The sequence below is a fragment of the Lissotriton vulgaris genome, chromosome 6 (genome assembly GCF_964263255.1).
Source record: "Lissotriton vulgaris chromosome 6, aLisVul1.2, whole genome shotgun sequence".
In the NCBI taxonomy this organism is placed as follows: Eukaryota; Metazoa; Chordata; class Amphibia; order Caudata; family Salamandridae; genus Lissotriton; species Lissotriton vulgaris.
In genome coordinates, this window is record NC_141694.1 from 1,000,200,363 (window position 1) to 1,000,272,451 (window position 72,089).

At 45.9% G+C, this 72,089-nt stretch overlaps 1 protein-coding gene across 1 annotated transcript; it reads right to left on the reverse strand.

Annotated features, from left to right (window-relative positions):
- Positions 1 to 25,794: 25,794 nt before the first annotated feature.
- On the reverse strand, positions 25,795 to 55,810 carry LOC147708326 (N-acetylglucosamine transporter UNC93A-like). The gene is made up of 9 exons (XM_086927041.1): positions 55,695 to 55,810; positions 54,124 to 54,308; positions 44,608 to 44,789; positions 38,377 to 38,600; positions 33,372 to 33,494; positions 31,899 to 32,110; positions 30,376 to 30,511; positions 26,886 to 27,017; positions 25,795 to 26,717 (listed from the first exon to the last, which is right to left on the reverse strand). Exons 2-9 carry the CDS (start codon positions 54,217 to 54,219, stop codon positions 26,452 to 26,454), a joined length of 1,371 nt encoding a protein of 456 aa, XP_086783167.1. The 5' UTR covers positions 54,220 to 54,308; positions 55,695 to 55,810; the 3' UTR covers positions 25,795 to 26,451.
- Positions 55,811 to 72,089: the final 16,279 nt, after the last annotated feature.

Sequence of the window (72,089 nt, forward strand, 5' to 3'; positions counted from 1 at the left end):
TAATTACACTGTATTCAATACAACATTAATACTCTCCACATACCACTCAGTACTACATAATTGCACGTCACATAATTACTCTACTTAATGCAAGATAAATACACTCCACACAATACCACTCTGTGCCACATAACACAACACATAATTACACTGTACTCAATGCAACATAAACACACACCTTTCACTCAAGATCGTGCTATATAAAAAATACTTGCAATACAATAGGTCTCACATCACTGAATTTTTGAACTGCTAGTGTTGCATTATTATTAGCAATGCCAACAGCTCAAACTTTTATAATGCAAGACCTATTTCATTGCAAATGCTTGTTTCCCATGCAACAGGAGAGCATTGTGTAGCAAGCCGGTGGGATAGAGCAACGATGGCGCCTCCCCTGGCGCAAGTCCTAGTGGACGACATAGCCCCACACAATGTGGTTTCCATTTATCTCAATGGGGATATGCTAAAAATCTGCCATGGATTTGGCCCTCCAAGACCGACTTTGGAGAACCCTGGACTATAATAACCTTGGCCGTTTTAGCCCTACCATTAAACACAAAAAAGATTGCTCCTACTAAAGATCATTACCTCCTCCTCCATCTTCCCTGATACAATCCTAACCTGTGAGATTCCATCTCTGTCCTGCAGCACCTGTTTGCTAGCTAATCTGTAAATCCTCCCAATGTGGCTTCTATTACCCATAAGTCATCAGAAAAGGGAGTATTACCAACATCACTTCCTGTGATTTCCTTTCTGTGTCCTGTTACCCCAGCTGATGCAGGAAATCATTAGTTTGTTTTTAGGTTTATATTATAGGTATGAAAGCTCGCGTTTGCAGCTTGAATAGCTGTTTGATGTTCTACCCAACAATGCCTCACTCAAGCAGGTGGGGTAGACATGTCATGTTATACCTGATGGAAACTTGCTTTAGCAGCTTTTCAGGTCTGCTGCACTGGGCTGTGTGTGCGCGGCATGAGGCCGGGTTTCATAGGCGCTTAGTAGACTAATCTATCATGGAGCATCCAAGTACCCTGGAATACTCTGGTGAGATCCATAGTTGCTCAGTAATCAGCTGAAAACATGACGTTTAGTTCGGGTTTTAAGCTGTAGTGGCACCTGGCTTTTGCTGGCGTTTTGCGGTGTAACTCCAGCATTTGGGCACAATGGAGAAGGAGGTTGAGTAGGCTCTAGGATCCTCACCAGGTCCCCCATTGTTGGCTGCCATGATTGAGCAAACCATTGTAGCGGTATTCAGAGCCAGAAAGGGTACTCCACCAGCAAGGTGTCTCATTTACAGGCAATGATTGACCCTGATCATTTTACAGAGGAAGACCAAAAAAGAGGCTGGTTTATTCAAGGGACTGAACTTTCTGATTTTTTGCAGCACAAAAGAGATAATAATGGCCTTACTGCATCTGAGCCTGTGGTTGGAAAAGAGGATTTCCTTATTCAATACATACAACCTGTACCTGATGCAGGCAGCTGTCATGCATCTATTAGCGCACGAAGAGAGAGATGTGGAGGAATCCTCTTTGCCCCTTTATCTGGCAGGGCAATACACATTGAATACATTTGTTGAAGATTTTCCAACTGTGGTTAAAGTGGACAACCTCAATGCGAGAGTATGCTCACATGGAAATATTTTGGTCGAAGATGCCTCTTATCTGGAGCTGGTCGATAATAAGGATGGAGGGGGGTTGTTAGACTTGGCATCTTTTGGCGTGTTTCCCCTGAGTTTTTGCTTTCTGACCTCCTGGTTTTGACTGGTGTAATGATTCTGCACACTTTCCTCACTGCTGATCAGTGGTAAAGTGCAAGTGCTCCTGTTGTAAATGTGTTATGGATTGGTATTTACATTATTGTCTTATTTGAATTATGTGTAAGTCCCTAGTAAAGTGCACAGAGAGTGCCAGGGTCATTTAAATCAAATGTTGTTGGTGGGCTGCAGCACTGGATAGCGCCACCCACACAAATAGCCCGTAAAAGTGTAACTCTGACCTACCATTGCAGAGCCTGTGTGCAACCTGCGGCTGCCATGTCGACTTGGCAAGGGCTCACCCTGGCAAGTCCCTAAACCTTCCCTTCTCTACATGTGAGTCGCCCCTAAGGTAGGCCCAAGGTACCCCCCTTGGCAGGGTGCATTGTATGTGAAAGGTAGGACATGCCCTGGTGTGTGTGGCATGTCCTTGTTTGTGAGTGACAGGGGCTGGGGGAGACTCCAGGAGACAGGGTGAGTCAGCACAGGGCTGAATAGACCTATCTGCACATAGATGGATGGGAGGAGTAGCATCTGGGCCTGAATAGGACTGTGCCTGCCTTCCACAATGCTGGCTCCACCTCCTGTGGAGCGCCTGAGGACCCTGACCCACACTGACAAAGGAAGAAGGTGTACTCTGGCAGGATGCACCCAAAACTGGTTTGAACTAGGTCCAGGCCCTTCTGCCTTCAGAGGACAAAGGAATTTCTGGTATAAATATTAGGGCCCAGACCACAATACTTTAGAACTTGATGGAATCAAGGAACCTGCCAAGAATAAGAGCTGGAAGAGCTGCTAGGAGGAGTACTGTCCCTTTGCTGTGTTGTTGCTTTGTTGGATTGGCCTTCAGCTGCTGCTTCTGCCTTGGGCAGTGAAAGGACTGGAATGAACTTTCTCTACTTGTGCTGAGTATCTTCAAGGGCCTGAAACCGAGCTGGCCTCCTGTTAAGAAGTCTCAGGGACGGCAAAGACTTCACCAACCTCTGGGTGCCACTCCTGGAACCGCTGTTTCAGTTGCCAAATAGAAGAGGGAACCGCGACTGACTCTGTCATCCGACTCTGTTGCTGGCCTTGTGTCCTGAAGGCACCGCAGGCCGCATCGTCTCGCCCTGCACCGCAAGCCTTGGTCTCACAGAAGCCGTCTGCCCGATCGTCACCGAGCCGCTGCCTGCACCGCATTGAGAAGCACCGCAGCTCGCACCACATCGCTTCACTTTGCTGGCCTGGTCTCACCGACACGTTCACCGCTGGCTCGACACCCGTGACCCCCTCGTCACGCACAGCTGTCCGGCTCCGCCAGTGCCAATTCCAGCCAAACGGCTCTGTCGCTGCATCGCAACCTGCCAGCACTGAATTGAGCATTGTCTCTCCCTGCACCGCACACCTTAGTCTCACCGACCCCGTCTGCACGATCACCGGGCCGCTGCCTGCACCGCATCAAGAGGACACCGCGCCCTGCACCGCTTCCACTCTGCACCGTAACAACGATGGACACCACGACCAGCTCTGTCCCCTGCACCGCAACCTGGCAGCACCACATCGAGCACTGTCTTGCCCTGCACCGCAAGCCTTGGTCTCACCGATGCTGTCTGGATGATCGTCACTGAGCCGCTGCTCGCACCGCATTGAGAGGACACCGCACTGTGCTCCGCTTCCACTTTGCATCGCAACCTTGACAGATGCCGAGACCGACTCACACCTCCGTGTGAGCTGCACTAAGAAAGGTACTGTTAACGAGTCTGTTCACGCAGTTGCTGGCCCTTACCGACGTGGTCAGCTGGAACGGAGAGACTATTGTTTTCAGCATCGCGGTAGGCTCGAACCGAGCTACCGACTCGTACGAACTGTGTTTTTAACGTATTTTTGCAATTTAAAGACATCTTGAGAATTAACTATTTTAAAGTACTGTATTGTGAATTTGAATCATATTTGGTCTTGTTTTAATTGTATAAAAATATTGGATATTTTTCTAAACTGGTGCGGTGTCCTTTTATATTGCTTACACTGTATTGCTATGTGTTATGTGCAAATGCTTTACACATTGCCTTTGAGATAAGCCTGCCTGCTCATGCCAAGCTACTAAGGGGGTGAGCAGGTGTTATTTTAGGAGTGTAACTCCCTTATCCTGATTAGGAAGAAGGGTCCCTACTTGGACAAAGGTGCAAGCCCTTGCCAACTAGAGACTTCCATTTCTAAAATTGGTTGTTAGCGGTGAGGATAGGATTTGTGTTTGCACTTGACATACAGTGATTGGTGTGCACTACTACCATATCGCAGACCACATACTGATTCTATTTTTTCTTTTGAGCCTATTTTTGATCTTTCCAGTTTGAACTTGCTACTTCAACATGCCTGAATCTAGAGGATCATCAATTTCATCAATGGAAATTACCTTTGCGGTGGATAGGTTTGAATCCTACAACGTAAAGGAATTGAAAACCATTGGCAAGAACCTTAAAGTCCAGGTCAGCTGCCTCACCAGGAAGGAGGAGATACAAAAGGTGCTGAGGACCTGGCTAGCAGCCAGACATGCCAGTGGGCATTCTAGTGATCTTGGGGCAAAGGTGGAGGAGTCTGTTCCTAGGGTGGATGTGCTTTTGGTAGTGGGAACCCTCCAGGCAAGGCAGCAGGAGCTTGTTCCCAGAGGAGCTGAAGGACAGGCATGAAGCAAGGAAGTTTGAGCTTGAGAAACTCAGAATAGAGAGTGAGAGGGAAGACAAAAGAATAGCCATGGAGGAAAGGAAGATGATATTAGATCATGAGAGAATTATCAAGGAGCTAGAGCTAAAGAGTAGAACCGGCTCAGATGGTGGCAGCAACTCTTCAGCGCACGCAGGTAGGAATGTACACATCCCCAAGAATGTAGGTAAAGAGTACAAGAAGGGGGATGACATACAAAGGTGGTTTCAAGGGTACGAGTCGTCTATTCATATGAATGGGGTCCCTGAAAGGAACTGGGGGGCAGGGTTGTGGCCTCTCTTTCCAGAAAAAGCTTGGAATACTCTGATAGATTTGGGCAAGGGGCAGGACCTCACCTATGCTGACATGAAAGTCGCTCTCCTCACTAGGTATGGACTCACTCCTGAAAAGTACAGGGAACAGTTTAGGTCCAGTAAAAAGTCTGAGACCAACACTTGGTTGGAATGTGTAGATATGTTCTGTAGGTCGCTGGATGGCTGGGTGAAGGGCAGGAATGTGATAGATTTTTAGGGGCTCTACAATTTGATTGCGTGGGAGCACTTGTCTAGTCTATGTTTCGCAGATCTGTGCCAGCACCTAGTTGATAGTAAGCTGACTGACCCCAGGAAGCTTGCTATAGAGGCAGACCGCTGGGTGAGTACCAGGGTCCACAAGAAAGCGTTTGGGGGAGACTCAGCCAAAGGTGGGCAGGGTCCCCAGCAGAAAAGTGGGGGGACAAGGGTAAAGCACAGGAGTTCTCTAAAGGGCCCCAAACTAGTACCCAGGCTAAAGGTTCTCATCCCCCAGGTGATAAGAAGAAAGGGGTCTTTACAGGAAAGCCTGCTGAGACCGGCCCCCACAAGTGTTTTGCATGTGACCAGGTGGGTCACTTGAAGGGAGACCCCGGGTGAGCAAAGGGGACACCACCACCAACCAGTGGACAGACCAAGGTGTTGGTTAGTTTAGTGCTTGGGGAGGAGGGGTGCCCACAGGAGGGTGGGGATCCCGCAGAAATGTCTCTCGTCTCACTAGGGGACAATGAGATGGTCCCAGGAAACCAGGTGCTCCCTAACACAAAGACATATAGCACCTGGGTGACCATTAATGGGAAAAGGGTAGAGGCTCTCAGAGATACTGGAGCCAGTGTGACCTCAGTCCAGTGTCATCTGGTCTCTGAGAAGCAGGTAGTCCCAGGGGCATTCCACCAAGTAGTTGCTGTAGACAACTCTGAGCGCCAGTGTATGGTGTCGCAGGTTCCCTTTGAATGGGGGGGGTCTCAAGTCCCTTGAGGGTGGTTGTGAGCCCTACCATGCCTGTAGATTGCCTGCTAGGTAACGACCTGGAGCAGTCCATATGGAAGGATGTTGATCTCAGGTCTCACTTGGAGATGCTTGGGTTGCCAGAGTGGGCATGCGTGTCTACTCGGTCAATGGCAGCCAGGAAGGGTGATCAAGAGGACTTGGGGCCTGAAACAGTGGCCCAAGTCCCTGCAAGAGAAAGGGCAGGGGGTGCAGGAAACTAGCCCCTGAAGTTCCAATGGACTGGGAGGAGGCCGTCCTCGAAGGGGATGCCCCAGTACCTACAGGGGAGCAGGTAGCCAAACTGGGGGACATCTCTGAGCTGACCATTTGACAGCAAGAAGGGGGTCCCACCAGGGAGGAATTCTGCAAGGAGCAGAAAGAGTGCCCTACTCTGGAGGGTCTGTGGCGGCAGGCTGCAGGCTGCAGATTAGGCAGCTGGTGATCAGTCCGGGTCACATCTGATCTACTGTGAGAATGGTCTCCTATACAGTGAGCCTAAGGTTGCTGAACCTGGGTCAGCATGGGTGCTGGTGGTACACCAGCACTTCAGGACCTTCCTACTGGGTCTTCCTACGTGCCTTTGGAAGGACATTTGGGGCAGGACAAGACCTTTGACAGGCTTGTCACCCATTCCTTTTGGCCCTAAATGTGAAGGCAGTCAGATGGACACCGCAGGTCTTTCCAAACTTGCCAGGCAAGTGACAAGAGTGGAAGGAAGGTCAAAACTCCTCTCCAACCTTTTCCTGTTGTTAGAACACCCTTTGAAAGGGTAGGGATGGATATTGTGGGGCCACTGGATCCCAAGACAGCCATGGGCAACAGGTACATCCTGGTCTTGGTGGACCATGCCACCCGGTACCCTGAGGCAATCCCTCTCAGGACAACAACGGCGCATGGGGATCTTTTCCCAAGTGGGATTCCCCAGAGAGTGGTTTCTGACTGGGGTGACAATTTCATATCCAAGTATATGACATCCCAGTGGAAGGAGAGTGGTGTAACCTACAAGTTCACTACTCCTTACCACCCCCAAGGAAACAGTCTGGTGGAGAGATACAACCAGACCTTAAAAGGCATGATCAAGGGTCTAACAGAACCTATGAGGCATAAGTGGGACATCCTCTTGCCATGCCTGCTCTTTGCATACAGGGAGGTGCCTCAGATGCCTCTTGTGTACAGGCCCTTTAAGCTCCTGCATGGCCACCCTGTCAGAGGACCTCTGAGTTTGGTAAAGGAAGGCTGGGAGGCAGCTCCCAGGAAAACTCCCCAGGATGTGTTTAGTTACATGCTGGCCTTCAGAAACCAAACTGTTTGCTTCAGGAAACTCGCTCAGGCGAACCTAGAAACAAGCCAGGAAGAAATGAAGAGGTGGTATGACCAGAATGCCACTCTGGTCGAATTTCAACCTGGGCAAAAAGTGTGGGTCATGGCACCAGAGAAACCTTGTGCCTTGCAGGACAAGTGGACTGGACCATTTGAGGTGGTGGAGCGCAAAAGTAACGTCACCTACCTGGTGGATTTGTAGACTCCAAGACTAATTTGAGGGTCCTCCACGTGAACCACCACAAGCCCCACTTCGAGAGGTCCAAAATGAGTATGCTCTTGGTGACAGATGATGGGGTGGAAGAGGAGAGCGAGCCTCTCCCTGACCTACTGTCTACCAAGGAGCACGATGGATCAGTGGAGGGTGTGATCTTCTCCCCTATACTGACTCCAGAGCAGCAAGGGGGACTGTCGCCAGTTGTTGGGACAGTTCGCCCCACTGTTCTCTCTGACCCCAGGTGTTACTCACTGATTTACCCATGACGTGGACACTGGTGACAGCCCTCATGTAAAGCACAAGATTTACAGGTTGACTGACCAGGTCAGGGCAAGTATCAAGGAGGAGGTGTCTAAGATGTTGGTATTAGGGGTGATTGAGCACTCCAACAGCCCTTGGGCCAGCCCAGTGGTCTTAGTCCCAAAGGCTGCTGCACCCGGTGCCACTCCAGAACTATGGTTATGTGTGGACTACTGTGGGCTCACTGTTGTCACCAGGACTGACGCACACCCCATCCCCAGAGCTGATGAGCTCATTGATCGGTTGGGAGCAGCCCGGTTCCTCAGCACGTTTGATTTAATGTCTGGGTAATGGCAGATTGCCTTAACCAATGGGGCCAAGGAGAGGTCAGCGTTCTCAACCCAGAAGGTAATTACCAGTTCCGGGTGATGCCCTTTGGGTTGAAGAATTCACCTGCCACCTCTCAGAGGTTGGTCAACCAGGTATTGGCTGCACTGGAGGATTTCAGTGCCCCTACCTGTGGAGATTGCTGTGTTCAGTTCCAGCTGGGAAGAACATTTACAGCACCTCGAGAAAGTGTTGAGGGCTCTGCAAGGAGCAGGCTTCACGATCAAGGCCAGTAAGTGCCAGATCGGGCAGGGATATGTGGTGTACTTGGGGCACCAGATAGGAAGCGACAAGGTGGCGCCCCTATAACCCAAGATTGACACAATTCTGGCTTGGGAGCCCCCCAAGACCCAGACAGACGAGAGAGCCTTCTTAGATCTAACCGGCTACTACAGGAGATTTGTTAGGGGCTATGGCACCATCGTTGCCCCCTTAACAGGGCTGATGTCCGAGAAGCAGCCAAGGAAGGTGATCTGGATTGAGTCCTGCCAGAAAGCTTTTGATGCCCTGAAGGCAGCCATGTGCAGGGTGCCCATGCTCAAGGCACCTGACTTATCCAAGGAATTTGTCATGCAGACTGATGCTTCAGAGCATGGTGTGGGAGCGGTTCTCTCAAAACTGAATAAAGAGGGCCTAGATCAGCCTGTAGTCTTCCTTAGCAAGAGACTACTCCTCAGGGAACAGAGATGGAGTGCCATAGAAAGGGAAGCTTTTGCTGTGGTCTGAGCACTGAAGAAGATGAGACCTTACCTGTCTGGGACTCAGGTTCAGACAGACCACAGACCCCTCAGATGGTTAATGGAGATGAGTGGTGAGAACCCAAAACTGCTGAGGTGGTCCATCTCCCTACAGGGAATGGACTTTAAGGTGGAACACCGCCCTGGCACAGAACACTCCAACGTAGATGGTCTGTCCAGGTTCTTCCGCCTTGGTGAAGAGAACTCCCAGGAGGTTGGGTAGTTCTCCCTACTTTCAGCTGGGGGGACATGTGTTAGACTTGGCATCTTTTGGCGTGTTACCCCTGAGTTTTTGCTTTCTGGCCTCCCAGTTTTGACTATGTTTTTGCAGGTGTAATGATTCTGCGCACTTTCCTCACTGCTGATCAGTGGTAAAGTGCAAGTGCTCTTGTTGTAAAATGTGTTAGGGATTGGTATTTCCATGATTGGCTTATTTGATTTATGTGTCAGTCCCTAGTAAAGTGCACTGCGAGTGCCAGGGCATATAAATCAAATTCTGTTGATGGGCTGCAACACTGGTTTGTGCCACCCACACAAACAGCCAGTGAAGTGTAACTCTGGCCTGCCATTGCAGAGCCTGTGTGCAGCCTGGGGCTGCCATGTCGACTTGGCAAGGGCCCACCCTTGCAAGTCCCTAAACCTTCCCTTCTCTACATGTGAGCCGCCACTTAGGTAGGCCCAAGGTACACCCATGGGCAGGGTGCATTGTATGTGAAAGGTAGGACATGCCCTGGTGTGTGTGGCTTGTCCTGGTAGTGAATTACAGCCTACTTCGTTTTTCACTATTGCAAGGCTACCTGTTCCCCATAAGCCAGAGTGGGCAGTTTGATTATAACATCCTATTAATCCTAACTGACTCAGGGAACATGGTAGAAATTTGGGTTTAGTATGCCTGAACTCAGAATGATAAAATACATCTTTTAGTGAAGTTGGTTTTAACATTCTGTGTTTGAAATACCACTTTTAGAAAGTAGGTATTTACTGACCTAACCATCCAGCCTGCCTCTGCTAGCTTGTGTATTAGCTGTCTGGTTTGTGAGTGACAGGGGCTGGGGACACTCCAGGAGAGGGTAAGTCAACACAGGGCTGAATAGACCTATCTGCACATCGATGGGTGGGAGGAGTAGCACCTGGGCCTGAATAGGACTGTGCCTGCCTTTCACAATGCTGGCTCCACCTACTGTGGTGCGTCTGCGGACCCTGGCCCACACTGACAAAGGAAGAAGGTGCACTCTGACAGGATGCACCCAAAACTGGTTTGAACTAGGTCCAGGCCCTCTGCCTTCAGAGGACAAAGGAATTTCTGGTATAAATATTGGGGCCCAGACCCCAAGCCTCTAGAACTCGCTGGAATCAAGGAACCTGCCAAGAAGAAGAGCTGGAAGAGCTGCTAGGAGGAGTACTGCCCCTTTACTGTGATGTTGCTTTGTTGGGTTGGCCTGCAGCTGCTGCTTCTGCCTTGGGCAGTTTAAGGACTGGAATGAACTTTCTCTACTTGTGCTGAGTATCTCCAAGGGCCTGAAACCCAGTAGGCCTCCTGTTAAGAAGTCTCAGCAACTGCAAATAATTCATCAACCTCTGGGTACCACTGTTTCCGTTGCCACAGAGAAGAGGGGCCCTCGACCGACTCTGTCATCCGACTCCGTCTCTGGCACAATCGTCACCGAGCCGCAGCCTGCACCGCATCGAGAGGCACCGCAGCCCGCAACGCCTCGCTTCACTTCGCTGGCCTGATCTCACTGACATGATCGCCGCTGGCTCGACACCCGTGACTGCCTCGTCACGCACAGCTGTCCTACTCAACCAGTGCTAATTCCCGCCAACCGGCTCTGACCCTTGCATCGCAACCTGCCAGCACCGCATCGAGCACCGTCTCGCCCTGCAACGCACGCCTTGGTCTCACCAACGCCGTCTGCACGATCATTACCAAGCCGCTGCCTGCACCGCATCGAGAGGACACCGCGCCCTTTACTGCTTCCACTTTGCACCCTAACCGCAATGGACGCCACGACCGGCTTTGTCACCTGCACCGCAACCTGCCAGCACTGCATCGAGCACCGTCTCGCCCTACACCGCAAGCCTTGGTCTCACCGATGCCGTCTGGACGATCGCCACTGAGCCACTGCTTCCACTGCATCGAGAGGACACCGCACCGTGCACTGCTTCAACTTTGCTTCGCAACCGCGACGGATGCCAAGACCGACTCGCACCTCAGTGTGAGACGCACTAAGAAAGGTAGTGCTTACACTGTATTATTGTGGGTTATGTGCAAATGCTTTACTTACTGCCTCTGAGATAAGCCTGACTGCTTGTGCCAAGCTACCAAGGGGGGAGCCGGGGTTATTTTAGGAGTGTAAATCCCTTATCCTGACTAGGAAGAAGGGTCCCTATTTGGCCAAAGGTGCCAGCCCTTGCCAACTAGAGACTCCCATTTATAACAGTGGTCAACTGAGATGCAGTGTCTAATTTTTCCCTCAGAGTAAATACCTATACTACTTATACGGTGCAGTCCATCCTTAAAGATCTTCATCACTTGGCTGACCATATGTTTGAGGGAGCAGAGTGTTCATCTCTCAAGAGTGTAATGGAACAAGTTTGTTTTTTATTAGATTTATCATTCAATAATCTTTATGCTTCCGCTGTGGCTTCAGGGGCAGGAGTTTCAGCACGCCATCATCACCTATGAGTAAAACGATGGAAGGCTCTCTCTTTTTTAAAATGATTATTCACAGGAATGGAAGGCTTGTAGTTAAAAGACAGGCACTAGCTGATTACCTTGATAGTGTCATAAGAAAAAGATGGGAGGCTAGTAAAATAGCTAATTATGAATTTGGAGAAGGATGTGGGAAGCTCCTGGCTTGGAAATCTTGCATTAATCAGAACAAGAATTTAATCAAGGAAATTGTTGACGTTGAATCAGGGGAGATCTGGATGGAGAACTCTAAAATAGAATCACCCTTTGAGTCCTTCTTCCAAGATTTATATAAAGAAGATCAGGTAGTGTTGGACCCCCAGATATAAGAGTATACTGATAGCATAACAATACCATCACTGACGGTTGAGCAAGCTTTAGGGCTAAATCAATTTTTAAAGACAGTGGTCCTTAGACAAGAGAAAGATTTAGGGAGAATAAATATAGACCAAATGGAACTATATTTTTAAGGAAGTGTCCAGCCGGACAATTTATTATCTTGATAGAAATGATCACAAAACGGTAAAACACAGAGTGTGATAGAAGCGGGACACCAGCCGATGTCCGACTAACACACTAGGGGAACACAAACAAAAGGGAAAAGTAGTAGGCAATAACAGGTCATCTGGATATCGTAAATCATAAAACAGATAATCCACAACATACACATATGCATGAAAGATTTGTATCAGCTATGCATTTAGTGCATTTAGGTCGACGACGTTTCGAACCTTAAACAATATCGGTTCATCCTCAGGACAAAGAATAATTGCCTAAAGAGTTAACATTCACAGTTGTCCCCACTACGTGGGAATCAATATGCCATACCATAAAAAGAAAAATAAGAAAAGAAGGGAAACATAAAAGAATGAAACATGTCAGTAAATCCTTGTTACAACTGCGTATACAGTGCAAGACTCAAACCATGCCAAGGTGTCAACGGCAACCGAGGTTGATGCATGCTGGATACAGGCAGTGTGCTGGAAAGTGGGAGCAGAGTGGGTGGCGCAACGTCCCAATAGTGACACATAATGGCTCAGACTGGCTAAGAAGAAATAAAGTGAACCGCTAATACGCAAATGTGCAGATGGACTGTGTCATGAATTGTGACCAAAGTGAAGGACTGTCAAAGCGTGTGACGGTGCGAACCGGTACTCATAAGAGTGTAGTTATAAGAGACGGTGCGCATAAGTCAAGATATATAGTGGCGAAAAGTGGCTTACCGGTGGAGTGAGGCTGAAAGGAGTTCAGCACGAAACTCATTATAAAACTGTATTCTAAGGAGGGGAAATTTAGATCAGTGAAAACGATCTAATAACCATTGACACAGTCCATCTGCACATTTGCGTATTAGCGGTTCACTTTATTTCTTCTTAGCCAGTCTGAGCCATTATGTGTCACTATTGGGACGTTGCGCCACCCACTCTGCTCCCACTTTCCAGCACACTGCCTGTATCCAGCATGCATCACACTCCGTTGCCGTTGACACCTTGGCATGGTTTGAGTCTTGCACTGTATACGCAGTTGTAACAAGGATTTACTGACATGTTTCATTATTTTATGTTTCCCTTCTTTTCTTATTTTTCTTGTTATGGTATGGCATATTGATTCCCACGTAGTGGGGACAACTGTGAATGTTAACTCTTTAGGCAATTATTCTTTGTCCTGAGGATGAACCGATATTGTTTAAGGTTCGAAACGTCGTCGACCTAAATGCACTAAATGCATAGCTGATACAAATCTTTCATGCATATGTGTATGTTGTGGATTATCTGTTTTATGATTTACGATATCCAGATGACCTGTTATTGCCTACTACTTTCCCCTTTTGTTTGTGTTCCCCTAGTGTGTTAGTCAGACATCGTCTGGTGTCCCGCTTCTATCACACTCTGTGTTTTACCGTTTTGTGATCATTTCTATCAAGATAATAAATTATCCGGCTGGACACTTCCTTAAAAATATAGTTCCATTTGGTCTATATTTATTCTCCCTAAATCTTTCTCTTGTCTAAAGACCACTGTCTTTAAAAATTGATTTAGCCCTAAAGCTTGCTCAACCATCAGTGATGGTATTGTTATGCTATCAGTATACTCTTATATCTGGGGGTCCGACACTACCTGGTCTTCTTTATATAAATCTTGGAAGAAGGACTCAAAGGGTGATTTTATTTTAGAGTTCTCCATTCAGACCTCCCCATATTCAACGTCAACAATTTCCTTGATTAAATTCTTGTATAGTTCCATTTGGTCTATATTTATTCTCCTTAAATCTTTCTCTTGTCTAAGGACCACTGTCTTTAAAAATTAAGTACCTACCCAAGGTCCTTAGCATATTGCGCCTTGGGTTCCCTTGTCTTGTTTAAATATTAGGGCTAAATCAAAGCATTACTTTAGAAGAATTAGAAACCACCATGAAACACCTAAAAGAGGTAGTGCAGCAGGGTTAGATGGTATTCTCAATGAGCTTTACATTTTGCTTGCTGAGGAAATTGCCCTGGTTCTGGTGAGGCTGTTTAATTGTATTTTTTTCGGATGGCCTCCCAATTCCTAAATCATGGGATGAGGCTGCTATCAGCTTCATCTTGAAGCCCAGCAAAGAGGCTAAAAATTGTGAGTCTTATAGGCCCATCTCCTTGCTAAATTGCCACTATAAAATATACACACACATTTTAGCTGGGAGATTAAATCAGGTAATAGGCTCCCTGGTTCAACCTGATCAGAAGGGATTGGTAAGGGTCGTCAACTTCATTATTTAACTCATGAGCTGATCAGGGCTATTGATATTTCCTCCTCAGAAAAGCTACCTGTTACCATCTTGCGTTTGATGCAGCTAAAGCCTTTGACAGGGTGCAATGGCCTTTTTTACACCATATGATTCACATTTATGGGTTAGGGGACAAATTCGCTAGGGCTATCCCTAACATCTATAAAATCCCCACAGCGAGGATAGGGGTTAATGGGAATTTAACCAGGTCAATCGAGTTGGAGCGGGGAACTAGACATGGTTGTCCACTGTACCCATTACTCTTTGACTTGTGTATCGAACCCTTAGTATGTAGTATTAGGGCCAGTCAGATCTTTGCTCCGTTTGAATGGAATGGGTAGGTCAAAAAACTAGCCCTTTATGCTAATGATTTGTTGATTTTTACGAGGGAGAGTCCCAGTATCCTACCCAGTTTAGAGCAGTTGTTGATGGAGTTCGGGAAGGTTTCAGGTTATTTTATTAACGCCAAAAAAACTAAAATTATGTCCTGGAATTCACAGGCAAACGTTCCAATGGTCAAATAACAAATTAGATACCTGGGTGTACAGATAACACATGACATTACTAGGTTAGCTCAGATAAATCTTGAATCAAAAATAAAAGAGGCATGAACACTATTAAGATCTTGGAGTAGCCTTCCACTTTCAATCTTGGGCCTTTCCAATTTGGTTAAAATGTCTACCCTGCCTAAATTCACTTTTATTTTTGATGCGGTCCCTTTATCCTTTAACTATAACATTTTTAAATCTGTACAGACTGACATATCTAGCTTTCTCTCGGCCAATAAAGCTGTGAGGATCTCTTGGAGAAAATTGCAGAACATTAAGTTAGATGGGGGTATAGCAAGTTCTGATTGTCGTCTCTATTGCTGGGCCTTCCAATTAAAAAATATAAGATCTCTCCTGTTTGATTCCTGTTTTCCCCCCTTCCTTTGGGCTATGTCCAGAAATATTCCCTTGGATGGAGATGGGTTTCTTTTTCATTTCGACCATCCCAAATTTTTCATAAAAGTCAAACTAAAGGAACTGAGATCAGCCTGTGAGCTCTGGTATCAGGTCGGGAAAACTCTTAAGATCCTGTTCTACCGTGCTGGTGCCCCTATTTGGAACTCTCCTGGTACGCCTTTGTGTCTTAAGGATAGTTTGTCAAACCCATACTGGAAGAAGGCATTAAGAAATGGGGCCAATTGTTGCAAAACAATAAATTATTATATTGGGACTACTTAAATAATATCTCAAAGCAGAGGTTATCCAGATTAAAATTCTACCAACTGTCTAGTTGGGCTGCAAAGATCGGGACGGAAGGGGAGGGGGATGATGACATGAACATGAAAACATCCTCTTAGGTCCGTTACACCAACGTAAAGAAGTCTCCAAATGGTACTGGTTGCTAGTGAAAGCGGAGCCCCCTCCAACACCGATGGAGGAGCCCTAGAGAAGAGACCTGCCTTCGATCGACATAGCATCATTATGGCAAATCTCGATTCACACTTTATGGAGTGTTGTTAAAGCTGCTCCCCTTAGAAGAAATGATTTGTTTACACTCCACAGTACATACAGGACCCCCAAGAGATTGGCAAAGCTGGGAGGTGAAGGTCTGAAGCCCTGTTTGAAGTTTGCTCTGGAAAATGTGGACGACCTGCATATGTTTTGGCAGTGTTCTCGGATTCAGGGCTTATGGCACGGTGTTGGTAAGACCTTGTCAGAGGTTTTGGGCCAAGAAATGGAGGTAAGCCTGGTTTTGGCTATTTTTGGAGTTCTCTTAGAGGAGAGTACAAGTAGTAAGTTTTCTAAACTATAATCCTCGCTGCTATTTATTTTAATCCTTCTGGCAAGGAGAGAAATTTGCTTAAAATGGGTTTCTCCTCAGCCTCCAGTATTTTTTGATTGGGTTGCTTCAGTTAAAAAAGTATATAAGTTGAATCATTGCTGTTTTTTTTTTTTTTAAGTACTAGATTTTGGGTGTCCTGGGATGACTGGTTTAGTAAGTTTGACAATTTATCATCTAAATAAAGTCCAATGATTATTAAATAAGTGTCATTATGGGAAGAAGGTTGAATTGGGGGAAGTGGACTTAAACTCAATCCTCCTCTAACTAATAGTCTTGCAGTTGGCCATTCTAGGAACCCCGGAGGTGACAAGGATAAAACTGGGACAGTGGCCTCCCTCTGAGGGAACCATGAAGGAGCCTATATCCGTATAAGGACAATCTGCTTATTTATAAATGAGGACAAAAAAATATAAAAAATAAAATAAAATAAAAAAAGATAGAAGGCTGATTCGTTCAAAAATCCATCTTCCTGAAGGTACCATTTAATGGGTGCTCACTTTTTGGCCAGCAGAGGACATGATTAAAAAGACGTCTGAAAATCAAAGCTGGTTACTCCAGTCAAGACCTTTTCTGAAGGAAGGGGTTTTTCTTACAAGAGGATGTTCCCTTCAACTGCAGCTACAGGGGGCAGCCAGCCCTTTCAAGGATGGGGTCATGGCCAGGTGACCCCACATCCTGACAAATCCTGATCCCAAAATTATTCTTCCTCCTCCGGCTCCACAGCTCCTTCTAAGAAATGCCTATCAATGAAATCAACCAGTGGGGGGGGGGGGGGGGGTTCATTTGTCTTATTTCAGGGACTTTTGGACTTAATTTAGGACCATAGGGCAATCAGTCTGGTAGTGAAAGGGCATCACTTGGAGTTCAATCAATCAATCAATCATGACACTTGTATAGCGCACTACTCACCCGGAAGGGTCTCAAGGCGCTTGGGGGAAGGGGTCGGCTACTGCTCGAACAACCAGGTCTTGAGTTGTCTCCTGAAGGCGAGGTGGTCCTGGGTCAGCCGAAGGTGGATGGGCAGGGAGTTCCATGTCTTGGCCGCCAGGTAGGAGAAGGATCTGCCTCCGGCAGTGGCTCTTAGGATGCGTGGTACGGCGGCGAGGGCGAGGCTAGTAGACCGTAGCTGGCAGGTGGGCGTGTAAAAGGTCAGGCGGTCTTTGAGGTACTTGGGGCCCAGGTCGTGGAGAGACTTGTGTGCGTGGGTGAGGAGTCTGAACGTGATCCTCTTGTTGACGGGGAGCCAGTGCAGGTCCCTCAGGTGGCTGGAGATGTGGCTGCGTCAGGGGATGTCCAGGATGAGTCGGGCAGAGGCGTTCTGGATGCGTTGGAGTCTTTTCTGTAGCTTGGCTGTGGTTCCGGCGTAGAGGGTGTTTCCGTAGTCCAGTCGGCTGGTGACGAGGGCCTGTGTGACCGTCTTCCTGGTTTCGGTCGGGATCCATCGGAAGATCTTGCGAAGCATGCGAAGGGTGTGAAAGCATAATGAGGAGACGATGTTGACTTGTCTGGTCATCGAGAGGGAGGAGTCCAGGATGAAGCCCAGGTTGCGTGCGTGGTCTGTTGGCTTGGGAGCGGTGCCCAGGGCTGGGGGCCACCAGGAGTTGTCCCATGCGGAGGGCGAAGGTCCCAGGATGAGGACTTCCATCTTGTCTGAGTTCAGTTTCAGGCGGCTGTTCTTCATCCACTCGGCGACGTCTTTCATCTCTTCGTGTAGGCTGGTTCTGGCGGTGTCGGGGTCTCTGGTGAGGGAGAGGATCAGCTGGGTGTCGTCGGCGTAGGAGATGATGTTGAGGTTGTGTTGGCGTGCGATGGCAGCAAGGGGTCTTATGTAGACGTTGAAGAGGGTGGGGCTGAGTGATGATCCTTGCGGGACGCCGCAGATGACTTTGGTGGCCTCGGAACGAAACGGGGGGAGGCGGACTCTCTGTGTTCTTCCGGCGAGGAACGAGATGATCCACTCCAGTGCCTTCTCTTGGATGCCGATGTTGCTGAGGCGTTGGACTAGGGTGCAGTGGCAGACATTGTAAAACGCTGCAGAGAGGTCCAGGAGGATGAGTGCCGCTGTTTCCCCGTTATTGAGCAGGGCTCGGATGTCGTCGGTGGCTGCGATGATGGCGGTCTCGGTGCTGTGGTTGGCTCTGAAACCGGACTGCGAGGGGTCGAGGGATCCGTTCATCTCGAGGAAGGCGGCAAGCTGTCTGTTGACGATCTTCTCGATGACTTTGGCAGGAAAAGGAAGGAGCTAGATGGGGCGGAAGTTTTTGAGGTCGGTGGGGTCCGCTGTTGGTTTCTTCAGTAGGGCGCTGAGCTCGGCATGCTTCCAGCTCTCCGGGAAGGTGGCGGTGTTGAAGGAGGTGTTGATGACATCCTGGAGTTGGGGTGCAATGGTGGAGTCGGCCTTGTTGAAGACGTGGTGGGGGCAGAGGTCGGTTGGAGATCCGGAGTGGATGGTGTTCATCGTGCGGGCTGTGTGTTCGGTGGTCACCGTGGTCCAGGTGCGGAGGGTGGAGGTGGGGTGCGTTGGTTCGACGGTTGGGTGCGTGGATGGTGCGCCGAAACTGTTGTGGATGTCGGCAATCTTGCGGTGGAAGAACGAGGCGATGGAGTCGCAGAGATCCTGTGAAGGAGTGATGTCGTAGTTGCCGGTGCTGGGGTTGGAGAACTCCTTGATGATGCTGAAGAGTTCCTTGCTGTCATGGGCGTTGTTGTCCAGTCGTTCCTTCAGTGATTTCTTCTTGGTGGTGCGGATGAGCTGGTGGTGCTTGCGGGTGGCGTGTTTGAGGGCGGTCATGTTGTCAGCGGTCTGGTCGAGGAGCCAGGCTTTCTCGAGGGTGCGGCAGGTCTTCTTGGAGTCCTTGAGTTCGTCTGTGAACCAGGGGGCCTTCTTGCTTCTGGGTCTGCTGGGAGGGTTCTTCAGTGGTGCGAGGTCGTCGGCGCAGGCGGTCAGCCACTGCGTGAAGTTGCGGGCTGCTTTGTTGGGGTCCGTTGTGCTGGCTGGTGGGTTCTGGCTGAGGGAGGTGGTGAGCTGGTCGGCGGTGATCTTGCTCCAGCTTCTGTGAGGAACCTGTTGCGGGTGGTGGTGGGTTGTGGTTTTTCTGAAGCTGAAGTGGACGCAGCTGTGGTCGGTCCAATGGAGTCCGGTGGAGTGGCTGAAGGTGATGTGCTTGCTGGATGAGAAGATGGGATCAAGCGTGTGGCCGGCGTAGTGGGTGGGGGTGTTGACCAGTTGCTTCAGTCCGAGGTTGGCGAGGTTGTCCAGCAGGGCGGCGGTGTTGCAGTCCTTGTTGTTCTCCAAGTGGAAGTTGAGGTCCCCTAGGAGGATGTAGTCGGCGGAGGGGAGGGCGTGTGGGCTGATGAAGTCCGTGATGTCTTCGCTGAATTGTGTGCGTGGTCCCGGGGGTATGTAGATGAGGGTGCCTCTGAGGGTCGTCTTTGGGTCGGTGTGAATCTGGAAGTGGAGGTGCTCGGCGGCGGCGAAGGTGTCGTTGGAGTCGGTCGTGATGCGGATGGTGTTCTTGTGGACGATGGCGATGCCTCCTTCGGTCTGGTTGACGCGGTCCCTCCAGATGATCTTGTACCTGTCCGGGATGGCGATGGCGATGTCGGGGGCTGAGGAGGAGTTCATCCAGGTTTCCGTGAGGAAGGCGATGTCTGGTGATGTTGTGTCGAGGAGGTTCCAGAGTTCCATTGCGTGTCTGTGGACGGAGCGGGTGTTGAGCAGGATGCACTTGAGGATGCTGCTGGTGTTTGGCTTGGCAGGCGCGGTGCAGGTTCGGAGGCAGGTGAACTTGCAGGTTCTGCAGGTGAAGGGTCCGTGAATGCATTTCGGGGCGGCCCGGCAGCAGGTGGGGTTCCGGCCGGCATTGAGTGCATTGAGGGCAGCGGCGTCGTAGGTCTGTCGGGTCGTCTTGCATCGGTGGGGACCAGGGGTCCTGGTGCTGGGCGCGGTCCAGGCGCAGACGGGCTTTCCTTTGGCGTGCCTTTGGCGCACAATCGGCGCGCCCACTGCGCGTCCGCGCGGTCGCCATTTAAGGCTAAGTGGGAGGGAGGAGCAGCTGGGAGACGGGAGCGGGGAGGGCACAGAACAAAAGGGGGCGTGGCCGTGTGAACGGCGGCGGGAAGCGGGGAGCGGGGCGGGCAAGGCACAGGGGGACAACAACAAAGATTATGCTAAAGGAAATAAAAATACAACAAAAACAAACAATATACTACGAAAACACGGCGGAACTGCAGGGCAGGAAACAGCGAGGCAGGCAGCTCGGGCGGCAAGTCTGACGGCACAACGAGGCTGTGGGTAGCAGCGAGGGGCGAGGGGCACACACACAGCTGGTGGCCGTGCGGCGCGGGGGTGTCCTGAGAACAGGTCACCTACCTACCTTCAGACGATCTTCAGTTTACCCTACTTCCAAGGGATTGACAGAAAACTTGCTCTCTTGCTTGTGAAAGATGCCATTTGCCCGGTCCCAACCTTCTAGCAGAGCAAGGGGTATTACTCAATAGTCTTTTTGATACAGAAGCCTTCAGGCGAGTCTTGCCCTGTGCCCAATCCCAAAGATCTCAACAGCTTCAGTATGTTCAAGATGACCTCACTGCTGGGGATATTTCCACACCTCTCACAAGGAGATTACCTGGTGTCCTTGGACATGAAAGATGCTTACCTCCATCTTCACATTTTTACGCTTCATCAAAGGTTTCTGCAATTTGCTGTGGGTCAACAGCATGCCCAGTTGCACGTCCTTCTATTTTGGTTAACCTAAGCCCTAAGAGATTTACAAACCTCTTAGCTCCGTTGTTGGGTATTTTACATTCTAAAGGTATCTAGGTTTTTCCCTACCTTGATGACTGGTTAATGGATTCTTCTTCAGAACTAGGGTTTTTCCATCAAGTTCGAAAATACACAACTCATTCCGACTCAGACTCTTCAGTTCATCAGCGCCCCATTGGTCCATCATGTCTTGGCCCATTGGAATCCAGTATCTCAGAACTACAATGTTTGTTCAGTTGGAGGGAATTGATGGCTGTCAGTGCAGCCCTGTGGTTCTTTCTCTCTCAGATCAGGCAGCAAATGGTTTGCTTTCAATCGGGCAATCAGGTGATGCTAGCCTATGTAAACCATCAGGGGGAACAATCCTTTCTATTTATCCTCTCTCCAGGGAGATATGTACTTGGAAAGTGTCCGATCTCCCTTCTCTGAAGGCAGTATATCTTCCAGGTAAGGAGAATGGCCTGCAGACCACCTGAGCAGACTTTTTCCATCCTCTGTATCCCTTTGTCTCTCTCATGCAATACTTCGGGAAATTTTTTGCTGAATTGGTCCTTCACAGTGGGACCTATAATAATAATGAATTTGCATCCATCAAGTATTGGTGTAGCTTTTTGCTGCACATAATCAATCTTCAGCTGTTTGGGTATTATCTCGTAGATAATAACTATATTGGGGAGGATGGATAAGGAAGTAATGACATGATACTTTCTGATAATATTCATAACTCCTGGTCCACATCTTCCCTGAAACAGTCTTGTATTTGGGAGGTGGGATTTATTATATTATGGAGGTTTGGTTTTGTAGGTAGCTTGTAAAATGGACCTGATGTGACATCAGTGATCATTCTTTCCTACTGACTACTGGGTATTAGCCATATTGGGAAGATTTTCAGATAAGTTAGGGAACAGGTTCTGCAGAACGGAGTTGGAATCACACAGGTAAGGACTGTATCGGGGAAGACTCAAAGTGATGAAGTTTAATGGTAAGTAACTGGGACATGTGTATGATGACTGAAGAAACTTTCTGTTCCTATTGCTGTTTGTTTTCCAAATGTGTTGTATACAGTTGTGCAATTTATTGATCCTTTGCTTCTGGAGCAGCACAATTTAGGCTCCACCTCTCTATGACACAAAAATGAATTATATACCTATAACTGACATTATATTCGTTCTGTGCCTTCACTTCATTAATGTGTGTGAGGCATGCATTAATGAAATGTAGTTATTGTAGGAATTAGAAATGTATACACTTAAACACTAATGTTCAATTTAAAGATGTAAGCATGAATTCTTTGTTCACTTTCTTATGCTTATACTTCAAGTTATGTTTTCATATTTTATTTACGTGTCTCAAAGAGCGCCCAAATCCCCCCCAAAGGGGTATCTTCACGCTATGGAAGTGCTATTAGGTCAGCATAGGGATACTGAAGAAGAGTTACCAAGTCAACGAGGGAATCAGGAAAAGTTTGGTTTTGAGAGACCGACGGAATTGCAAATAATTGGTGCATTCACGAAGATGAAGAGGAAGTTGGTTCCAGTATGAGGGGGCCAAGTGGTAAAAGGCTTTACCCCCTGAGCGAGATTTCTTTATCCGAGGAATCACGATAATTGATTTAGATCCAGATCGGAGTGTTCTAGAAGGCTGATACCGTATAAGTCTGTCACTGAGGTAGCTGGGAGCATTGCTGTGAAATGCCTTATGTACTGTACAGTAAATTTAAAAACATATCTGCTTACAAACAGACAGTCAATGTAGTCCCTGGAGTAGGGGGGAAGGAAACAGTTCTGGCTGGAGAGTTGGAGATGAATACGGCAGTAGTATTTTGAACCACCTGGAGTCTGTTGAGTGATGCTTCATTGGCTGACATTAGGAAGGCATTGCAGTAGTCAATTAGACTAACTACAAGAACCTGTAGTAAGGTTTTCCTGACTGTCAAAGGGAGGAAAGGAAAAACCTTCCTCAGGTGACTTATTATATAGAAAAAAGAGCTCATGGTGGCTGTAACTTGCTCTTTCATGGAGAGTTTCTGGTCTAAGTTTACACCTAGATTTTTCAACACTGCTTTTGGAGTAGGAGCGGGCCTAAGTTGTTAGGCCACCAATCTGGGGACCAGAGTAAGGGCGCCTCTCCGAAGAGCATCATTTCCGTTTTACTGGCATTTAGCTGGAAAAAGTTGTTTCTTATCCATTCCGAAATTCCAGTCATTCCTTCAGAGAAGGCTGACTGAGTATTGAAGGGGTTTCTGTCAAATGCCTTTAGGAGCTGGGTGTCATCTGTATAAGAAATAAGGATGAAGCCCAGGTTCCTAAGAAGATCTGCAAGAGGGGCCACATACATGTTAAACAATGTGGGACTCAAGCAAAATCCCTGGGGTACGCCTTTGGTCAGCTTTGATGTGGGTGATTGGAAAGCACCCAGATTAACAGTTTGAGTGCGGTTATTTAGAAAGTTTGACAGCCACTGGTAAGCTCGATTTTGGATACCAACATTTCTTAATCTAGATAATAAAATGGGATGGGATATTGTGTCAAACGCTGCTGACAGATCAAGCAGCACTAACAGTACTGCCTGTCCATTATCTAGGAAATGCCTCAGGTTATCTGTGACTGCAATTAATGCTGTCAACGTACTGAATCTAGAACGGAAACCAAACTGGGAAGGATCAAAGCCTTCTGTTGCTTCCATAAAATCTGAAAATTGTTTGTTCTTATATTTCTCCAGGAGTTTACTCAAGAAGGGTAGCAAAGAAATAGGGTGGTAATTAGATAGATCTTTCGGAGGTGCATTGGGTTTTTTCCTGATTGGAATTATTTGGGCAGCTTTCCATTCGGAAGGTAGTATGCCCATAGTCAGGGAGGAATCAAGGATAGGGCAGATCAGAGGAGCCAACTGCTTATGAATCAACAAGGATAACTTAGCGGGTAGAGCATCCTGAGGTGAGACAGATTTTATTGTTTTCATAAGGGACTCCACTGTATCTATTGTAAGTGGGGGAAAACAATCCAAAGGATTTGCAGAGTGAAGATGTGATAGATAAGAGGCAATGTTGTTTTGTTGGGAGTCCTTATCTTTAGTGATGCTGGCATATATGCTCTCAATCTTCTGGGTAAAGTGGATAGCCATTTTACCACATAGGTCCTGTGATTGTGTTACGTCATTATGGCATCCCTTTGGGTTTGTGAAAAAGTTGAGAATACAATAGAGCTCCTTGAAGGCTTTTCCTGCGTGAATCAGTTGGGACTCGATATGTGTCCCTTTTTGCATTTATTCTTATAGTTGTATAAGTGAATGTATAACCATGCATTCAAAGTGCTAATTAAATGCTTATTTTAACTTAGCCTGACTACAGGCCTCAATAGAAATGTATTTTGCTTTCCCAGCATGTTCCTTTTTCATTTGCACTTGTATTATCATGATTCTCATTAGCCAGAGTGGCTTATTGTTTGTATTAGACTGCTGATAGTGAGGCCCAGAGGGAACAACTTGGCAGAGAACATGGAAAATGAATGGTTGAAAGAGGACGTCTGTTCATCATGTGCCAGGATGGAAAGATGTTCAAGGTTGAGAACTGCAATCCTAGTTCTATGCAATGGGAAACTGAAGAAATTTTGCAGTTGAACTCGAGTAACAATTTGATTGGTCCCTGTTGTTGTAAAATGATATAAGGACGTTTCTGAATCTTCTGTTACTTTTAATATGGTTTTCTCACAGTTGGGAGACACAGAAATTCCCTTTAGACTTTGAAGGGAACAGACCTCTTTGCTTGCGTTATTCTTACAAGTGTGAAGTTTTATTCTAACTAAACATTAATTGAATTAGGTGCCCTTGGTAGATGATCCTATATTTCCTCTATGGTTAGGAGAGAGAAGTGAAGTTTCTTTATGGAATAACTGTTTAATGTTATTCGTTTCTTTATTGTTGTGGCTATCACAATTGTGCATCTCATTCTATTGCTCCTCAACTTAATGAGATATTTGAGCTTATCTGCTGTATTGCTGTATTTTCTAAACGTATTATTGGTTTGCATATAAACTGGGTTTATTGGGAATACAAAATAAAACCTTTTAACCATATTTGGTGATTCCTGGTCCTTATTTTGGAGTCACAGTGGCTTCACAAGTTAGAAATGCACTGCTGATGTCTTCTCCCTTTCAATCCTTTATGTCAACCAACAAAGGCCCATATGACCAATGGGGAAAGATCTTTAACAACTTGACTAAGAGATTGCTTTTTAAGGCCCAAGTCTCTTTTGCTGCAAACACTAGATGCACCAGCTCCTGAAATTCACTTGTACAATTGAGCAACTGCAAAGGTTAAAAATGTAATTTCTGTATATTTTAAACAATTAACTGAAGAGATGCGGGTTAACATCAAAACAGAGAGGTCTCCCTCCGCATATGTTATAAATTGATAGAGGAATCATACCACCAGATTCTCTGATTTCTAAAAACCTATCAATTTTTCAAAAGACATTGTCTAAATGAAGTCTAATAATTCTGAGATGGTGGACAGGCAGAATATAAAAAACAATACTTTTTGTTCATATATGGTTTTAAATCATTGATCAACATTATTTGTAAAAAAGGTTTTATTTCATTAATCTTTGCCAATAAATACATAAACAAATATATACAAAAAACATTAGAGCAAAATAGGTAAATGCAAAGGCAACATACTACACTGGTATGAAAATACAAAATAGGTTACAGCTTAGATATATTTTTGATCTAAAAAGAAATAAAAACGTACCCAGTGACACTGGGCGAAGTAGGGAAACGTCATCTTTCGTGAACACAAGCAAAGTATAACTTCACCCAAACCTATTTCGTGAGGACAGATAGCCTACCCAAGACAGATGGAACTTCAGGCTCCAGAACTGTTTTCTCTACTGTCAGCTAATGGTGGCGCTAGCTCTGTGTTGCAGCACAGAAACACATGGCTGTTTCCATTTACATTTGCTAGAAGGTCCACCCGAGCCTTCCAACAGCAGGGAGTGGAAGGAAGTACACAGTTTGAATGTCGGGCTCCCAAAGAGATATGAAGAGATTGCTGTGCAGCATTCACATGACCTTGAGCTGAAACATTACCAATGTTGTGCAAAGCTCAGTTTTTGCTCTCTTTTTAAAGGTTTGCCAACTTTGAATGTTGTGAAGCTGACCAAGGTTTTGACAATATATACACTTAACACTCCTTATTTTTAACCTTACATATTAAACAGATAACTTGTGGGAACAAAAAACACAAATCTAGAAAAATGAAAAGTCCAACAACTAGATGTAGAGTAACTAAATAACATGTTGTCTGAGTTGCAGGAGTATTAGTGTGCTTTAAGCAGATGCCACTACAGAAAGAAAAGGACCACTAGGAAAATACAGTGGAGTCCCACCACATGGGCAACATGGTCCTTCAAGTTACAGATGCTAAGTGAAATCACGTGGCCACAGACCACATAACGTACACAGCCCTGGATACATTCTCAGATTTGCAATCCTTTTGATGTCCTCGCTAACCCTCAAACCTTTCAATGCACTCTAGATAAAAAGGATATATGTAAAGTGCTTTTTGTGGTGTGTTTCATTATACATGATGCTGATGTCTGCACTATCTTGATGGTTTGAGATGTGCTTAGGTAGTACTGAAGTATGCACACACATACCTTGAGTTCCTTTTCAAAAATATAAATAAGGTTTGAAATAAGTTAATTGAAATATTAAGATAACGCAAAATAAATATATGATTAAATGTCTGTTTGTTGTGGCGTTAATCATGTAGAAGGGATCTCAACTGTGGTAACTTGGCTTTGGCTGTTTTCGGAAGCAGCAATGATTGATGGTTTCTTCAATTCCAGGAATTCAACGATGCCATAGAGCAGCATTGCAAGCACCAGTACACACAGGAGTATGTAGAGCTTCACATCAACGCACAGGTAGGAGCCATATCCAAAGGCAGCAACGAAACCCACGGACTCCCAAAGGCAACAGTTTGAGAAAGCGGCTGCCTTGTTCTTTTCAAACAAGACTCCATAGAGCGCTAGAAAATAGGAAAATACACGTTATGAGAAGACGGTGTCCAAATCGCATTTTTAAAAATATAATGTTTGTAATGTGTTCTTTTGGTGTGCTGATGGAAAATATCTACGTTTTTCTTTACTGCATATACTCTGTTTAGGCAGCATAAAAAGACCTATTTGGGACTCACCACTTGTCCGAGCCTGCCAGACAGCATCAGCAACTCCCCAAAGACCGGAAATCACAAAGAATATTGCAAACTGGTGCTTCTGAGGATTCCAGAGCAGCAGGGCAATAATGCAGCCAATGTGTACAGCTGCACCTGGAAAAGGAACATTATGTTTAAGCTTCTTTGAAAAACAGTGTCCCTTTGTGTACAAAGTATTCGAAAACCAAATATCATCACCCCATTTGAAGCGAGAAACAGAACACCAAAGGTATGTTATTTAAAAATACGGCCAATAATACACAGAAGAGGAGGGCTGAGAAAGAGATCAATAGTGAAAAGATGTTATGCTTGCTCAAGTGAATGAAAGTAATGCAGAGAAGGGAAAGAGAGAAAAAGGGAAGACAAAGAGAGTGAGTGATGGAGAGAGAACCTGAAAGAGAGATAGAAACCGAGAGTGAGAAAGAGAAAAATCGTGAACAAAAGCGAGAAAGACAGCACAGAGAGGGGAGAAAGGAAGCGAAGAGGAAAGGAAGGGAGTTGGAGGGAGCAATAAGAGGCAAAGAAAGGGAGAGGGGAAAACTGAGTGAGATAGTGAAAGAGATCGGCAAGATATCTGATTATGTTTCACCATGGCTCCCTGAATTATTTGGTATCCTGTTTATCTTGGGTTTCTGTACGCCTAGCGCAGAGCTTTCCAAACGGTGTGTCCCGACACAGTACTGAGTCGCCTCCAAGTGGTGGGTGTGTCGTGGGATGACACCACCGGTAATAATGGAACTTAGCACATAAGTGCTGCTAATTAAGAGGCATTCCTTTGAAAGAGTGTCTCAGAGTCTGGCGCAGCAGCGCGGACTCTGAGACACTCTGCTCTATGGGGGCCGGCGATTCCCAACAAAGCCCCATTAACAAATAAATGGTATTTTAAAGGCCTGCGAAGTACTCGGGTGCATTTGTTCACAAGCATAAAGCATGTGAGTTAAGGAGCGGTCAGTTGAGAGGACTTTATATTGGGTGAGGGGTGGATTAAGGATTAGTATGATATTGAAAATATTTCCTTGAAAATGTGAGGGCAGCCTGTGTGTTTTTGATTTTGAGTTGTCCAGTAAGAGTAGAAGAATAGTGTGTTCTGTTACGATCCAAGATGAAGTCACCAAACACAATATGGGGCGGATGAAAGGGGGCTGTTATAAAGTTGGAATCCAGGTCCTTGAGGAAGGTGCCATGTCACTGGTGAAGCACTAAAATATGAATTTGGCAGGGGTGTTTATTTACCTAGAAATGCGCTTGAGGGATGCTTGTCGGGTCTCAGAAGAGGGTGGGGGAGTGAACGAGCCTTGAAGAGGAGAATTTGGAGTCGAAGTAGTCAATGATATAGATATGTGCCCTGTAAGCTGAGGTGAGTTGACAGAGTGTGACAGGCAGAGGGAGGGAGATAGAGGGAGGAAGACAGAGAGAGGGAGATAGAGGGAGGAAGACAGAGAGAGGGAGATAGAGGTAGGAAGACAGAAAGAGGGAGACAGAGAGGGAGACAGAGAGAGGGAGACAGAGGGACAGAGGGACAGAGACAGAGAGACAGAGGGACAGAGACAGAGGGGAGTAGACAGAGGGAGACAGAGAGGGAGACAGATGGAGGGAGGGAGACAGATAGAGGGAGACAGAGGTAGGGAGACAGAGGGAGGGAGACAGAGGGAGGGAGACGCAGAGGGAGGGAGACAGAGGAACAGAGACAGAGGGAGGGAGACAGAGGCACAGAGACAGAGGGAGGAAGACAGAGGGACAGAGACAGACGGAGGGAGACAGAGAAGGAGACAGATAGAGGAAGGCAGAGGGAGGGAGACAGAGGGAGACAGAGGGAGGGAGACAGAGGGAGGGAGACAGACGGACGGAGACAGAGGGACGGAGACAGAGGGATGGAGACAGACAGAGGGAGACAGAGGGAGACAGACAGAGGGAGACAGACGGAGGGAGACAGACGGAGGGAAACAGACAGAGGGAGACAGACAGAGGGAGAAGGGCGACGGAGGGATGGAGACAGAGGGAGACAGACAAGAGGGAGACAGACAAGAGGGAGACAGACAAGAGGGAGACAGACAAGAGGGAGACAGACAAAAAGGAGGAAGACAGAGGGAGAGAGAGGGAGGGAGACAGGAAGAGAGAGAGAGAGGAAGGGAGACAGAGAAAGGTAGACAAAGAGAGAGAGAGAGAGAGAGAGACAGACAGAGCGAGTGAGACAGAGGGAGGGAGAGAGAGGGAGATGGGGAGGAGAGAGGGAGAGATTGAGAGAGAGGGAGGGAGACAGCAAGAGAGGAAGGGAGACAGAGGGGGGAGACAGACAGAGGGAGACAGAAGGAGAGAGAGAGAGAGAGAGAGAGAGAGAGAGAGAGAGAGAGAGAGGGAGGGAGACAGAGGAACAGAGACAGAGGGTGGGAGACAGAGGGACAGAAACAGAGGGAGACAGAGAGCGGGAGACAGAGAGCGGGAGACAGAGCAACAGACAGAGGGAGACTGACAGAGAGGGGGAGACAGACAGAGGCAGGAGGGCAACAGAGGGAGGGAGACAGAGGGAGTGAGACAGACAGAGAGAGACAGAGGGAGGTAGACAGACAGAGGGAGACAGATAGAGACAGACAGAGGGAGACAGAGGGAGGGAGACAGAGGGAGGGAGACAGAGAGAGGGAGACAGTTAGAGAGAGAGAGAGAGAGGGAGACAGACAGAGTGAGTGAGAACCCCCGAACTCCCCTTAGGTTTTTCGGCTCACTACGCTACGCTCGCTAAACTGCCTTACTCTGTCCCAAAATGATGCATCTCCAAAAAGTGTGTCCCCCAACATGAAAAGTTTGTAAAGCTGTGGCCTAGCGAGTCTTCCATGAGAAAAGCACCACTATTTACAGCCAACCCTTCACCAGCCACTGTGAAATCACTACTCAATGGACTGCGAACCCCGCTTAATTATGTGCTATGATCCTTAACAGACCTCAACAAATAAAACACTCACAAATAACAAATTATTATTTGTAAAAAAGGAACACTGCACCAAAAACAATGAAATAACATTAAGTATTTATGAATATTTATCTCAGACAATTACTTTACAAACTATTGTACTGTACTTTGTATTTTCAAAAATGCTAATAAAAAATATCAGCACAAAAAAAGAAATAACACTAAACAGAGATGCTTGAAGCCATCCCGTTATTGCGTAGTGGTTGATCACACGAATAATAATATACTGACCGCTTGGTTAAAAGTAAAAAAAGTCTCCACTCCCTCCCACATTCCTCTATAAATAAACAAAGCAAGCTCTCTAGAACAAACCTGGGTCATAGGTCTCCTTGAAATAGTATATCATATGGCTCTGATATACCGCGTGAGGGCAGGTTCCTGGCAGAGTCTGCGCACAGCATTGCGTGAGAACTACTTGAGCTTATGAGCCCCTAGACCTTCACATGAATGCCAGCTAATCTAGCCTAGTAATATCTGTTCAATGTTCACAGGACAGGACGCACTTACCCAAGACAAAGAGAAGGATCCTTCCTGTGTACAGGGAGATCTTTCCAACCAGCAGACAGCAGATTGCATTGGAGGCTCCAAAGCAGATCATCACGTATCCCACAAACTTCAGCCCCAGGACACAGGTTACATACGACTAAACAGAAAATAAACAAGCAGGTTAAAATCCACGCATGTGTTAACATTGGTCAAATATTACTCTACTTAGGATGCAAAAGGATTCTCCCTGGTATCTACCACGATCTCTTCAAGCACATGCCTGATTTAAAAGCACTATGCTCGACTTTGACCTACATGCATGGAGAAAGGTCACTGGCACAGGATCTGTGGTGCTGCTGCCGGTTGCAATGGGGGCTTGGGGGGCAGCCGAACGAAGTAAGGTCTGCCCCCCCGGATGGATTGTGAGGGGCAAGTTGCATGTTGGGGGTGAGCCATTTAGTAAATATTTGGGCTGTGTATATGTAGCCCAATAGTAACCCAAGGGTATAAGGGTTAGCTAGTTGGGCTCCAAGCCACCATTTTAGGTTTGGTAAACTGGTGGCTGGGAGAGGGAAATAGGATTAGAAAATATCCCCCCCACCTCCGGTCCCAAAATGTTTAATTGGATTTTATGGAGTGTTGTTTTATGCAAGGTTTTTTATGGGTTAGCTTTGATTGGGACAGGTGTGCAAGTGGTTCATTTGTACGGTTGCTTGGAACAGATGCTTGGCTGGGTATGAAAAGTTGGCCGGGGTTGGCAGAAGTTTTTGATTAGCGTTGGAAGTTGGGAACATGGGCAGGGAAAGGGTAGGCACGTAGTTTAAGTTTCAGTTGTAGACGTTTGGTTATTTACAGTTTAGGAAAGGCAGGTATAGGATGTTGGGTTAATAGAAGTGTATATTTTTATTACAATACATTATAATGTTGTTATATGTTAATGGCAGGGTGGGGACATGTTGAGGGGATCGTAGGGGCGGGTCAGGTGTCAGTTATTGATGTATAGCGAGGTTTTAATTTTGTAAGGCAGTTGCCAGGTATGATATTGTAAGGTGCAACTGTTTCAATACAGCAGTCTTTTTTACACACAAAATGGTTTCTAATCTGGTCTGCCCCCTTCCCTCCCAAAACCGGTGCGAGGGTTGAAGTTTGTTCACGCTATTTCTGTGCAGCGCGATCGTGTTCACAGCATTGCATCGTGAAGCACATGCAGCACAACCGTTTAACGTTTCCTGGCCATTGGCCTGATTCTCACATATTTTTGTGCTCCTAAGCTTAGCATAAATGTCACAAAAAACCTTTGCCTGTTTTTGAAAACATATTCGGTAATATTGGTTAGTTATATTTGGTGGGCAACGTGTATTGCATTCAAAAACTGTGATTCATGCATAAAGCGCAGCCTATTAGCAGAACTTTTTAGTCAAAGAGTAACACGTCTTAATTATGCGGTGATGTTTTAGCACCTCAGGAATCTCGCAGTTATTCTTCATATAGAGACAATGCTGAAAAACGAAGGATAATGCCACTCCACATATACTGACACTGACCTTTGTGTAGTCACTGGCGATGAACCCCTGCTCGAGGCCACTAAACATTGTGAGAGGGATAAGGAGCAACTGGCGCCTGTCCCCAAGCTGTCTAAAGGTAGACAGGAAGGCTGAGAAGAAGGACTGCGTGTTCTCTTCCACTTCCTGTCCTTCTTTGTTATCGACTTGATCCAAAAAGATGACGATGAGTGTGACGCCCAGAACTCCGCAGCCTGTGAGAGAAGCAGACACAAGTGAGGCCAGGCAGAGGGCCAGCGGCGTAACGATAATTGAGTGGGGCCCCCTGCCAGGTACGTGGAGGGGCCCCCTCCGGACTCTATTAGGAGATCTCAGGCCGAAGTGCAGTGCTGAAGTGGCCCCCTTGAGCTTGATGGCCCTCCGCACTGCGGGGGATGCGGGGGCCTGTGTTACACCTCTGCAGAGGGCGTGAAACGTGCTGACGCTTGAGTGCTACGGGAGGCATTTTTCACCCCAAGGCAGAGTAACACAGCAGGGACATTCTTGACGGTCTGTTTCTGCTCCAGCCTCTGGCCGGCACCACAATCTCTACAAGATCAACTAAGGAAATGTTCCTTTTTGGAGGGGACGCTACTTTGTTTCAGCCCCATCATAAACTACGCATACAAACAGGCTTTCAGAGATAGGCAGTGCTTCTCTTGAGTATATTTATTGTTGCCAATGTGTTCAATCCCAACCAAAACTTCACATGTGAAATATACCTTTTACACATTAAAACAATGATGACTAATATCCCCAAACATTCCAAGCTTGGAAAATGAAGTCTTCCATACTCTCATCTCCTGTCTATGTTTCTTAGGCTCATATTAGTCCACGGTTTCAGTCCCAATGACATGAGGTGTCCTCAGTGCCATTTTCAGATACACTTTATACTTCCTCAACCATCTAACTTCAATATTGATCTCTTTTAATCTGCCCACTAGCCATAAAACGAATGTTGTACATTCCTCATCTCAGTCTTAGGATGTCAAGAGGTATCAAATCACGGGTTATTTTACTAACTTTTTATCTGAATCTCAGATAAACACTATATATACTAAATATAATACATATTTATATATATATACACACTTGTGTATGTATATATATATATATATATATATATATTTTCTTTTCTTGAAATCCATATTTACTTTATAACAGCATTATTTTCCTTCTGAATGTTATACTTAATTTTTGTCACTCTGTCTAAAGTCTTTACTACATGATGTTTGTTCTTGGTTGAAACGAATTCCCAAATGAATTTCATGATTTATTATTTTTAACGTGCCTATTGACTAAATAGTTGCTATTCATTTAATAAAGCATTTTGGAACACAAAAAAATTGTCATGGCATGTATCCATTTATCTTAATGTACACACATGCACACGCACACGTGTGTCATGGTTTTATAAATGTATCTTTATTTGTGCACACACACATATTTAAAATGGCCCCTGGCCTCTAAACCTACCAGTGTAGGATCCCAACAAAGTGTAGATGACAGTGTCCGACGGACGATGTGATTTTATGTCTTCCGAGCCTGGACAGTCATTTGCACCACAGTACGTACCATTCAAACCATGGAGTCTTGGACCTGGAAAGCGACGGGCACACACTTATTAGAATACATATTCATATGAAACGGCTATCTAGAATTCCTAATTTGTTCATCGTAATCCTGAAACAGAGTAAGGTCAATGTTGTCTCTGTGTGATTAGCAACAAAACCGGACTATGGATATAGCCTCCTGTGGATTGAAACTAAAAAAATCTCTTAGAGAGAATAAGTTCCGTCATTAACTTGAGTAGATCAAAAATGAGTTTGAGTTGGTATGGGGTATGGAAAATGGTGCCTAAACAAAACTCAGTAGGACATTACTCCCTTAATGAATGGAAGGACACGTTTTTCTTGACCAACTATGCAAACAAGGAGTACCGCACAATCACAAAGCACTCACCGCCCCCACAAGAGCGCTAAACGACTGAAGACCAAATTGCTCTACTCCGAAGTGGGAGGCCGAGGGTGTCAGCCACCTCCGTATCCTCCGCATCCCCTTGGCGTAGTCGGGCGGGTGGACCCTGCTCTGAGGGAGATAATATGTAAATGAACTTTCCTGCGCAGCCACCCAAACCGAAAACCACTCATCCAAGTGACATTAGGAGTCACTTTACTCGGATGGATCAGCTGAACAAAAGTGCCCCCCACCAGTTGCCAAATAATACTACAAGCTCTCACAACCACACTGTTTCAGTCTCTACTTCTCCTCATATGGCATCTCTTTTCCCTGAAATAATTGTTTGTGATAGGGTATCAGTAACCGTAACTCCTTCCATCTTCCATTTTCCCTCCCTTCTTCCAAACCAGCAACCATCACACCAAAGGCCAGACGAGCAGCAAAGAACAAAGTCTGCTTCAGCTCTGCCACCATCCCCAGTTACATTTACCTCTTGCAGAGCCGATAATGGCTCAAAAACTGAGCCAGTAATCACGACCCCCCAAAAAGTCAAAACTAAAACCTGAGTCCAAGAACCACCTCGTAAATCACCAGAATCAATAATATGGATATCATCGACACACTCTCCTACCCAAGCTCTACAGCTTTTGGCCCTCCAAAACTTATCGTCTAATGGCAAAAGACCAATTCAATCAAACGACCCACTGGAAGACCATATCCAAAAACTGAGTTTTGACCTTCCCTCATTAACATCTACCCTGTTTCTAGCTACTGGACAGCATTCATCCCCTACTGGGGCTAACAACCTAAGCCAATACGAGATTAAGGTTAGTGCTCCCAACGTCTCTTCAACAAATGTCAATAGCTGTAAGGAGGAAATAAAAACTTGCAATTCCTACTAAGATCTTCATCAGGACCTAAGCAATACTCCCCAAATTAATAAAATCGTGTCAAGCAAATCAGACACCAACAAGTCCCATCATTACTCAACTGGAAAAAAGTTCTCTTCACTAGAACTTAGCCAAGTGGACCTGTTTTATATTCCAGCCATGCTTAAAGTCGAGGCCCTTCTTTCAGTCACTAATCAAGCCTTGAACTCAATGGCTAATGCCGCTCTATGCATGCTGATAAACTAGATGCGCAGATCAGTATCTTACACCTAGTAGCTGACTCAATAATGGGAATAGACTCAAAGTTTGAGAAATTAAACTCTCTGATATTGAGAGCCGAAAACAATGTGGAGCAAAATCAAATGCAAAGTTCAAACCGAATCTTGAAGTCAAATGAAACTGTACCCCAACACAGACCCACAATGGCTGCAATTGCAACCCGGTCTTGAAAAAACTAGAATCACTCTCAGATATAATGTCTACCTTGATTGAAGATCTGAAGAGCGCAGCCCTGGCCACATCACAGAAAACTACTATTTCTTTGCACTCTCAACCTCACAATACGACCCCTGGAACAAAAGCCCCTTCAACCAATGTCGAGCAACAGAGCCGCGATACAAATGACAAAAAAACAAAAAATTGACCTCATGGTCCCAATCCAAGTAGTCACACCTCCTCGCTGCCGTTAAAGAGCAGATACTAGGCCCCCAGGGAAGCGATGAACACTCTAACCATCATCCGACATCGAAGGCCAAAGAAAAAATAACTTCAACTAACATTGAACCTGTCCTAGCCAACTCACAGAATTGTGCCGGGCCCTCAAACCCAACCCTTCAAACCATGAAGGAAGGTAATCCTATATCTAGGAAGAACAAGAAAAAATAAAAGAAATTAAACAAAGTGAAAAAAAGGGTAACGCATTACTACAGTGGTTAGGAACAGATAAGAGCAAACTAAAAACTATGCTACCACCGCCAACGGAAACATCTGTCCTTTACAAAGCAGATTCTACAGAAACCCCTGTCGTAACTCCACCAAAGCTACCAACGTCTATAATCATCTGTCAGACGAACTTAAGAACTCAACGAACTCCATGGACAAAAAAGAAATCGCAGAGAACAACAAAAACAAAAAACTGCATTCTACTTCTATCAAGCCAAAGGAAATCTTGATTAATCCAACTAAGAAAATCCACTACGCCCACTGACCAAGCTCAAAAATTCATTGATGAGAACCTAAAGCTTAAAATAATAACTCATCACAATGATTTCTCCTTCTCTAAAATAAAGGACGAAATAACAAACACAAAAAAACTACAGAAGCCCCACCAATTCAACTTAAAACGAGAGATGAGAATGGAAACAAAAAGCAAACAGATAATTCCCGGCCCTCAATGAAAGTAGATGAACCTCCGACCCAGGTCACTAAAAAAAACGAGAGAAAGCGTCCCCCTCAAAGTCAACGGCCCTCCAGCATCTACTTTAAACAGTCTAGATGATTCAATGCTCTTAATCACTGAGAACCAACACACAGAGAAATTAGTGGTTCTCCCAAAACAACAAAACCCAATCAACTCAAACCTAAATTCTCGAGAGTCGTATCATCTCTCTCAAGAACACAATAAAATATTGCTTTACCCAGAATATGTATCCCTAGGAAAATGGGACATTTTGAACAGAGGAAACATCCTAAAATTATGCTCGCATCTCTCAGGATTAGAGAATATACAATCAATGGATATTGAAACAGTGGCCTTTCTGGAGCCAGAACATGGCAAATAAAACGCATCGACAGTGGTAACATTCTCCAACAAAGGCCTGACCACAATCTTAATGAACAACAAAGCTCAACCGAGTAACTGAGGCGTCCAGGTCAGCTTTCCTACCAGCATTAAATACCTGGACTTCCTAAAAGATAACACACGGAATTCACTAATGGCAGACAATAACAAATTATTGTTAAATCGAGGCAAGCAGATCCAACAGCCTTCTTTGACATCATCTGCCCCAAGACCAGGAATAAAATCATTGCCCTGGATTGAGAATCCCCTTCCAATAATAGTGTCAAAAGAGGGCGGCCCACGCAAATGGGTCCTCATGCCACATAAAACTCAAGATTGGTCTTGACTTGCTCAGGCCTTAGGGTAAAATACAACAAAAAAGGAACAACGAAAGAACCACCAATGAGAAATTGCAATACCTTAATACCTGCTCCTGGAATATTCGAGGTCTAACAGAAGAGAAAAACGAACTGCTAACCAAAAGTCTCCTGAAGACTCAGGATATAATCGCTCTCCAGGAAACCTGGGCCTTGGAAAACACCATTTTGGAAGATTTCATTGGTATTGAATCCCATGCCATCCCCTCTGCCGTAGGTGGCCATGCCTCTGGAGGCGTGTTGATCGCCGTGAAGAACACACTAGTCGCAAAGATCGCACCACTCTCTATGGGCCAGGGTGATTACGTTTTTATCAGCATTGAGATTCAGTGCCATGAAAAAGGAAAGCAGAGACGGCGAAAAATTATCTTCGGCAGCGTCTACTTACATCCGTCTAAAGCAAGCCGAGAAGTGACACTAAGCAAAATGTTCCCTGATATAATCAACCTCGAGGCTCTACACCCAAACGACATATGGCTGATAATGGGTGGCTTCAACACTAATCTAATGGAGGTAGCACCCACTCTCACTTCCCAAATATCTTTAACAGATGAAATGTGGGCTATTCCGGAGATAAAATCTCAGTTTCAAAGGAAGGAAGAAAAAGGGATAAAACTCTTAACGCACCTAAACCAACTAGGCCTTCGCAGTTTAAATGGAAGATTTGAGTCAGACCAGCCGGCGGCTTATATCCACTCATCTCCCTTTCGAATGGCCACCCTAGATTATATATGGATATCTGTTACTCACTTCCAGTTAGTACAGAAGTTCTTTGTAACCCCCTCTTTCGAAAGCGATCATGCAACTCTCACATGTAAAATTGATATTATGCATTCCCACTGCACGAAAATAGCACTGATTGGAAAAGAATCCAACCTAGAGATCACCAAAAAACTAAGATGGTCTGAGGACGACCGGGAAACTATGGGAGCAAAGGTGGATGATCTACTGAGTAAATGGGCACCAGACACCAATTGTCATCTGATAGCTCCTTCATGGGAAATCTTCGTGACGGAGTTCAGAGACCAATTAAGGAATGCATTGTAATCTCATACATCTTTTCCAGAACTGCTCATAAATGAATCCATTCCCAACATGTGATAGAGATTACTTTCTAGCGATCATAATAGCAGGTGGCTCTCTAGGGTTAAGTATGACCAAACCATACAAGGGGAGCAAACAACAGGGACATCAGTAACAATCAAGCCACTGAAAGACAGGTGACATCTGTAGATCAAATTCATACCGTAAATTTCTGATCACTTCGATTCACCACCATCAAACACTCACCCAGTCCTCATACTCTGGGTACAATTACTTTAGAATGATATGTACTTCAGTATTATGGAGCCTGGTAAAGTTTAAAACTTGAACCATATCTAGCTAGCCACATTCCTCAACTAAACCTTCTTAATATTTTTGGAAGCCTAGTTATCTCTGCTACAGATGTTTTCTGTTATTTTGTATTTTCTTACCTCGGGAAAAGTCAAGAATCAGTGAAGAAATAAGGTTTCCCCAAATGCGGCATGTCTGTAGAATAAGGAAGAATGTTCCAAAGTATTCGTTGATAACATCTTCTGCTGCCCTCTGCGTCGACGCTGCATGCTTGCTTCCACACACTGTTATGTAGGTACTTTTGGCTGCCCAGAGGGCTCCTCCCCCTAAGCCCAGAAGCACAGAGGATGTGATCAGAGTGTACCTGCGAAACAAAAAAAGCTGCTTCAGTTCATTGGCTTGATAGTGAGAAAAAGAGAGGTATTTATTGTTTTGCATTCTTATGCTGCTTAGAAAGTACACAGGCCAAAATCAGGTACCATTACTACTATTTTATGCAGTCTCTTTGATATAGCACAAAATATTTTTTTCCAGTTTTGATAAATCATTAATTAAGTATTATATCTCATTAGACAGTCAAACGGTCAGCTGCCACCACAAGCTAGCCATTCTTCTTTACTTTTTTTAATTGCACTTTTTTATTGTACTCTTTATTTACTGCATTTTCGCCGGAATTTTAAAATTGTTTGGGGCTGACTTGGGGGGCTTGTAATTCGCCACAATACTCTGTGACCTACCTTCCTCCTTGGTTGGGCAAAAGGGGCTGTAGTTGGGGCCATTAACAACGGTGCTTTAAGCTTTAAGAAATACATCAGGGCTTCTAGCGTATGCTCCCCGGTCCACTACAGCGCTTGCTGATTGAGCGGAGGAAGCGCCACGCTACAGTCCACCCACTTCCGGTGGGACAGTCTAGGCCGCCATCTTTGAGGAAGAGACGGTCTAGTCTCTGCTATAAAGGCAGGATAAGAGCGGACACGCGCTTAACAATACGGTCAGCTGCCAGCACAAGCTAGCCATTCTTCTTAACTTTTTTAAATTGCACTTGTTTATTGTACTCTTTATTTACTGCATTTTCGCCGGAATTTTAAAATTGTTTGGGGCTGACTTGGGGGGCTTGTAATTCGCCACAATACTCTGTGACCTACCTTCCTCCTTCGTTGGGCACAAGGGGCAGTAGTTGGGGCCATTAACAACGTGGCTTTAAGCTTTTTTGTGTTCAATAAGTTTATTAAAGTTTTAAAAGGGTAAAAAATAGTTAAATATAATACATAATGATACAGTTACTGGAGAAAAGGACAAAATACATAAGTTCATTATAATATTCGATATAGATTGTCACAAATGATATTTAGATAAAATATGAAGTAAAATTAGCAGGATCACGTTAACGAACCATAAGGAACATCAAATGTATCATTACTATAGAAGAAAGAAAAAGAAAAGAAAAGGAAAGAAACTAGGAAAGAGCTGAAATAAAGATAGTAAGAAGAAGAGGAAGGAATAGGAAGAAAGGAAGGATCTACTGCAGTGCTCCATAAACACAACAAAAACAGACAACAATCAGGTACACGACATAAAGGGATACTGGTCAACCAACCCCCCTTGAGGCCAAAACGGGGCTTTAAGCTTTAAGAAATACATCAGGGCTTCTAGGGTATGCTTCCCAGTCCACCACAGCGTTTGCTGATTGAGTGGAGGGAGCGCCACGCTACAGTTCACCCACTTCCGGTGGGACAGTCTAGGCCGCCATCTTTGAGGAAGAGACGGTCTAGTCTTTAGCTCCACCTGTCATAAATGGAGAGATGGACGCGGAAGCGCAGCGGATGCGCGCAGGCGGCATGCCGAAGGCGCGCCAACGGCAAGCCCGTCTGCGCCGGTCCGCGCTCGTGACGCAATCAGCGCCAGCCACCCTGTCCGTTTGGAACCAGGTAGGAGGTATTCTTCTTGAGGCCTACGGGATTTAGATTCTAAAAATGGGTGTGACCACTCTTTGGATGTGGATAAAATCATGGGTCCATTGAAATCCCTGAAATGTAAGACACAGCTTCCCTTTCTGGCTAAGGAGAAGAGAGTCGAGAAAGCCAAGGAAGGGGGCCCTCAGGACCTCATTAAGGGTGGTTTTATAAATGCCCGTTCATTAGGTCTCCATGTCCTAGAGGTCAGGGAGCTAATTATGGATAATGACTTGGACGTTTTGGGTATAACTGTATCCTGGCTAAAAGAGAACTCAAATCCGGATATTGCAGTTGCTCTGCCGCCAGGCTTCACAATATGTAGGGTGGATAGGGAAAGTGGGAGAGGGGGAGGGGTAGCGATACTGCATAAGAAAACATTGCCTTTGAAATCTTTTTCGCTCCCAGGTATTAGTGGAGCTGAACATATGGGCTTTTATTGTAGCACTACGCACACCTTTTCCTTCTCAGGAGTATTGGTGTACCGGCGTCCAGGCAACAGTAAGGCCTTCCTGTATTCTCTTGGGGATGCGCTTAGCGAGGCCATGCTTATGTACGCTAACTTCACTCTCCTCGGTGATGTCAATTTGCACTTAGAATCTAGCGATAGTCCAGGGGTTCTACCCTTTGTGGAGACAATACAACTGTTGGGAATGGAACAAATGGCCCAGGGACCAACCCATAGTGCAAGGCATACACTGGATGTAGTTTGCACCAACCTTAGCACTCTTCAGATTGGAAAGCCATCCCCACAGATTTGGTCTGACCACAGCTTCATTCCACTAAACATCCTGACTCCGGGGAAGGGGAAGAGAGAAGGGAAATTAGTGGCAGGGCCTCCTAGGAAAGAGTAGCAGCGCTTGTTAACAAACAACTTGCTACAAACAGTGGCACAAGATAAGGTTCCCACTCTTACAGGAGTTCCCGGGGAGGACACCAGCAGGTTCCATGCTTGGATGTCAGGGATAGGGGAGGAATTGCTCCCAGCCGGTCGTCCAGCGGGATTAAGTAAAAGGAAACCCCATAAACACTACTGGTTCTCTAAAGAACTCCACCTGCAATCCAAGCAGTTGAAACGCAGATAGAGAAAGGGATATGAGGAATCCAATTGTCTGATCTTTAAAAAGTTCAGGAAAACATACCATGAAGCCATCAAGTCAGCAAAAAAGTCTTACTTTTATGACCAAATTACCAGGGCTAAACACAATCAAAAAGATATTTTCACAATCGTGAAATCTTTTATTGACCCTAATGGGTTACATGTTGAAATCCCCCCATCCCAATAGCTATGCGAAGATATTGCAATATACTTCGATCAAAAAATTAAAGTAATTCAAAAGAACTTCGTGACCCATGACCATTTGCAGCTTTTAGAAGTACAGGGGACCCCTAATAGTGACGGCAGAGCAGGTCTCCAGGCTTTTGAACCTGCAACTCTTTCCCAGACCAAGGAAGCTATCTTGGCCTGTAAGTCAGGCTCTCCTATGGATGCTTGTCCACCGTTGATATTACATCATATAATTGACATTGTTAGCCTGGTGATCAATGAGATTGTGAACTCCTCGTTAGACACAGGGACAGTCCCAGACGAATGGAAATTCGCCATAGTAAAGCCTCTAAAGAAAAAAACGAATGTTGACTCCTTAGATCTTACTAATTATAGACCTATATCTCTGTTACCCGTCTTGGGTAAAATCACAGAGAAAATTGTATATAAGGAGCTTTCAAATTACCTAGAAATATCAAAGGCTTTTCACCCTCACAATCTGGCTTCCGACCAAAATATTCTACTGAGTCGGCGTTACTTGAGATCTCAGACACCATCAAATTTATTTTGGTCGAGGGCAAGAAGGCAGTCCTGATTCTTTTGGACTCGTCAGCGGCATTTGATTCGATCTCACATAAAATCCTGCTCAATAGACTAAGAGCATGTGGCATATCAGATCAGGCCCTGGCATGGATTACATCTTTTTTTGACCAACAGGACACAATCAATCGTGCTGGGACCATTCAGGTCATCTGTACAAGCCATTACCACAGGGGTACTGCCAGGGGCTTCTCTGAGTCCTCTGCTGTTTAATGTATATGTGGCCCCTCTTGTTTCCCTAATCTCTAATTATGGGATCGAGATCACGTCGTACGCCGATGATACCCAATTGATCCTCTCTCTGGATAAGACCACCACTAATGCAGAGGAAAATGTTTAAATCTGTCTGACGGCTGTGTTGCAATGGATGAGGGAAAGTCATCTCTGTTGCAATACCAGCAAGACAGACATTTTACCAATTGGGAAAGATAATCCTTTTCACCCAAAGGATTGGTGGCCAAATGACACCACAGCACCACCATCAACTGTGGAAGTGGCCAGAAACGTAGGCGTATGGTTTGACTCCGGCCTATCTTTCAAGCCCCACGTCTTGAAATGGACCGGGACCTGTTTTGGGTTTATACAAATATTGAGAAAGTTCTTCAATCTGATTCCTCTGGTGGCTAAAAAGATCGTAGCAGTGGCCCTTATATCATCGAGACTGGACTACTGTAATAGTTTCCTTGCGGGAATCAATAAACACATCCTGAGGAGACTTCAGGTAGTCCAGAACGCAGCAGCCAGACTGGTATTGGGATTACCACGTAGGGCTTCGGCTTCTGCTGCACTGAATGTCCTTCACTGGCTTCCGGTCAGCAAGAGGATTCTGTTCAAACTTTTATTGATAACATTCAGAGCTTACCATGATCTAGGTCCCGGATATCTTGCAGCAAGATTTAAGCCATACAACCCGACAAGAACACTAAGGTCTACCACGGCCAACCTGCTCAGCATCCCAGCATTTAGGCTAGTCACCAGAGGCGGAAGGTCAGCGACCGTCCTGGGAGCCAAAGCTTGGAACTAGCATGCCCAATGAGCTTAGAGCCACTAAACAAGAGGGGCAGTTCAGAAAACAGTTAAAAACGTGGATATTTGGCCTACCAAAAGATTACTGCCAAAAGCTTATCTAGGCTTATGTCACCTTCTTGACTTGTTGTTGTTAGCGTCAGGAGACTCCGTTAGGAGTGACAGTTGCGCTTTTTAAATTCTCATTTCATTTAATTTCAAATGCAAAATGAACAGAGGACCTGTGCTCAGTCTGATTTTCTGTTCTCTTACTTTGGTTTTCATTCATAAATTGTTTTATTTCAGAATGAGACGAAAGGTGTGAAATATGTAACATCTGAATGTCTCCATATTACTGTTGAACGCCAATAAACGAAAAAGATTAAGACAAAAAGTGAAAAAGTAGAGCTATGTATTTTTTTCAGCACGAAAGGACGGAGGGCGTGGCCAAGTATGACACCCACAAAGAAGACAGTCGCAAATTGGACTGCGATCTTGAGGGCGAAATGAGAGTGCCCAAGCAGACCTAGTTGCAGATGCCAAGCCTGTACCCATGAGGCTGGTAAACCTGTCATTGGAGCAAGTCAAAACAGGGCGGGTGTTTTCACTGCACCCAGAGAGGTTATTGCCGCTAGCAGGTGCTGCAGTGACAGCTCTGTGCTGGTGCTAGAATATGTTTGTGTTGGAGTTCCAAAGGAGGTGCCTTGAGGCACACACACAGGAGGGCCTGCACCGAGATCTCCAGAAGAACCACGTGTCAGCACATTGAACACTTGCAGCATAGATCTGACTCTGGAAAAAGCACATCGTTACTTAAAACCACCAGAGAGTCCATGAGCTGGAGGGAGTGACTATCACTTCAATGAAGAGGTTCCTCCCTGACACCATCCTAATGCAGGTAAACTGGAGTATGTGGCGGGCTCTCAAAGGACACATGATTCCTTGTAATAGACCAACTGGAGCTGCACCATTTCTTTAAGGAGGGGCTCTGATCGTGGACAATATCTTTTGACTGATCCCTCCTGAGCTCTTTTTTGGCTCTCAGTCAGAATACAGTGCATGATAAAAATACATCCAATGCATGGAGCACCTTTACAATTAAAGGAACAGCTATATCTCACCTCACAAGACCTCAGGTGAAGAGGCAGGATTGTGGACAGCAGAACAAAAGTGATTATCAGAGGATGTACAGAGGAGGCACAGACATTTTGAGGATTCAATATAATGTACACTTCTACCCAAACTGATGCATGCACATAGCTTTTCTGCAGCTGGTTTCAGAGTTTAGCCAGATCTATTCTGAGAATTTCTGACTATGGAGGAAACGAAAAAAGGAGGAAGGTGAATGGTGATGTATCCCAATTTACATATCAAGATTATTGAGTCAAACATACAAACATTTTGAAGTAAGGGCCTAAATTCCTTCACACAATTGTCTTACAGCATTGGATTTGGTTGTGGCAGCTAGTTAATCATCTCAAAATAAATTTCTGTATGGAGCACTACATCATTTAACAAAGTCAAGTAGTCAAGTGAATGGAACTTACCACTTTGGGTAGAAGTTGGCTAGGGTGTAAGTGATGTAGCAGCACATGGAGACGACAATGGTCCACTTGCAGCCAAATTTCCTCATAACCACAGGACCGAGGAACAGACAAGAGCAACAGAAGGCTCCATACATCACACTCAAAGAGACAACTCCCATGTTCTCTTCCTGGTTCAGACTGCTCTGTGGAAAGACAACACATGAACTGTTATTTGTTGCAGAATAAAATCATATCTCCGAAAACTGGTTGCTGATCCCTGGGAAGGAATGAACCAAAGGTCCCCTAACCCGTTCAGTCCTGAAAACAGCCCAAAATGTGCCCATCCCTCTAGAAGTTTGCATTGCGTTCTGTATGGCCAGTTCAGCTCTGAAAGCTGTCCGTTGTCTGTCAAAATATCGAAGCTCGAGCGACTCAGGAAAGTCAACGATCGCCAATATAGAGGACGTCGTCTTGAGAGCTGAGTGAGCCAATCAGCAGTGGATTACACATATGAAGGTGAGAGATGAATGAGGGGAAGGATGGGGTCAGTGTACTGTTGGCATGGAGTTGGTATCTTAAATTAAAGAAATGGATGAAACTGCCATGGAAGTGTTGCAGATGGAAATGATCTTGCAATCAAGAATAGTCTTGGGTGTCTCACATATGTAGAGTGAGGAGAGTGATTGTAAAGATTTCCAGCACTGGGATGGCCATCTCTGCTGAAAGCTGCAGAAAGGGTAAGGAGAATATGATAGAGGAAAGAGCGCCATAAGGATTCCAGCAGTCACTTGAGACACACATGTTAGTAAGCTGTGTTCAGTACAAAATGTACGTTTATTTGGACCATTGTCCTTAAACAGATAAAAACATCATAAAAACAATAATTTTTCCATAAAAGTTAGCTGTGGTCCTAGTGAAATAAAATATCTCCTCACAATCCATAATACAACCTGAACTTCAACTCATTTGCGGTTAGAATCACAAGAAGTATTTGGGTCTCTGGGATGGGCACCGAAAGGTGTGATTGAGCTCACTGTATCGTTTCCATGACTTAATGTGACCATTAACATTATGTGCCAATTGTATGTGTCTGTCTACATAACATTTATTGTCAAAGTCTTTTGTTGTATCAAAGGATAGCACAAATTAATCCACTTTCGAGCACTTAAAAATAATTGACAGTTGTAATTCATAATCTCGGGAGATTATAAAAATAGAAAGTGGTAAATCATGTTTTTAAGATCTCAGTTTCCGTTTACATAAAAAGAAAGGTGTGGCAAGATAAATGTAAGCTTTCGGCTGGTAATTGGGTGTGCAGTTGTGTAATTGCGTAAATTGCAACCTGCACGTGTAAAGCCAGCACATTGACGAAGCCACATAAAGAGGGTGGGGCATGCAATGCTGCACGGCCTCAGAGCTCCAAGTGCTGGCTTCAAGCTTCGCTGGGACTTGTCTGCCCTCGCATTTGACTGTGTTAGATCACAGAATTCATACTGTCACGCTCACATAGCACTGCATCAATTCTCCCTCGTCAATGGCGCTTTCAGCACAATTGAACGCCCTCACAAATGACCAGAACGTTGGACGAGCAAAACTCAAGTTTGCAAACTAGGAAGAAGAGGAAAAGTTGATGTGCAGTTTGTAAATTATTCCGTCATCTCAATAAATGTATCACATGATCCAGAACAAATAACAACATCTGCTCTAATACGTCTTAGATGCCTAGACCCTCGAGAAAACAAAATCAGTTTAGAGAGAGCATCATTTTAGGTAGCAAAGAAAACATATCTATGTTTTATTTCTCCCTCTTAAAATGTTCCTCACTTTGATTCAAAGGCATCAAGCTTCCAAGATGGCTGTCATGTAGGTCACTCCAAGTTGAGCAGCTTACCCTGCCTAAATATCTGGAGTCCCCCTCATCAACCCACTGCCATCAACCCTCACCAAACACATAAGGCAGGCCTCTTCTCCGGCACTTCTCTCTCAGAAGGTTCCACTTTGCCCTGGAATCACAAGTAATTCACCAGTCCTGAGGGGGTGGTCTGAGGCCTGAACTGATGAGATGAGGACATAGTCTCACATCAGATGACAGCCCAGCATCTGCTGATGTTGCTTTCAGGACCTCCACAATCAATCCACAATTCTCTTTTTCATTCCCTTTTCTCTCTGTGCGACCTACTGCTAGACTTTCACCTAGCTGTGCATGCATTCCTAGACAGGCAGCTGCTCTACTTTGTCCTGTTCTACCTTGTCCTGTGGCATAAATTCAGAGCTCCTCCAACTACCCATCTTCCCCATCATGTCTCAGTATCCTTCCCTCTCCAGATCCTATGATTTCTGGAGGAGAAGCATGTCTGTAGTAGACCAGTATTCCCATGCTCTGGATTCCATTGCTGGAGGGATGGGGGTCTTTCTTCATGTTGTATTGTGCACCCACCCCTGCCTTTCGTAGGCAGCGTGCCCTGCGTCCCCTCCAGCTCTTGTATATAGTGGAGAAGTGTGGCTCACCGATTAGAGCGGCAGACCCTGAGGCAGAGATCTGGCCTGGGACCAGGGTTCAATTCCCGACGCGGCAGGGTCTTGGGCTCAATGTCCACGGACTCGATAATTCTCGCCTAGGTGCCTACTCTAATCATGGGTCCCACTCTGCAACTCTGGGCAATAGCTTGCTTAATCTCCACAACGGCCCCGAAAGCGCTAGGGTGCCTGGCCTCACCTTGGAGGTGCCCAGTAAGGGGGCATCTCACAGGGAAAGCCAGGAAGGGTTCCACAGCAGCATACAGCGCCAAGATACCTTTCAGGTGATAGTGCGCTTTACAAGTATACACACATTTACATACCCATGGCACCTCGCACTTAGAATGGAATGACATAGTTCACTGTAGTCCTCCCTGCCAAGAGGCAGAAAGATGGCCGTCTGATGGGCTACTGTCAGTTTTCTGCTTGCTGAGTTTGGAGGGAGCTGTGATATTCCAGTCTTTTAACGTCTCTCCTCCAGAAACCCTCCCATGCACCTTATACCTTGCTCTCCCAACTCTCGCCACCTTATGAATAAAACATTGCTACACAATTATTTGCTATAGCCACATATGGCTATGTATGAAAATAGCAATCATCCAGCACTGGAGTACCGAGACACTGTCGGGGGCCTGGTTGCTGAGAGCTGTAGGCTGCTCCTTTTTATCCAGCGACTCGGTTACATGCAGAGGAGAGCTGTAGCAGTACTTCATCACTGCTGCAGCCGCTGAGGACTCAGAATCCCATAATCCTCTGCCCAACACACTTGTGCCGGATTTCATGGCATAAGAAGACACGCAGCTGTCCAGGGGCGCGGGACGTGCCCGGGTCTGGCCGGCCCCTCATGGAATGTCAGCTTGTTCATTCCTTGAGTGTGTCACAGGTGATACACCCTGGTCAAAAGAAAAGTTAGCCCTGACAAGCAGGGCTCGCTGCAAAGGACGGCCCAACGCCTAGAAAAGTTGTAACTTACCTATCTTCAGCTGTGGGAGCACTGTCTGAACAAATCGTTAATGCAGACGGGGAGTTGGCCTCTCATGGTTTGGCCAGTGCCTCGATACACGTATGGAGTGTTACCTCTGGCACTGGCCTTGTGGAAACTGGACCTCAAATAGCTTGGGATAAAATTACAGAGTCATGTATCAAGGGCCTTGCACAGTTACAAGTAGAGATATAACCAACGCCCGCCGACTCCTGAGCAGCCTGTACAAACTGTTAACACCTTAGCAGCTATGGAACGTCCAGCTCCAGTGCTGAACGTTCCATTGCGCAGGTGCAGTTGGAACGTCCAACGGCTGACGGCAGCACTCCCGAGGTAGTGGTGCCGTCGGCCATTGGACTGGGCGCAGCACTTATGAGGTTAAAAGAAAACGCAAGGAGAAAACTGGGCCCAAACAGCCCACTCTTACATCTCATAGGGAAGTGAGGTGTCCTCCCAATGACGTGAATCCAAATAGAGGGTCTGGTGATTGGTACCTCCCACCAGAATTTCAGAAGTTGATAGTTGATCTTTTGGAGCGTATCTCTTCCAGGTCGGATAAGATGGAACAGCTACTCAGGACAATCAAGGCCTGCTTTGTTAAATTCCCATAGCTCGCAGAGCGTTATCTCAGAGAGAACGCTTGACAAGCAGGTTGTTCACACGTTATTGGGGGGGGGCAGGGGGTGCATTTACCTAAGGCAGCACAGTCCGTGATAGCAGGCCCATAATCCAGGCGGAAGGGCCTCTTGTTATAGAAAGAAAGAATGGAGCACCCCCACATAAGGACCACCCTCGAGGCAACTCGTTACGTTGTGGTATTGGGTAACGTCCCTCAGTTGCCACCTAACTTCACTGAAAACTATCTGCAGCCAAAAAATAAGGGGGCAAGGGCGTTAAAAATTATCTCCGTTTTAGCGGCAGAAAACTGACGCTAAAGCGGCGATAATGGGATTGATAATATGGCCTTGTGAATTCCAATAGAAGCCCATGTTCTGGTGTCTCAGATTAATATGGTGAGATGTGTACATTGGATTGGCAGCACCTGAAACCCGTTCACGGGAGACTGTAATAATTGGAGCTGACATCGCATGCTTGTCCTCGCCTTGATTAGTTCAGCGAGGAGTACAGTAATCGCAGCCTTTCCCTTGGGATATTTTTATAGGCCAGATCATGCGTTTCCAATCTGGGGTCTTAGGCATTCCCAACTCCATAGGAACCGAAATTCTGGCCCACCGGCATAATTTATGTTGGACACATCAGATCACTTTCTGCCACTAAATTCCCTGGGCCCATGTGATTGACTGACTGTACCTGAACCTGCTACAAGTCTCTCACCGGGGACTTGTACCCCACTCGTTGCAGCTTCATCAAAGGAGGTCCCCAAAGTATTTTGGATTATTAATTGGAACATTGTGGGTCTTGAATTTATGCTAGTGGGGGATGTTAACTACCAATTATGTGAGGCCCCTTTTTCCTTGCCGCAGGAGTCCATGGGCTGTCACCAAATTGAGGGTTTATATCTGGTTTATTCGCCGCAAGGGAACCAATTAAATTCTTTCCTTGATAAACATGACCTAGCTTGTAGTTTGGATATTTGTGCCCATCCAGAGGGCCTGGTTCCGATCTTTACAGGCAGAGGCTGTGCCGCCTTTATATATTTTATTTTTGTTTCGCCACCCATCTTTTCACAGCTCTTAGAGGTCAAAAAAATTGAATGTAGCTCCTACAGGGACCACAACCCTAACTGTATTTCTCTCAACAGGGATGATTCCATGTGGCAGAGACATGGAAGTCCTGGGGAGGATATTAAAGCTCACTAACCAGAGAAGAAGGTTAGGGTGGTGCCATTCATCCCCTAAACAGATTAGGCATATACTTTTTACCTCATGTTAAATCAAATTGACATTGTGCTCCAGCGGTAAGATCCTGGATGCCTTCGCTTATATTGCCTGTGCTATTTCTGAATGCCTTAGTCACCACATGGGATCCAGAGGCTGCACTGGACCGAAATAGTTTGACAAAGGTTGCTCACTGGCCTTGGGAGAGTTGAAAAAGTCCCTTAGGGCATCCCCCAGGGTTGCCTTTGATGTTGTTTGTGGTCGATGTAAATATAAAGCTGAAGTATGCAGGAGTAAGAATGAAATTAGGGACGTAGCATTGGATAACCTTCTTGAACCATGTTGCTTCAAGAACAGTACCCATTTTTGGGCCACAATCAATCAGCCTTTTTTTGCTCAGGTTGATTCTCCAGCTCTAGTACACCACATTATGGCAGATATCTAAGCTTCACATTTTACAGGTGTCTATAATGGAGGGGCTAAGCCCAGTTAATAATGAGCAGAAAGAACCACTGGCAGGGGTATCCCATTTAGTGTTCACAGAGGCTGAAGTAAAGAAGGGAACTTTGGGTTAATCTAAATATAAGGCGTCAGGAACTGTATTTGGCCCCCAGAATTGTATTTGCGTGACACTGATACATGAGCCCCAATGTTAACCAAGGTTTAAAATGCTGCTGCGAAGGAAGGCCCTCCTTCATCATGGGCTACGGTCTCGCCTTTGCAAGACTTAGAGCTATTGCTGCTGTAAACATAGAAGCGGACAAGTGCTGAAACATAAAGCACAGCACCGGTGTTGTAAAAATGAAAAACGGGCGCGGTGCTGAAATATAAAGAGTGGCGCTTGAGTACATAAAAGTTCTGCACATGGTGGCCCATGAAGCAGTCACTATTGTTATAAAAAATAAACATGGAAGAGGGCGCTGTGCTAAAACATGAAGCGCAGCGCCCATGCACATAAATGTTATGCGCATGCCAGCCCGTGAAGCGGGCGCCATGGCGATAAAAAATAAACATGAAAGTGAGCGCCATGCTAAAACATGAATGTGTCATTCATGTGCAGTAAAGTTATGCACGCTGTGTGCCCCGAAGTGGGCGCTGTGGTGATAAAATATCACTAGCAGGAAATAAAAGAAGTAGTCCCTAAATGAAACACATAAACACCTACAACTTGAGTAAACTGTAATTTGCCAGTACTCATTGGCATAAAACAGAAGTGATGTATCGGGAGAGCCAACCAATAAGGAGCCAGGAAAGAAGAGCAAACTGTTATTAGCCAGTGTTCCTTGGCATAAAATGGAAGTGATGTATTGGGAGCACCAATCAATGAGGAGCCAGAAAAGAAGAGCAAAGCATGAGCGAACCAATGGCAATCAGCAGGTGGGTTTACACTCCATATACTGATTACAGTAAGTCATACAGAGAATGCATGCACGCTGCCTAGGCTTGACCTAAAACTGGGGATAGAGAGAGTCCATCGTGTTATAGGTCTATTTCCCTCCTTGATTAGGTTGTCAAAATTCTGGGGGGGGGGGGGCTCTTGCTGGATAGATTATCAACTTTGTCCCGGGATTATAATATCTTTTCAGAGCTCCAACATGGTTTCGGAACCGGAATATGAACTATTGTCCAATGTCTGAAACTTTACTTAATCCTGAACAAATACACAGTGGAACGGGATCTGTCCAGTTAGACTCCATGGATTTAACAGTAAATTTTGAACAGATTAACCAGGTTAAACTTTGGAGAATCATTTTGGAAATGGGTGTAAACCATAATAGAGACTATTTCTTGAAGGATATCCTTGCCCAAATGACTGCCTCGGTTAGGTACACACCTGATTGTCAGTGCACAGAATATCTTAATACCAAGCATGGAGTCAGGTAGGGGTGCATCATGGCCCCCTTCTTATTCACCATATATATGAATAAACTTAAACAAATGTTGGTTGAAAGGGGAGATTATTGTCCAAAAGTAAAAAACGTCCCTTGCCCATCCTGCTTTAAGCAGGCAACTTTGTGCTCATGGCTAGAACGGCCAGGGGTCTCCAAACTCTTGTTATTTCATTTGTGAGTTTTATGGAAGAACTGGACCATAGCACCAATGTTAGTATGTTTCTAGACTTTTTATGATAGGCACACAGACTCTCACAAGGGGGAAAGATTTCCAGTATCTGGGTGTCCCTGCTTGATGACGATTTATGAAGGAACCCTTTATCTATTAAGGAGTTGGATCTTGTACGGACCAATGCAGCCACCTAAAAGTTCCTTCCAGATTGGACAGGAACCCAATTCTCCCACTGATACAAGTTTATCTAGCCAAACGTGTGTCTAAAGTTTGGTGTGGGAGTGCCATATAGGGTTATAGATCACATGACACCTTTCAGGTGGTAGAAAATGTAGTTTTGGGATGTCTTCTTTGCGTCCCTCAGAGCATCGCGTCACACATAATACACGAAGAGCTGGGAGTAAGCTAACTCTCTGATATTATAGCCCTTCACGCTCTTTATGTGGGATTGACATTTGGACGAAAGGAACCCATTTCAATAGAGTGATATTTGTGGACTGTCTATCTCTCGACCTTGCCCTAATAATTCCGTGGCTAAAGTATATCAAGATAGCCCTTCAGAACACGGGAAGGGGGGCCTGTTTCTCTTCCCAGATAAGATTGTAAAGGCAGATCGAGGCTGGGTCAGTTGCAATTTTGTGAGGCATGCACTACACGAGAGAGAGTCTCTGACCCTACTGAAAAGGTCGGAAAAGGATTATGCGCTGTTGAAAAGAAAATTAGGCATAGACCTTATCTGACTTGTGTTAGTACTAGCTACGTGCACATTTTGTTGACTAGATTCAGCCTTAATATGTTACCCCAAATACTTCCTTTCCCTCAGGGTTGGCATGATCCATCTTCTTTGGCACCCTGCGGCTGTGATCAGGTGTCTCCGCAGGACACCATGCATTTTACAATGTTTAGCAAGTTTTATTAGTTCCTGAGAAATACTTCTTTGGTCCCTCTTTTTAAAGCTCGTGATTTTAAACAAGTAGGGCCAGAACTTCTGTTTTTACAAATGCTCTCTGCGGACATTGTTTTTAATGTTGATAGTTTTTTAAAGGCTGTTGTCAGATCAAGAAAATCGATGTGGGATTGATTGTACCCTGGTACAGTGGTATGAATTGATCATGAATTTAATTTTTTGTATGCCTTTTACTTCATTGTGTAATTGCTGTAGGCTTTTATGTTTTTATTTCATTTTAACCGAATAATTCTTATTAATCAATCAATCAACAATCATACTTATTACAAATCATAAATAACACACTTCTCTCCATAGTTCATAAGACAATGTACAAAATCTTTTGTATGATGACTCGGTCCCTGGTCTGCAAAGAAAATCTAGAGCAATATCAAAATACAATGAGCAAGTACCAAGTTGATAATAATGGGTGTTCGCTATGCAAATGCTCATAACACAAAACAACATAAAATATGGAAATGCTGGGTAATTTCATACCATCTATTCAACGATGATTTATGAGGCATGGTATAAAGAGATGACTATAAAAATATATGTTTCATGAAGGATACTTTTACTGCACTTTTAGAAAACATTTGGAATAATCTGCCTGGCTTATTAGAGTCGTCCTGGAAAATATATATTTTGAAATGATTGTTCAAACCTCTCATGAACATTTGTAACTGTGCAAAATAGTTCTGGTAATAGTGCATCAAATAAAGCAATTTGAATAAAACACATTTCAGTTACCAATAGGGCGACAAAACTGGCTTTCCTTTCAAAAACCTCAGAAAGAGGAATGTGCTGAATCGAGCTTGCCAGAGGCTCTAGTGATCATAAAGCACAATACCAATCCCCAAAATAGTCAACTACAGCTATATCGTGACCATAGTATCGACTGCCAATATATCAAGGTAAGTGTAGTGTTGCTATTATGAAGTATTCAATTACAACATTTCAGAATCAATGTTATTACCCCAATATATTTTTTGGTTGATATTTTGTTCACAATATAGTGGAGCGACAAGCTGTGACCTACTTATATGCTACAACGGCACCTCATAGATAGATTACTGATCTGTGCAATTGGAAGAACTATCCAATGTAAATTCAGGACTGAGCAAGGGAGAAGGAAGTGGGATTATTACACATTTAAAAAGTGAAATTGAAGCATCACGTTTATGATTTACCTGCAAAATCTGAAGCCCTACATAGGCTATATAGAGGAATAACATTCCAAAGGAAAGGATAAATATATTCTTGAGGTGTGCAATTCCCATTTTCATGACACTTGTGATCAGCTCCGTACACTGTAATCTTTTGCTTTGTAGCCGCTTCGAGGTGGCGTTGATTCTCACTCAAGGATCAATTTACTCTGCAGAAAGGGAACAGAAATATGCGCTGTTATGAAAGTCGTATCACCTTTGTCACCATTTTAATTACAGTATTTATTGGAGGTTGTTGAATATGGGCAGTAATATCTGTTTTACGTGCTTTCTATCGGATACATTATAAATTTAGGAAAACGATTATGTTAATTAGAAAAGAGCTGCACAAAGAAATGCTTGCTGATCTGTTAATGCAGGCATCGTGTCACACTGGAAAACATATGTGCCACTGTAATGACCTTGATCCGAATTTGAAGTTTTAATTTAGAAGCATACGCCTTATATACGAGATAGTCATTGTAGGATTCAAATCTATGAACCGAATGCAAAAAAAAAAAAAAAAACGCATTCGCACGTTTCTACTCGCACATCGGTGAGGAGCGGGGGACTTTATCAGTATGTTAAAGTGTACATCTCCTGCACACAGGCAGGCAGCGTTCGCAAACGGAACCTGCTCCCCAAGGGAGGACTCGGCTGGCCGCAGACTGGCTGCTCAGCAAGTTTGGGTCAGTCCTTCCTTGAATGCCTTCAGGTTCGCCGGCTCGCTGCATAAAATGTCTTGCTATATACAGATTGCACGTTTACTTAAGTTTATGTGCAGAGCAGTCTACAATGCATAAAAGGATACTTTTGCCCCTCCCCCACCACCTCTCATTAAAACTGCATTGCACTGGTGGTACCGGTGCGATAATCTGTTGGCTGTGCCCCCCTCCACCGTACTAAACTCGTGGGCGGGGCGCTGTACCATTTGTGAATGCACTCTGAAACTTCCAATTTTAAGAGTGCAAGCTCAAATGGCGCCCTCTGTGATTGGTGCCCGGTGCGGCGCCATCGCCTGCACCATCCTAACAGGAGAAGGAAAACACGGAGCAGAAAAAGCATCTGCGGCACCCCTTTATGGATGAGAATACACGCGGATCAACAACTGTCACATCCTGGACCAAAGCCAGTCTTCGGGACAGGGCCAAATGCCATGCGCACATTGTTCGTACGTTCTGTCCATTTTGTGCACATGCACATTTGTCTGTGAATTCCACCATGCACTAAATACTAACTACACAGACAATATTTGTTAGGAATTGGGCCCACGGCGAAATAAAACGCTGCATTTCGTGGTTTAAAATCTCAGTGGAATTTATTTGTAAATAAATAGGTAGTAAAAAATATAATTGGCTGATACTAGCAGGTGAGCTGCTGATTCGAAGCAATGCAATCTAGGCACGTAACATTTTGAGAATTATCGATTTAAAACGACAATTGCCCTTTACTGAATAAACAGATTAAGGTTCACGTTAGGATTATGACGAAACGTGTGCCTTTCCTATGAGAGAAGGCACACCAATTTATCTTGTTATAATACAAATTGAACTTACATTTCTGTGAAGATGTCACTTCATGGTCCTCTCAGCTTATCAGACGATAGATAGTTTTGTGCAGGTTAAAAAGAATGGACGGACAAGGGAAGGTCTTCACGCAGATTGAGTCCTTATCACAGCCTTGCTAAAAGCTAGCATGCCTCCTTTATATCAAGCCATGCAGCACACACCCTAACATTAAAGACAAATTAAAAATAGAAAATGTTGGATGGCTACGCCTTCATCCATGTTCTTCCTGCATTGGGAAGTTTTATTTCATCATCAATTACATATATTATGCTCTGTCAACTTCCTATTTCATACAACGTGATTTGAAATATAGCCCTTTCCTGTTGCACCGTAAACATCTATTTTTAGCACACGGTTCAACAGTAAGACAAACAGACTACAGAATTACAGGTGGTGTGTATTCAATAATCTACGTTTTGTAATTATCATTGCCTTTAATGCTCTCTAATAATTTGTCAAATTTCAAAGCTGGTTAAAAGTTGTGTGTGAAAGGTCCATAGCTCTAAAACAGGGTTTGAATTGAAGACTTCCTAAGCCTTACTTTGAAAGTGTTTTTCGAAGTTAGATCTCAAGAGGCGAATAATATTGCCTGCTACTAGCATTAGCCTAACACCATACCACGTCTGTGAAAACATTTACCCCAAATCAATTGGCACTCAGCATTCTACCTGCAAATAAAGTGTAGTGTGCGCACAATGTGACACTCACATCTTTCCACCACTACCACTGGCAAAATCTTTCTTACCCCACCTCCCTGTCATGCCCATGAAATCTCATATTGCGGTTATATTGTCCAGGGCGTAGATTTTATTAACATTAAACCGGTTAATTCCACATAACCACTACATGAATATAAGTATACTACTTGGTAAACAGAAGATATACATGCTTCACACTTTAGTGATATTCATATGTCAAAGCACTAATATGGTAAAATATATATTACATTTCAGCATATCATTAAGCTGACCATCATCTGGAACACTCAACTGCGCACATTATGCCAGCAGGCCACAACGCGCTAACAGTAAAAATTCCTATACCTGAACCAGGGCACCGCCTAATGCCTCAGCTCTCAGAGGTACCTGACCAAAGGCTAAAACTTCGGGCATACTCATATCAAATGCACAATGAAATTAGAATTGCCGTCTCAGGTGACACAGCATCAAGTTGTTCATAGTCTAGAATCCTCTGCTGTGCACATTGTGCCGGCAGGTCACAACGTGATACCATGAACAGTTATCTTACTTGAAATCCAGGGCACCACATAACACATCGGCCCTCCGAGGTACCTGAACCCAGGCAGCCTCCCAAGAATCAACTCAGTCCTTCAATGACGTGTTACGGCAGTAGAGTTGAGGACCACCGGCAGGCCGGTCCCTCTCCCCGCCACTCCACTGCACACTTCAATCCTACCCTGTCCTGGGGGTCTATCCAATCGCTCAACCTCCCTTGTTGAGCATGCCTCTTTGCTAACTGTCAGTGCCACGCCACAGGGTGAGAAGCTCCCCGGCGCACTCGCCCCCCCTCCCCCGGCGCTGACTGCGCTCTAGGATAGCCCCCAACACTGTCTGGATGAAAATCTCTATTCCTTTTGCTGACATATGCTTTCCATTGTGCTGGAACAACTCTCGTCTCTCCAGATGTAATAACTTATGCTGAATTGTACCCATAGAAGAGCCACGTAAGAGTTTATGTATTGAAGAGTTCAATTTCCGCACAGAGTTATTAATAGCCTTTGCTGATGACCCAGCAAGCCACTCCATCCTCGGTATCACCTCTGACCACAATAACAAGGTAGTTGGTAAAAATTGCCTAATCCTAGCTAGGACTGAAAACAAAGCCTCCCCACCCCCTGTCTGCCTAGTGGCAGCATGTCATCCCTACCCATGTGTATAACTAAAATGACTGGGCGAGGCACCTCTTCGGATTCAATTCCTTGGTGCAGTTGATTGAAAAGTTCCTGCAATCGTAGCCCCCACACCCAAGACAGTGATGTGCCAACCAAGCAGCCCCTTGTGCTGCCTCCAAACTGGACCCGCAAAACTGCTGCTCCGCACTGCAAATCAAGGAATTCCCACATCAACATATATGCACAGGTTTGCAACTGTAATAGAGAAAGAATCGGTATTAAGAGCCTGACTGATAGGTACCCTGGGCAACATTCCTCCCCTTACACGAGACTTGGCCGGACATACCGTTGAAAACATTCAGACTGGCACCGACCCACTTTTTTCATTCCCTCAGCCGCCAATCCCATTGCTGCTGCTGTGGTGGCTGCCCCAATGTGAAAGGAATGGGAGGTAAACTGGCTGGAATCCTCCCCTAGATATGTTAATGCCTTCCTACGCACCTGGGTAAACTGATATCTTGTCAATGGCACCCCCTCCTTGCGTACTAGAAGCCTTGTTGAGGCTACTGCTGATCGTACTGTAAGGTATTCCTTCATCAACTGTACGGGACAATAGGCTACCTGATGGGGCGCATACAACCTCACCTATGTGCCTCTCCCACGCGGGTCCGTTTTCGACCGCTGGATTCTTATATGGACCACCCCCTCATCTAACAAGACATCCACCAATTCTAATCCACCTTCACCCTGTTTAGAGGCTACCACCAACTCTGAAACACGCAAGGCCCCAAAAAAGGCAAGCAAGTAAGCCAGGCTGAATAGCTTTACCTCATATTGACCACGGCACACTAACTGTAGGGCCCCCATCAGCGTACTCAACCTTTCTATATTTATAGGCCGCCTAGTGTCCTGTACACCTGGTACCGAACGCTCCCACCCTTTGATGGCTTTCTGCACCCTAAAATCTTTGGTGGGATCCCTAACACTATGCAACCCGGCGAAGAAAGCAATGACAACTGCCTCCTCACCAACGAAAGTGACTTTCCCTGATTCTTCTGGGCTACAAGAAAACTCAGTACCCCTTCTGTTGTGAATATGTTTTGCTCCAAGCCTGCTCCGAACGTCGCACTGTACACCTCCCAAGCCCTATTGTACATACGTTTTGTCTGGGGTGCCAATGCTGCTGTGATTAGGTCTGGGGGGATGGGGCACCAAGCCTCCATAACTCCTCCGGGAACTCTGCCATCAATTTGTCCGCTTGCGGCCACCGTGCCCTGAACTCTGCTATCTTAAATCGAGACAAAGCGTCAGACACTGTATTATCCACACCAGGTGTGAAAAGAGAGAGGTACCCCTTAAGCTAGTTAAGGGAAATGGGGTTATTACAAGCCAAAATTTCAAAAGTTCCCTTGAGTCAAATAAAGAACAGGTTCACATAACATTCAACACGGAACCCCAGTACACGCCGGTGTTACCAGAGACCTAGGAGGTAGATGCAAGTACCTTGACAGCAAGTGAGTGTGGCAGCATTAACCCACAACTATATTTGATATATGGGAGAAGCTGATCTTTTCAAGACATCACTACAGGTCATCTGGTTTTTGAATTTTCATAGACACATTTTGAAATATCCACTGGAAGGAATACTGGTTTTATCTTATAAGAGGGCAATTAATACTGGGTTGCAGATTTATACAGGAAGCAGAACTAGCCGCTCAGAGATTTGCGATTTTAACCAGACTTCTGGATCAGTACATATGCAGTGTTGGACCTGGGACCTCCAAGTCGCATAAGGTAGCTTGGCACCAAATAGCAAGTCTAAACTCCAAAGTACATGTGTAAAGTTTGCGTCACACCCCTCAGTAACATAACATCCATCCACTCAAAAGTGACATTACACCTTACTTTTTATAAAAGTAGAAAAGCTTTATGGTCTCTTTTGTTGCTGACTTCTTACTTTATGTTCAAATGTTAAATCAGTACCACAGTTACAATGAATTCAGTGCATTTACGCTCCTTGTTGATGTAAACTTCCCCACTCCCTCCTTGTTCTGTTACTTCGGCATTTCTGGCTTACATAAAAGAAACAGTTTCAATCATTAATTCTTAAACCACCCTGGTCCAACACTATGGGAATATCCAGGCAATAGGAACCTGGAATGTTACCTTGTTAACCACCGTGTGACACCTTCCCCACAACGGGTGAGTAACCCCAGGATTTCAGATACCAGGTGCAATGCTACAATCAGCTCCTTTATAGCTTGCTCATGTGTTTGTACAAGGTAAAGTCACAGATTTTCCTTCCCTTCCACCTCTGTAAGAGAATACGACATCAGACCTCAACCCCCATCTTTATTAGCCACAGGGGCTCAATTCTCTTCTCCAGCACTGTAGCGTCTCCCTGCTTCACTTATTCCTCTGTACTTTTAATCCTGATGATTTTCAGTCACGATCTTCCTCAACTTTGTCAGGGCTAGCGTTACAGTTATCCCCGGTATTAGGGGGCGTGAGAGAGCTCCCTTCTGGCCTCACAGCAAATCTCCCAGTCATTCAACAACCTCCCCCTTTTCTCCACCTTACTTGGGGCCGTTTGAGCAAGGTGCGGGATCGGTCAACCAGCTCTCCTCTCCCGGCGGCTCCTTCCACGGAAACCAGGACAAGTGTACACAAGCCGACACCGAGGGGAGGCCGGTCTGGGGCTGCCGGTGATTCAGTCACTTGCGCTGTCTCTGCAGCTCCCTCGACTTTCGCGCCACTGCACAGGCACGGGAGAGCAGTGTCTCGGCAAAGCGGCGCCTCTCTTCCTGCTCCGTCAATCGCTCACCGCTCCTGGGCCTGCGCGGAGATCAGCTGTTCCACGTTCCTCACCACTGTCGGCCGCACTTCTGGGCCTGCGCGAAGATCAGCACTACTTCGCTCTTAACCACTGTCAGCCGCACTTCCCTCGCACATGCGCCCAGCCCGGCACCACCTCCGCTGACACTCGGCTCCTCTCCAGAGACTCTTCGGGCGGCGCAGGACGCTTCAACTTGTTCCTGCCTTCTCCTCTGGGAAACCGGTAAGGCGGACTAGTGGGGTTTGCCCCAGTCAGCAGCTAGGATCTAGGAAGGCAGGGGCCAGAGGGTCTCAAGGGGGCCAACTGTAGTTACGGAGCCGACTCCCTCAGATGACGAAATCCAACAAGAGGGTTTGGTCAGGGGCTATGGGGGAAACGTCCTCACGAAGAGGTTGTCTATCTCTCTGATAAACTAACTACTTTTTGCGCGTCCACTTTCCCGCACCACTGCCTCCCTCCTCAAGCTCTCTGGACTACACAAAATGGCTACCTTGCCTCTGTCCTTTTATAGACTGACCACAAAGGTTCCAGTAGGGTCCAGAAGATTCTGGAAGGTCTCTATGTTACCCTATGGGACTTCCTCAGAGGATGGCAGTTATGGCAGTTAATGGCCACCATTTTAGGTACCTTCTAGTTTTTATTCAGGAAAGACACCTAGGCCTCAAGAAAAAGGACCATGAGGGCAAAGAGCACCTAACCCCTAGGACAACCCCGCAAAAATAATCCAGTGGACACAAAAAGATTAAAAGGTTATGAGGGGCGAAAAGGGGACAAAATAAATAAATAAATAGGAGGGACTACCCAAAGGGCAGACAGGTCTAGCATGCAGACTTTGATTTCTAGGACCTTTGCTGCCTAGAAATAAGGGGAGATCTTACTGACCCCTGTATGGTGACATATAAACAACAAGTCTTGATAAAGGTGGTTATTATCATTAGAACCCACCGAAACGCGTCAACGCCTTTTCTGGTACAATTCAAGACTCTGACATCGATGTTGACGTACAGATGCTGCAGTAGCAAAATATCGATGGAAAATATAACGGAGTCCATATGTACAACCTGCATTTAACAATTTTCATGTTTTACTCCTTCTGTCCTTAGCTTCAATTGTGCAGGTCCTAATTGATTGTCTTGTTTTGTTTCATGTATTTTAGATTAGGTTATTAGATTAGTTAGCCCAATTATATTATTTTTATTTACAATGTATTCATAATAAATGATTTTTAATCTGATATTTTCTTGGTGGTATATATGATTGTACTGTTTGCATTTGGAGGTATGTTTATGTGAACCTGTTCTTTATTTGACTCAAGGGAACTTTTGAAATCTATCCACACCAGGTACATGTTTGGCAGAAAAATGCACATTATGCAAGAGACACAGGCGAATCAGAGTATTCAACAACCGCAGCACCAACGGGCATTTTGCGTTTTGATTGTTAATAGCCATTACTGCAGACATACTATCCGACCAAAAAATTACTCTTGTGTTCGCCAAGGAGGCCCCCAAATGTGTAAGGCAACAATGATGGGAAACAGTTCCAGAAAAGTGACGTTGCGTGTGAGCCCTGACGTAACCCATTCCTCTGGCCAATGCCTCATGCACCACCTAGAGCCCAACACTGCTCCAAAACCAATACTGCCCGCTGCATCTGTATAGAGGGCCAACTCACTGTTGTTGAAGGCTGGCTTCTGCCATAACAGTGTTCCATTGAAGTTATCTAAGAACCCTTGCCATAACTCCACATCTTCCCTGACTTCTGCCGACAACCTTGTATGATGGTGTTTAACCCGTAGGCCGGACATCGCTCTTGCTATGTTTTGTGAAAAGACTCTTCCCATGGGAATCACTCTTAAGGCAAAGTTCAATTGGCCTACCAGGACCTGCAGCTGATGCAAGGTAACCTTCTTGGCCGCAATGCAGGAGTTAACTGCCTCTTTGAATGCCATGACCTTCTCTTGTGGCAATCTACACTCTCCTGATACTGAATCTATCTCAATCCCCAAGAAACATAAACAGGTGGTAGGATCTTCAGTCTTGTCTTCAGCCAGTGGAACTCCCAATGCCTGGGAAAGCTGCCGGAAACCTTGCAGCACCCTCCCACATGCCTGACCTCCCGGGGGACCCATGAACAAGAAGTAGTCCAAGTAATGTACCACATCATCTGATGACACCAAGTCTTTCACTGCCCATTCCAGATATCTGCTGAATGTTTCGAATACCGAGCACGCTATGGAACAACCCATGGGCATACACAAGTCCACAAAGAACTGGCCCTCAAACATGAAACCCAGCAAGTGCGTATCTTCTGGATAAATGGGAAGAAGGCGGAAAGCGGACTCTCTATCTGATTTGGCCATCAGCGCCCCTTTACCCAATCTCTGCAATTTTGCAATGGCCTTGTCAAAAATGGTGTACTGCACTGCGCACAAAGCTTGATCCAAACCATCATTTACTGATCGGCCCATTGGGTGAGACAGATTGTGAATCAAACGGAATTTGCCTGGCTCTTTCTTTGGTACCAACCCAAGGGGGAACACACTAACTAATCACAAGGGGGAGCATGAAAAGGACCCGCGACCCTACCCGCGGACACCTCCCCCATAATCTTGTCCCGGACCAACTCCCGTTGAGAACTGACTGTTGATTCTTTGGCGGGACTGATGAAGGGGGTGCGCGGGAATGAATGCGGAACCCATCTTTGAAACCATAATGCATGGAAGCATCCTCTTGATTATTGTATTTACTGAGTAGGTGCGTGAGAGCATGCATGCGGATTGGCGAAGGACGTACAGGATTAGTGTTTGGGCAGTATGCTTTTAAAGGGGTTGCGCTCTCTCTGCCTGCCTTGTTGTCTGAAACACTTGAACTCGGGATGTCCTGTCCCCCGCAGAATGAGCAAATGTGTTTAAACTTACATGCTGCCCCCTTGCTACATTCCTTCTTGTTGTACTGCCAGCAGGCCAATTTTGTATCTTCCAAACTTCTGTTGAATCGAAAGGACTGAGTCGATTTCCCAGGTGTGTGAGCCATATTAAACTCTGCATGCCAAATATTGATCTCCCTCTAATCCCATGCTATCTCTGGCCTGACAGCTTTTATCTACCTAAACTTAGTGACGTACTGCATCCAGGCCGACCCTTGGAACTCAGAGGCTGCCCCGTGTATTAGGGACATGTATCCAAACAACTGCGGCGCTAACACTGGTGTCTTCTCAGTTAATATTGCCGCATAGATAGAAAACCTTGTTACCCAATTCCTCAATGACCATTCCACCCACACCGTTTTTGGCTTGAATTTGCTCTCTTTAGTTGTTTTTGGATGACTTGGGACCACCCCTGCGTTGATCAAATCAAAAACATTCACAAACTCCCCCGTATGAATTTTTCCCTCATCTCCAAAGGAACATGCCAAGCAATTGCGGAAGAAGGGGCCAACACCAAGGATGTAGGCCCAAATTTTAACAGAGTCACCTTTGGGGGTGATTGGACAACACTCGCTGCTGCCGCAGGCAGTGTGGTAACAGGCAGGCCATCCCCCAGGTTCGCTGTTACTGGAGTAACCGCGTCTGCGCCCACACTTGCGCTGCCACCGCCCCCTGTGTTCCTGCTGCAGACCCTGTCCCTGTGGTGGTGTAATTGCCGCCCCTAATGCCACCGCCGGTTGAGTGCGCGCCTTGTCCTGTTGCCCCTCTCTATATCGAGCTGGGACTTTCCATTGCCGCTTTAATGCCCTGCCGTCCGGCTGTGGTTCCTACCCGCCGGCCAACTTTTGAAGCGCCACTTCCATGCCATGCAGCTTTGCTGCCTTCCAAAGCTCACTCAGGGCTTGAAAATCTTCCTGGGCCACCAGTTTCCGGGAATTGGAGGGAAGGGGGTTTAGGCGCCATGCTACAACCTGCTAGCAGAAAGAAAAGATTGTTACCATTACAAAACTCACCATAATTCCATCCCCCCACCACCTGATGGTCATGCCCATCTTTTACCACCAGCCCAGTGCGTTTCAAATTACGTATATGCCCATGCTCACCAGGTGAGACCAAAACCCGATAGGCCACACACAGCAAAATATTTCCTTTCCAGACAAAAAAGGCCTTCCCCAAAGGATAAGCGGGCCTCTCTCTACGCTAATCGCTGTAATAGGATGCTGGATTGGTAGTGCGGGGTGGAACCCTGAAACTAACGCACGCAAACCTAGTATCTTCTCTTTTTTTATTTATTTTTATTTCAACCATCCGCATCATTTGGCCCACACTGCCACATGCTTTCCTCCCCTTCAGTACCATGGGAGCTGGCTGAGTTGTCGTGTTGCGCTATCGGGCGCTGGACAAACACCAAACTCTGCACACAGGTTGGTCATTCAAGGATTCTTTATTTCTGTTACATCTGTTGCAGGTCCCATACACGTCCGTCCCCTCTGTCCGTCCTGGTCGATCTGAGTCCCTTTCCTGTCCCCTAACCGGATGTGGTGTCCGGTGACCTGGTCACCTCCCTCATGACCCACAGGGTCCTTGTGTCCTCCAGTCCTTATCTGTCAGGTCACGACATCTCTCCCTTTGTTGCAAACAAATGTTCATGATACTGTTCTGTGTTGTGGTGAGAAAAGAGAGAGAGAGAGAGAGAGAGAGAGAGAGAGAGAGAGAGAGAGAGAGAGAGAGAGAGAGAGAGAGAGTCCATAGGTCTGGTCGACCCTTCTCCCCAGTCTCTGTCTCCTACGTTTTATCACTTAGTCTCTTTGTCCCTTGCATTCCCCCCTTGGTCGTTGTTCTCTGCCATCAGCTTTGCTTCTGTTTTTCAGTTGTCCTCCGTCTGCTGTCCGCTTGCCAGCCTCTCTTCGTCGTGGTCGTTGTTTTCTGCCATCAGCTTTGCTTCTGTTTTTCAGTTGTCCTCCGTCTGCTCTCCGCTTGCCAGCCTCTCTTCGTCTGCTTCTAGCTCCTCTCTTTCTACGGCCGCCCTTTGTTGTGTTTGTTCCCTCAGTGATTCTTTTTCGTTCTCTTCCTCTTTCTCTGGTCCCTGCGTCTTCTCTTCGCTTGCTCTCAGTGTGTCTTTTGTCTTTTTCATATGTCATGGTTATAAGGCCCATTGCTTGGGGGGTGCTGTTGCTCATCAGGCATGGTCCTGGGACATCGCCTTTTAAAGCATGGATGTCCTCTTTGTTCTTTTTGTCTTCATACCTCAGTTCCTCTGTGAACTTTCCCAGGTTTGTTACCTGTTTCTTTGACCCCCAGGTGAAAACCTTCACCTTGGACGCTCTCAGTGTCGGCTTGACTTCCATCTTCTCATATTCTGATACACACATGACATTGCACGTTGCACCACTGTCCAGTACAAATTCCGCTTCATGCGCTCCTACTCTTATCTTTGCCGAGTCCGTCTTTTCTGTGGTGCTTCTGTCTGTTAGGTGTGTTGTTTCTCCTTTTTCGTATTCCCCACTCAGCTCTGTGCGCACCTCCGACATGTGGTATAGTCTTTCCACTTTCTCTTCTTCCTCTTCTTCGCCTGCCCTCGTGATGAACTTCTCCTTTCTCTGTCGACATACCTGACGTACCTTGTTGTCGACTCTTGTTGTCTTCCTGTTCTTCCTCTGTCGTCTCTGAGTTGTACGCCTTGGCACATACTAGCATAGTGATTTCTTCCATTACATCTTCTGCACGTCTGGCCAAACGCTGGGCACGGCCTCTGTGTGGAAATTCCATTCCGCACCTGTAACATGTTCCTTCAGGTTGTCTCCTCTCTTTTTGTTCCCTCCAGTCATTCTTCCATCGGCCTGTGCGATATCTGTTTGTCATGAGGTGTACGTTTTCGATTTCAATGTTCTTCCCTCTTTCCATTTCCTTCGCATGTTCCGTTGCTCTCGCCTCTGCTCTCGCTAGTGACAGGATGTTCTCCAATGAGGTCGGTTCCTTGAGTATCATTGCCCTGAATCCTGTGTCGCAACAACCTTCTATGATCCGTAGCCCTATTGCTTGTTCGTTATCGAATTTGTCGAACTCACAATGTGTCACCAGTTTTCTCAGCCTTGTCGCAAAGTCATCTAGCGTTTCGTCTACTTGTTGACACGCAATAGTAAAGGTATATCGTTCAAAGTCAATATTCCGTTGTGGGTTAAATTTGTCTGTCAGGCATTTCTTTAGATTCTCGTATGTCTTTGTTTCTTCGGTAGGCAGTGTCACCAGAAGTTCTTCTACGTCATCCCCTGCTAAGTTCAGCAGTAACCCTAGTCTGCGTCGAGCAGTGGAGATCGTTGCCACACGAGCGGAACAAACAAGACTTATCATGGTCTACGGGACTCTCAACTCTATGAACACAAAGAACTGATCTCCACAAAGTGACTTACGCGATTTTTCTAACCATCAAACCGGAACTTACACCTGTATCATCCTACTGTCAGCATCTTAACTAATAGGATTTTTAATATAGCCACATCGTACCTGCTTCGCCTAAAAAACAAGAACTTCTCGGAAATAAGACCTGTGCATCCTCATATAGATTGCCTTGAAAAAGCCCCCAGAGGGCGAAACACGTGTCGGCCGAGCCAAGCTGGATAAAACTTTTTAATGTGTTTGAAATAAAGATCTTGAAAGAACTACATACGGTTTTGGATCCATGCTTTGAAGCCTCCCTATTACTCATGAACTGACTGTTGAAATTGGTGAAAAAGAACCATAATATTAACTTTGCATTTGGAAACAAAAAAAAGAATGGTTGTTCCTTGACTCTGAACTTCAAAGAGGGTGCTTGGTGTAACTTGATCTTCCTTTGAGTATTGATACGAGCATTTAGTTGCTCTGTGTAACACCCCGGGTGGTGGGTGTCTTATCAGGTTCCCAGTGCACCTCTTCCTATGACACTCTACACACGACTTGCCCAGAGGAAATAGTCTCTGACAGAAGGTGCGGACGCTTTCTCTCACTGAGAAACACTACCACCAACATCATTGTTTTAAGTAACCCTAGTCTATTTCCATCTGTTACATCTGTTACTTCCATATATCTTTCAAACCGTCTGATCCACTTCTCCCATCGAATTCCTGTTTGTGGCTCCGATAAGTTGAACGGCAGTGTTCTCCTGTATTGTGCGCTGGGCTTTGGGTCTGCCATTCTTGCCTTTATCTGCTCTTTCCTCCTCTTGTTCTTTTTCTCCTTTGTGCGTTGTTTTATGTTTCTTTTGCTCTTTGCCTTTTTCTTCTTTTGTTTGTCTCTTTCTTCCCTTTTCTTTTTGTTAGCCTTTTTATCTTTTCTCTTTTGTTTGTCTCTTTTTCTCCTTTTATTTTGCTTTCTTTATCCTTTTCTGTTATGGAATTTTAGTTTACGGGCTGAACATCATCTGCGCCAGCTTGTCACTCACGTACAGCGCACACGACGGCCATTTTAGGTATCATGGTCTCCCTGTCCACGATCTATCGCCAGCGCGCCCCTCTGACCCAGCAAGCATCCTCCGCGCACCCTGGCTCCCCCTCCCTCCCCCTCATGAGCCTAATCCTTCTGCATGACCCTGTCCTTGGGAGTCACGCCTGCGCCTGACCAGCACTCCTTCCATGAATGCCCCTCTGTTGATAAACCTTCCCTCCGCGCTCGATTGTCCACGTGGCATGAATACCACTCCTTTGATGACCCCTGTCCCGTGTCCGACTGTCCACACAGGTCCGAGGCCATCGCCTAAGCCGGGAGATACCATTTACTGCCCCTCATTGTATGGAGTCGCCCCTCTTCAAAGGACACACTGTTGATCAGGGCCTCCCCACCCCCTGGGATATGATCAGGCGCACACATCCTAAGACTTGGCGGAACACTCAGCTGCGTGATGACCCCCTCCTCTTATCAGCAGGTTGAGGACCTCTATTGTGGAGGTATAGGGGGGGTGGGATTGACACGAGGATTACGGGGATGCCTTTTTCCTTACTTCACAATGTCTTGATTATAATAAAGAAAGGTCACATGCCATAAACCAGGGTATAAGAGGCCAGGCCTCAGAGAGGCTGTTAGAGCACCTCAAGACGATACCTTGTTGTCTGATCTGATGTGTTCTGCTCCGTCGGAATAAAACTTCTGTTTCCTGCCTTCTGGTCTCCGGTGCCTGCCTCATTGCTTGATAAATTGAATGGTACAAAGGCGGTTAGCGCCGGGCAAATCTTGAAAAAGGTCATAGCCCTACCTTTTTCCACAATTGGCGCCCAACGTGAGGATGCTTGACACTCAGGGGTCCAAGGGAGCGGGAAGGGGGCATCTTTGGTTAATAGGGCAAGTAGGGGTTTCACAATGAGGCTGAAATTAGGTAACCACTGTCTGCAAAAAGAGGTTAGGCCAACCAAAGAGCGAACTTGCTTTTGTGTTTTTGGGACGGGGGTGTCTAGGATGGTTTGGATTCGGTCAGGTGTGAGTTTCCTCCCTTCTTTGGACAGGAGATGGCCTAGGTATGTCACTTGTGGCTGGCAGAACTGCAATTTCTTTTTGGAAACTTTATGGCCATTTTCTGCAAGAAAGTGTAGGAGTTGGACAGAGGCTGTGGTTGCAAGTGGGGTGGTGTCGGCCGCCAAAAGGATATCATCGACATATTGGATCAACACCACTCCATCTGGTAGCTGGAAGGCATCCAGCTGTCTTTTGAGGGCCTGGCTGTAAATGCTGGGGCTTTCAGTGTACCCCTGGGGAGCTCTACAAAATCGGTACGAGCGGGATTTTAAAGTGAAGCCGAAGAGATAACGGCTGTCTGGATGGATGGGGATAGAGAAAAACGCATTCTTAAGATCAATGACAGTGAAGGTGGTGGCAGTGGACGGGATGAGGGTCAGAATGGTGGTGATATCTGAGACTACGGGGTATTGGGGTACAACCACTTTGTTAATTTCTCGCAGGTCGATGATGAAGCGGTATGCTTTCTCATCTCCTTCGCCTTGCTTCTTAACGATAGGTAGGATTGGGCTGTTGCAGACGTTGCTAACCACCTCTTCAACCACTCCTGCATCTATCAGAGACTGAATGATCGCTACCAGTGCCTTCTCGCCCTCGGGGGATATCCGATATTGTGGGAGTTTCTGAAGCATAGCGTCCTGTCTTACTGTTATATGAATGGGGTCAATCATCATTCGTCCCACATCAGAGTCATTTTTGGCCCATAGGTACGGAGGCAGGGTATCAAGCATGGACAGGTCAGCATCAGTTATGGAGCACATGTGTCGTGCAGGGCAAGATTTGGGTATGTCTGGGTTGTCGTACAGGATGACTCGGATTCCATCTGGGGAACACCTAATGGTAGCTCGAAAATGTTTCAGTAAGTCAATGCCCATAATGGCATCAGGGGAGTTGGAGGAGAGCAGAAATGTTGTGTCAGTGGTGTTGTTTTCTAGGTCAAAGGTGATAGGTACGGACAGGGGGTTAGTGGAGGGCGTCCCATCGAAACCTATCGATGTAATGTGTGAGCCAGACAAGGGTGCCCTTGGAATCAGTCGTTTCGATAACACACTACGTGTCGCCCCAGTGTCTACCAAAAATGGAGACTCTGTACCCAGGACCTTAGCGGTGACATAAGGACCTTGCTGGTCAACACAGAGCTCGACTGGATCCCTCCCTTGCCCCTGGCAGTCCTATGCAAAATCGGGGGCATTCTCACCGTCGGATAGTTGATATTGGTTCTGTCGGGGGCGGTCAAATGTGTTCAATCTCCCTGATCTGTCATTGTTGGTGTCGTTTGTGTGCCCTCGTCCTTGTCCTCTATTTCTCGGACCGCCCGCCACATCCCTGGGGTCCCTATTTCTGTTCATCTCTAGCAGAACCGGACACTGTGATTTCCAATGGCCGAATCCTTTGCAGAAGGCGCATTGGTCATCGCTAATGTCTCTACGTCCAGTGTGGGGTGTTGGGGTGTGATCTTTAGGAGGTGGATTTCTGGGGGTGGTCGATTGGTAGCTCCCCCTTTGGTGTTCCCGTCCTACCGCTATGCCTTGTATCTGGGCTATCATCACCCTTTCTTTTAAATCTTTCTTCTTTTTCTCGGACGCCCTATCATTCTCATTCTTTTGGTGCTCGTAATACTGAGCCATCTGAAGGATAGCTGCGGGTTTGGAGGCCCCCCAACTACTCTCACTCGTCTGCAGTTTTTGGGAGACCTCTTGTGATAGGCCCTTTACATAATTTTGTACAAACAGGTGCTGTCCGGTTGCGGTGGTCATGTCTTGGCCACTGTAGTCGGAGAACACTGTCTCGAATCGGGAGAAGTATTCTGACACATCTTCCTGGGGTTTCTGACGACAGGCCGTGACTATCGACCAATCTACCTTTTTCTCTGGGATCAGTGTCTTTAATTTCTGAACTAATTTGTCTGGGAGTTCTAATATGTCCTTTACTGGTTTCTTTCCAGGCTCTCGCTGTCTATCTAGTTTACTGAGTTGGTCCCAGGTATGTCCAAACAGATCCGTGTGGTCAGCCTTCCGGATTTGCTTCCACACGTCAGCTGGCAGGCATAACCCGAAAAACAAGTCAATGTCCGCTAAAGTCATTATCGTCGAACCCAAGGCTGTGCCTAATTCAGTATAGAATGCTGTCGGGTTCTTTCTTAAATCGGGCAGAGTTTGTTTAAAGGTTAGGATATCTTGTCGGTCCCATGGTTGGTAAACCCAATTGTACACAACCCTTCCTTTTGCATCTGTGTGATTAACATCATCGCTTGTTCCCTGACCACGTGGCGGGATCCAGTAAGGGGCCGCCTCTCTGATGGGCATCATAGTGTTGGCTACTTCTACTGAGGTCGTTTCAGGGACTGTAACCTTGGCTTCTGGTTTTTGATCCGTGAGGTGGCGGAAGACCTCAAGCGTCTGCATGAAGAGCTCCGCCGCCTCACGTTCAGTCCCATCTCCAACATCGATCTTCCTATACAGCGTTGTCAGTTTAGCGGGGCCCTTACTTTGATACCTATCCTCATATGCGTTCAGGGTGTGGTAGCTGAATCGCAAAGTGAAATGCCGTCTGTGGCTGTCGGCATGCGAATTATACATGTTCATTGTGTATTCTTCGCTCTCCCTTCGTTCTACTAAGATCTTTGCTACCTTGTCAATCCTATCCCGTTCATCTTTGCTCAACCTATTTGGTCTGGCTGGTGGTTGCTTGCTAGCCTCGGGGTCATCTGGCGATGTTGTTAATGTGGCTGGTGCGGAGGCCGTGAGGGCTGGTGCACTAGCGCTGAGGTCACTTTCGCTCGCACTCGGGACTTGCAAGCTTTGTTGGCAGGGGGCATATGGAGGGGGCATATAGATGATTGGGGGACCTAGCAGTAACTCATTGTTCGTCCGTTGTTTGGAGGGCAATTCAGGGTAGAGCGCAGAGGGGGTCCTAATAGGGCATTGACCTGTCGACCCCGATTCTTGGTTTTGCGCAGCTTCTTTTCTTTCTTTTATTTCTTCTTCTAGTTGCTTAGCGGCTAGGTGGGCTGCCTTTCGTAATTCTTTCCCTATTTTTGCTTCTTCTCTTTTCTTCCGTTGTTCCGTTTCTTTGCGCCACATGCCAAGACTATCGAGCATAGTGGGCGTGGTCTTATTATTCTGGAGCACTATTTCCAATGTTTTTATTTTATTTTCATCAAAGGAACCTATCAGTGGCCACTGACTTTCAGGGTTCTTCTTCGTATATTTATGCCATAGCTTAGTATAAGCTATAGCGACTAGTCCATGCTTAGTGAACATGTCCTTATTAGGGGTGCCCT

What these genes read in the sequence shown, in the direction of transcription:
- LOC147708326 (XM_086927041.1), bottom strand. Translation starts at nt 54,219, where the DNA reads ATGAAAATGGGAATTGCACACCTCAAGAATATATTTATCCTTTCCTTT. An exon ending in TCGCCAGTGACTACACAAAG is followed by an intron (nt 30,512 to 31,898) that starts GTCAGTGTCAGT and finishes TTTTCTGTTTAG; the next exon opens with TCGTATGTAACCTGTGTCCT. An exon ending in GATCCTTCTCTTTGTCTTGG is followed by an intron (nt 27,018 to 30,375) that starts GTAAGTGCGTCC and finishes TTCCTTTTCCAG; the next exon opens with GTGCAGCTGTACACATTGGC.